Here is a 60,948-nt window from a genome sequence, read left to right as displayed (position 1 = left end):
TGTCATTAAACATAACTAGTTATGTATGTTATAGGTAAAACAGTTCGTCAAGTGGACTTATTAGGTAGTTGGACAATTCGGACTCTTTCCAATTAGATGCTAGGTAAGGGTCGATCGTCCGCATTCGGAAAACGCGCTATAATTGATTGTTAGCTACCAAGCTATCAAGTCTAGCTAGTTATGTATAAAATATATTCCAAATGCTGCACTATGACAATAATGTAGCCGTGAAACCAATCGACATTCTACAGCTATTCAACCCCCCTTGTACCCTGACCCCCAGATGGGCTGTCCGGACATGTCCATTATCAGAACACGCGGTGGACACGTTTTGCGTAGGGGGGAGGGGGAGGGTTACAGTGATGAACTGTTAATCAGTATTTAGCCTGTATGGTTATGTATGTGTGTGTGTGTGTGTGTGTATATATATATATATATATATATATATATATAGGGTTCGACGATATCGATTTACTGTATATGCCGGTATGTTTTTCTGGCAGTTGCGCGTTGTAAAAACTCAAGCGTCAAACTCTGCTGTGTAGTATTCGACGGAGATGTAGAAACGTAGATGACTCATGAAGATGTTATAGCTAGCTATCTACAATTTATCATCAAAATAATGAACAGCCAGCTAGATCCAAAACTAGTGCCGGTGGAGAAGGGCAAGTGTGCATTGGACAGACTACCAAAACAGAAAAATAAAGTATCTGGTTTTTCAAATGGCGTCTTTGGCAGTCAACGTTACTAATTTATAATGAGTTAACGACAGCAAAAGTGATGGGTGTCAGAAATACATTACCTGGAGATTCAATAAGGTAGTTTTTTATGACAGGATATGGGTTAGGGTTATGACACCTGTAGCGGATTTGAGATCCTAATATCTAAAAAGCAATACAGTTTTCTTATTTTATCAGATTAAAGTAGCAAAGACCACACATTTACATTGACCGCCAGTCAAACTTCTACACTTCTACCACCCAAAAGGGTGTGTGATCGTTCTGATGACAGGGAGGTGATGTATAACTGCTCTATCAATGTATTCCTCTGCCTAATTGCCTAAGATGATAAGTAGAATTCATCCCTAAAGATTTGTTGCTTTGACACCTTCATTCTTTTACTACAGCTAATCCCTTCACAAGCCAATCATGGACGAATGGGACGAGGTAATTTACCACCTGAGCATTAGCTTTATCAAGTTACACAGACTATTTGATATGAGTAAAATGAAAAATGTCCTCACAATCACACTATCTATTTGCAGGGTGCTACCAGTACCAGTAATGGTAAGTTATCTTTAAGATGTGTGTTAATAATCAATAGTCTGGTGGTTCCTTATCACACAGGCAGAGGTAACAAGTTCACAGGTGTCATAGACATACACAGAATAGTGAAGGAATTACTTCCTCGTTTTAAAGACTAAGCATGTAGTGTTCTCTCCCAGTCAATGGAACAAGCTCATGAAACAGAACAGTTATTATATTGGATACTATACTAGAAGCTGGAATGGTAAGATGGTGCCTGTTTCATATGGTATATGCTAACTGTGATGCTTGGGACTGCCCGATTGATGGTACCCCATTTAAGTTGAAATTTAACTATTAGGTGAATTCCACTTGTCATCTACCATGTTTGTCATCTTATAAGGTACAATTTAAGATGTATAAGATCAGCTGATTGGATTTCATTGGTGTGTTTAGATAACGGTGTGTCCAGGAACAGTGGAGGAGGCTTTGGTGGTAGTGGTAAGTTCTATAGGCATGGTTGTTAAGCTCTGCCAGTGGCTGGTTGGGTAGAGTTTGCACTGAGCCAATTAAAAGGTACCGGTAATGTAAATTCCATCCAGGTGGTAAATCAAACGTTTACCAATTGAATAGGCATCTGAATTTCTGGGATGAATGATCGCTAGATGGGCTGTTATGCTGATCTGAACCTCCTGTCTACTCTTCCACAGGCAGAGGAGCTAGGGGAGGAGGCGGAGGCTTCAACCGCTTTGCTTCAGGTGGTTACATTTAGTACCTAATATAAAGAGTGTTTTTTTATAAAGCCATTTTGTTCTTTGTGTTTTTTATATTAAGAAAAACAGACTAGTTACAGAAAGACATTCAAGCCAATCTTGAGTTGCAATTGTAGTTAGTAAGATTCAACAAAATTCCATTTTATGTAGTATGATAATTGAGAGATGTTGCTTTACTCCGGCTGAATGCGTGTTTTCTTCTGAACAGGGAGCACCGATGAGAATGGGAACAAAGGTAAGTGTTGACTGATATCAGAGGTCATACTGTTTCCCAAAAGATTGAAGTCCATAACATGACCCCCCGGGTTGAGACCCTTTCTCAGTAAATAAAACCACCAAAGTAAACCATTGCTTGACAATTGAATGCTTCTAAACCCTGAAGTAATGTAATGTATTGTCTTAACAGGGGGCGGAAGAGGTGGATTCAGAAGTGGTATATTCAGTTTATCATTCTTTCCTATGTGTCTCTTAATGTGTTGATTTCCCATTGTCTGACATGTTTCTTTGTGATAAGACTTGCTGCAAAACACTTTTCTGTTTTACAGGGGATGGTGATGACATCAATGAAAAAGGTATGATGGTTTTCGTATACTGTAGGATAAAGTGCTCTGTTGCCAAGTTCACACCATGGCGCAGCGCCACTCTTACATTGTTTGGGGAGAACCCTGGGGGTGTAATGGAGGTAAGCCATTGAATTCTCCTCACTTCTGCTATTTCCCCTCAGGTTTTGGAGGTGGCAGAGGAGGTCGTGGGGGCAGAGGAGGCTTCCGTTCTAGAGGTACATCTGATTCTGCACGGCTGGTGACAGTGAAATGAGGAACACCCCATTCCTCCTTCCATCCTCCTTCCATCTCCTGATTTCTGCCCTCACTGATCTCCCCTTCTAGAATGTTCTGTTAGCTCCATGACTGATGAAGAACAAACATGTCACACACCTGATACAGGCACACGCAGATGCTTGGTTAATCTGTGAAGATGAACACCAACTATGCTCATAAGAATGTACTAGTTGAGTTGCTGATGGGTGTGATCTCAAACGTGATTTCCTGGTTTCAGATGGTGAAGATGGAGGTGGAAGAGGAGGCTTCGGTGGAGGAGGTAATTCAGTGGGCGTTTTGTGTGTTTTTTAAAACCTTTTATTTTAACAGGAATTTGATGTCTGAGGACATGGGGTTAGAGTGTTGGATGAAACTGCCTTGCCGCACAAGTCCATCTCCTTAGAGTGTGTCTTGTCTTTGTTCTCCTCAGGCTACCGTGGAAGAGACGAAGAAGTGTTCTCCAAAGGTTCTGTCTTTGAGATATTACCTTATCAATGAATGGTCATGATTGATTTGTCGAAAGCATAACATGATTTGTTGACAAGGTGGCCCAGCCACTCTTGCATTGTTTGGGGAGAACCCTGAAATGAGCTGTCCTCTGATTTCTGCTTCCCTGGTTGACAGGAGAGATGGGCTCCTGCCCTACTTGTGTGCAAGGCTTACTTACTTAAACATGGTTTTTTTTGCCGTCTTATTGAGACCTGTTTCCCACATCAGGCTCCCGGGATGGTGAGGGAGGAGACGGTGATGCTGATGGTCAGTATGTTCATACCTGATGGCCATGGGCTCTAAATATTGCAAACTTTCTCTTCTACTGTAAACCGTCTCTCCTGGGTGGTCTAGCTAAGCAGGAGTTTCGGAGTATCTTAGGACCTTCTAGGGTGACCTTTGCCTCCCCTCCCTCCTTAGCACCTCCAACCTATGTGACCTATGTGCCCCCCACCCCCTCTGAAGAGGAATCTGATGTCTTCGCTCATTTTGACACGGGCATCAACTTTGACAAGTATGACAACATCCTGGTGGATGTCAGTGGCAGCAACCCCCCCAAAGCCATCCTGGTGAGTTCCTTCCTGGTGTCTTCATGTTGCCTCAGTTGATGACTTTCACTACCTGATGAGCAAATTTTTTTTTAACCAATTTTCACAAATTGTCTTGAATGGTTTACATTTGCTTGTTTGTCTGTGAATTGTTGTATGATCTGAAGGTACATTGAGAGACCGTAACACTGTCCCCCCATCTCTGTCCCCCCAGACGTTTGAAGAGGCTGCCCTGTGTGATTCTCTGAACAGGAACGTCACCAAGTCTGGCTATGTGAAGCCCACCCTGGTGCAGAAGCATGGCATCCCCATCATCTTAGCCGGCAGAGACCTCATGGCCTGTGCCCAGACCGGCTCTGGAAAAACAGTGAGTCGCCTTCTACAATCTACACAAAAATGTTCTATATTGTGTGTTCCAATATTTTGGATGTCATTAATCATTAATGTCATCTATCATTAACTCTTGGCTCTAGCATGTTTTATCAACATGTTTTGAATTCAAGTGCACCCTGCACAATTGCCTTAATTTTCTCTATGCGCAGACAAATCAATGAATACAATTGACAACAACAATCTGTAAGGGACTAATGATTGTTTTGCTGTAAACCGCTCCCCAGGCTGCGTTCCTGCTGCCCATCCTGCAGAAGCTGATGGCGGATGGTGTGGCAGCCAGCAGGTTCAGTGAGGTGCAGGAACCAGAGGCCATCATCGTGGCTCCCACGAGGGAGCTCATCGTCCAGATCTGGCTTGAGGCCAGGAAGTTCGCTTTCGGGTAAGGAGGGCAGCCCTTCTAGAATGTGTTATAAAACGCCCCGCGGTGGTGTAGCGGTCTACGCACTGGCCGCTAGTGCATGCTGCCCACCGGGGCCGGGGTTCGTATCCCGGCTCGCCAGATCCAGATATGGCCGAGGCACACGGGAAGCGGCATATTGGCCGGCCGCTTCCGAGGGGGGGTATAGGAGTATTTCTGGACTAGGATCCGTCGCGCAACACCGCCCCCTGGGTGCCGGAATAACGGTACTGGGCTCGAGGAGCCAGTCAGCCTAGTCTGCCTGGCGCCCTCCTCTGGGACTGCCGGCCACGGGGTCGTGCGGCGGATCCCATGCAATAGGCAGGGGATAATTGGATGCTAAGTTGGGTTAAATTGGCTACCAAATTGGGTGAAAAAGGGATAAAATCTGAAAAAACAAATTTAAAAAAAAAAAAAACGTTACAGAGTTTTACAAAGTGTCCTGAACATTCCCCAGTTCTAGGATGAATGCCACATTTTCATTAAAGCGTGAATGTTGTTTTGCCCAAAGGAACTAAAAATGATGTGACAACATTGTCCCTCTCCTCTGCAGGACGTGTGTGCGCCCTGTAGTGGTCTATGGGGGCATCAGCACCCGACACACCATAACAGAGGTGCAGAAGGGCTGCAACGTGCTCTGTGGAACCCCGGGGAGACTGCTGGACATCATTGGAAAAGGGAAGGTAACCTCATCTACTGTACCTCATCTGACCTGCAGTACACGCTATTGTACACGTATTGTTTAACGTATGAGAGCAGTTGGTGGCAGGTGATCCATATGCCTTTAGTTCTATCTATCCTACCATATCATGTGCTTTTTTTCATATAACTCCTATTTTAGAGACTACACTGGCTTCCTGTTAAGTTCAGAATAGATTTCAAAATCATTCTGCTTGTTTATAAAGCTCTCACTGCTGGCACAGCACCAGAATATCTGAAAGACCTTTTGCTAGCATATCAGCCCAATAGAGCTCTCAGGTCTTCTGATGCTTGTTTTCTCTGTGTACCACATCTACAAAAGAAGAGATTTGGTGAGGTTGCATTCTCATTTTATGCACCCAAATTGTGGAATGCACTGCCAGTTACTCAGCAAATATGTTCAAGTCAAGACTGAAAACCCATCTTTTTAATATTGCCTAAATAATTAAATTATGATTATATAATGATTGGAGCACTTTGAGCTGCAACGTTTGCAGGAAAAGTGCTATACAAATAAAAGTTATTATTATTATTTAACCAACTGCTATAACTGACTGTCCTTTATGTATAGTTGTACAACTAGAGCACTTCATTGGAGTTGGTTACTCCTTCTGGAATAATACAACCCTCTCTCTCTCTCCCCCAGGTGGGTCTGAGTAAGCTGCGTTACCTGGTCCTGGACGAGGCTGACAGGATGTTGGACATGGGCTTTGAGCCTGATATGCGTAAGCTGGTTGGGTCTCCAGGCATGCCCCCCAAGGAGGACCGCAATACACTGATGTTTAGTGCAACCTATCCAACTGACATCCAGATGTAGGTCTTTCTCTCTCTCTCTCTCATGTTTGTGGAAATAACTGAAGTTTACTGCAGATAAACTTATTATGAACAGCAGAGATGATGGTTGTGTGGAAGTATTTATATTGAATGTAGTGATCTGTCTGAGAATGCATATATTGTTGCATTGAGGATGAAGAAAAGGATTTGTGGTTCTATAGGATGGCTGCTGACTTCCTGAAGACTGATTACCTGTTCCTGACTGTGGGGACGGTGGGCGGAGCCTGCAGTGACGTGGAGCAGGTGATCGTAGAGGTGTCTCAGTATGACAAGAGGGACAAGCTCCTGGAGATACTCAAGACTACAGGTGACTGTCCACACCTCACCATACAGCCTGTTCTATTCCATGCATTACCATGAGCCTGTCCTTCAATTTCTGCCTCCCCTGTATTTCAATCATAATTCTCATGAATAGTTGATCCTTTAAGACAGGTTTCCCAGACACAGATTAAGTAATAAAAAACTAAAAAGATTCTTCAATGGATATTTTCTATAGAAAGTGTGATGGGACTAGTCCAGGACTAGTGTCAATTCATCTGTGTTTGGGGAACTTGAACGTGATGTCTGAAATGGGTTTTGTTTCTGTAAGGAACGGAGCGCACCTTGGTATTTGTGGATAAGAAGAGGAAGGCTGACTTCATCGCCACGTACCTTTGTCAGGAGAAGGTGCCTACTACTAGTATTCATGGGTAGGTGTTCTCTGTCAGGAGAAGGTTTCTACTACTAGTATTCATGGGTAGTTCATCCTGGAGCCAGGCTTCACTTCAAGGAACTGTGATGATGACCATATTTGAATGATTTTTATTCGATGCAATGGATCTAGATTCTAGTAGCCTCATTCATGTGAGAAGTATCAGACTTGATATAAGAGCAATGTCACAATATGAGAGTATCTTAACTGCGATTAGGCTTAGGTAAAGGATTTCATACATTTACACAAAGGTGGAAATAATATGGTAGAGTTTAAAATCTCAACTTCAATGAGGTCTCAGTCTGGTCGTAGTGCTTGGCATTTACCGTCTTCTCACCATCAACAGAGACCGTGAGCAGCGGGAGCGAGAGCAGGCGCTGTCAGACTTCCGCGCGGGCAGGTGTCCCGTCCTGGTGGCCACCTCTGTGGCAGCACGGGGCCTCGACATCGAACACGTTCAGCATGTGGTGAACTATGACCTCCCACAAGAGATAAATGAGTATGTGCACCGCATAGGGAGGACGGGTCGCTGCGGCAACACTGGGAGAGCTGTGACCTTCTACGACCCGAACACAGACAGCCAGCTGGCTCCGGGTCTGATCAAAATCCTCTCTGGGGTAGGTCACTAAGCTAGCACTGCAGCAACCCAAAAGTCTGTCCTCTCTTCTTCTCTCCCCATACATTCCAAGACAATATCAAGGGGGAGGATGCATTTTGAGAAAGAAACGATGAGAGCAGATTCAATTAACAGGAAAAACTATAGGGACATAGGGAAGCACTCAGAATCCAGCAACCACAATCCCAATTCTCTACGTTTCTCCTTAGTGTGCACTTGTTCACTTCCCAGTATGGTGTAAAAGCAATAGATTATGGACCGATCGTCTAAAGTGGCTGAGGAGGTGTATACTTGAGGGAGAAGGATGGAGAATTGGGACTGGGAGAGTGGATTAGCAAGTAATTCAGACAACGGACAGATTTTGAGATTAGGATGCATTTTCTAACATGACTAACTCGATTCGCAGGCTCAACAGGAAGTGCCCAAATGGTTGGAGGATGCGGCCTCCGGTGCCCATGGGACCTCTGGGTTCAACCTTGCCTCCACAGACTCAAGGATGGTGAGCATCTATCAGGCTCTGCACTGGGGGAGATCCCAAATGGATCCCTGGGACCACTCTAAACCTTCACTTGGTGACGTCTGTCAGGCCGTTCCAAGCATCCCATTTAGCATTAACTCAGCACTGGCTTTCCACTGAAGAGTGAGTCACCTGTGCGGTGTTTGTGTTACCAGGAAAAGTTGCACTAGCATAACTTTATCCCTTAGAGGTGCTAAGTACCTGTCAGGTTTGTACATGTTCACAGGGTCCTCTTTTGAAACTGCCAGAATACAGTCTTGCTGTCATCAGTGGAGGCAGAAATCAACATGACAAGCTGATTTTATTGGAATTACCATGATCCTGTCCTGATTTCTGCCTCCCCTGGCTGTCACTTACCAGGCTAACTGACTACATGTTCATGACTCTCAAATCTCTTCCTTGTCTCCAGGGTGGAGCTTCAGCCAATAATCAGTCCAGCCAGCAGCCAGCTGCCAGCGCTGCAGATGACGACGCATGGGAGTGAAACTCAAATGCATCCAGCACCTCTGGAACCATTATGTAGTCTTTCTTTTAGTGTTTGAAGGGGAAAGCACTTTGCTGTCCTGTGGTTGTAATGCTTACGTTTGTGACAGATGTATTTTTGGTGCCGGCTACATAAATATCTTTTATTTACTTGTTTTAAATACTGGATAACGTGTTCGTGTTTATTCAGAAAGAAAAAAACGTTTAATAAATCCCTGTTCAGTGCATTAGTTTGTAGTTCTGAGTTGTTTGTGTTTGTCATGTTGTCTGCCTTAGACACAACCATCCATCTAACTATTCTCACTACTCCGATCAACATACATTTAACAATATCCTGGTTCAGAGATGTGTAAATACATCACCACTACTGACTCAGAACACTACCGTACTCTAAAATACACCACCATTATTGATTCAGAAGACTACTACTGACTCAAAAATGCACCACTACTACTGACTGGTTTATTACAGGGTGTCCCGCTGTCAGCCGTACCCTGCCATTCGTCAGTTAACCAACCAAGTTTCTTCACTTCCCCTCTGACCGTTACCGTTGTTGAGCAATATATTGTGTATCCTAGCTCTCTGTCGTTGTCGTGTTTAGTCCTGTTCACCGGGATCTTACCGTATTGTTGGTACTGTAAGTTTAACCAAGTGAAGGAGAGAGGTACACATGTATACGTCGACATTTCACGGGACACGGTAAGTACAGTTGCCTTACGAGCGGGATGTGAGGGAGAATACTGCACTAGTTTATTTTGTTGTTTCTCGACCTTCTGAGTGTTTTTTCGGTATTTTAAATAATATATACTCATAGGTTAAACGTTAGTTTTGTGGTATTTGATGTTGAACTACCGCAGTGGTTATACTAGTGTGTCTTCCGGCAGTGCGTAATTCTTGCGCACATAAAATACATCCGGGGTGGTGCTGTGCGCGAAGAAATTCTATAGATTCACGTCTACCATGAACTTGACACGCTAACATTTTTTTGTCGATTTTCTGGTCGATGTTTAAAATATATTTTGAAATAAAAATTCTTAACTGCTATAATGCATTTGTGTTTCTGTGTGTTTGCCTATAGAGTCAGAGAAAGATGTATTCCACTCCAGTCCTGTTGATGCTGCTAGTGTTATTAGCACTCTCTAAAGGTAAGGCTGTCTTGCTCTAAGGATCAAAGCAAACCTTGTAACAGATAGACCTGAAGTCTTCACTTGTAGTAGGTTCATTCTGTGATTATAGGCAGGGGTGCACATAACTTTTTGGGGCCAGTGCTCAGAGGAGCACCTAGGGATGCTGCTTGGTGCTCCCCGAGCTCGCGAGTCACGACCCGTCCCACAGGATGGATAAAAAAGGGATACATGGATAACTTATATTAGCAAAACGACATTTATTCATAAATAAAGATGAACGAACAAATGATTGTGTGCAAAACAAAAGAAACAAATGCAAAATCAAATGACTGCTCTTTAAGCATGAAAGTCTGTCAGACTCCTTTAAACACAATGAAATCAACTGACATCTCTTTAAGCACTAACTGAATGTCTGTTCTTTAAACACAATGAAATCAACTGACATCTCTTTAAGCACTGCTCTGTTCTGTAAACACTGAAATCAACTTTTCAACAAAAAGTTACAGCCTAAGCATTTATTTATGCTACAAGCTTTATCATCATCATCACTGCTCTCTTGACTGCTGTAAGTTATCACTGTCCTCAATTTCAACCATGGTAGAGGATGTTGTAGGCTATCACTTTAAATAGCTCATTATTTTGATTGTGCAACAAAGTCTTTTTTTTCTTTTTCTAATATAATTCCCAACCATATTCCCTGGGTCAGGGGTCTAGGTGCGATAATGAAGCTGTAAAACAAACGTCTGAACGTTTGAAAGCTTCAGAGAAAAGAAACGTGAAGTTCCTTGGTGTTGTTTTTCCTTTTAGCGACGAGTCTTTCAGGACTGAATTGTCACGTGTCGGCGTGATAACCGTGCGATATGCGATACGCGGAATGAAAGTACAAGTTACGATACTTTCCGAATGTTTTCGTGAGGGGAGTCGCCGTGGTCGTTGTGATGGCGTTACGGGGCTTGCAGTGATGCAGCAGTCAGCAGTCAGCAGGTGGATTTTGAGGAAGTAAATTCCTCTCCCAGCGCTCCCAGCTGTTGGTGCGCAAGAGCGCGTTCATGCCGCTGATCTTCTGCGCAGCATGCATTTTGGCGACGCATGCGCACTGGCGCACCAGTTATGTGCACCCCTGATTATAGGAACCGAAGCGCTTGTTATGGCCCATTAACACTAGAACAGCCGTGCCTTTTTACCTACTATAAGAGCCGCCCCTCTTTTTCAATGTAAAGCTGCTATTTACACACAACGACCACTAGTTGGCCGCTTGTAAATTAGCCTGCTTCCTACACAGAAGAACTGCAAAATAGCTTTATACTAGCTTATCCTGGAGTGATTTAGAAAATGTAAGGATACTGGGTGGAAATTTGATAGAAATATGACCCCTCATGGCTGTTCTAGTGTTAAAGATCTTTGATACCCCATATTGGTAATGATGATAGATGTACATGTATTATGAAATCATTTGGGATTTCATATTTCAAATTAGAGTTGTCCATAACCCTTATAGTTAGGTGCTTTAAGATGTTTGTCATATTTCAGAGTTCAGAGTTTCCGTTATGTTTAATTGTTCCAACAACAGGACAGTGTGAAGGATGTACATTTGAAGTTATCCCCAAAGACCCCTACATCGAGCTGGGCTCCGACATCCAGATTGGGTTCAGGAACACGTGCAGTGGTGAAGAGCACCCTCACAACCACGGCAAGATCTACTGGACCCTGAACAACCAGAGGGTGGATGAGAGCCTTTATGAGGTCATCAACTCCACCTTCTCTGCTGTGGCCCTGGGGAACTTCTCCCTGCACAGGGCAACGGTCCAATGCCACAGCCTGGTTTTTGAGCAGGTTCTGGGTGGGACCATCATCAAAACATACCGTTAGTACAATATGGAGGATCGCTTATAATCTTTAAGCTTCTCTCTCTCTCTCTCTCTCTCTCTCTCTCTCTCTCTCTCTCTCTCTCTCTCTCTCTCACTCAGTCACTGACTCTTTCTTTTGTTGTTTTTTTTGCACGTCATCCAAGGACTCATCATCATTCATTGTTAAATCCATCCATTTGAATTAATCTTTTCCATTTGAGACTTATCATATTTTTCTTTTTCTTTTCTTTTTCATCAGAGAGACCCAGTAACATATCATGTGTCATGTCTACATCACCATCAAGTAATTTTACATGTCACTGGGAGGACAACATGAATGATTCCTCATTGAAAGTAAAATACACAGTCTATAGGAAATGGTGAGTTTTGACCATGTGTATATACAACAGGGGAGGCTGGTGGAGGTAGAAATCGGAGGACAGGCTCATTGTAATGAATGGAATGAGGAAGTCTTAGATACCATTCCTCATTTAATTCCATGAGCCCATCCTCTGATATCTACCTCCACCAGCCTCCCCTGATATACAGCACGTGCTTTTCCAAGCTTCCTGTTACTATATCCACTTTGGCCTCAACATTCCTCTCTGTCACATTCTGAATGACCAACAGCTGCATGTCCCTGTGACCTTCTGTACACCACACAACTGTGCTAGCCCTCTGAGCTCAAGCCTAAGTGCTCAGTGCTAACACAGGTCTTCAGGGTCACACCACAGGTGTTGCAGGGATTGTTACCTGTCTGTCTCTGTGTAGGGGTTGTTACCTGTCTGTGTCTGTGTAGGGGTTGTTACCTGTCTGTCTCTGTGTAGGGGTTGTTACCTGTCTGTCTCTGTGTAGGGGTTGTTACCTGTCTGTCTCTGTGTAGGGGTTGTTACCTGTCTGTCTCTGTGTAGTGGTTGTTACCTGTCTGTGTCTGTGTAGGGGTTGTTACCTGTCTGTCTCTTTGTAGGGGTTGTTACCTGTCGGTCTCTGTGTAGGGGTTGTTACCTGTCTGTCTCTTTGTAGGGGTTGTTACCTGTCTGTCTCTGTGTAGGGGTTGTTACCTGTCTGTCTCTGTGTAGGGGTTGTCACCTGTCTGTCTCTGTGTAGGGGTTGTTACCTGTCTGTGTCTGTGTAGGGGTTGTTACCTGTCTGTGTCTGTGTAGGGGTTGTTACCTGTCTGTCTCTGTGTAGGGGTTGTTACCTGTCTGTCTCTGTGTAGGGGTTGTCACCTGTCTGTCTCTGTGTAGGGGTTGTTACCTGTCTGTGTCTGTGTAGGGGTTGTTACCTGTCTGTGTCTGTGTAGGGGTTGTTACCTGTCTGTCTCTGTGTAGGGGTTGTTACCTGTCTGTCTCTGTGTAGTGGTTGTTACCTGTCTGTCTCTGTGTAGGGGTTGTTACCTGTCTGTCTCTGTGTAGGGGTTGTTACCTGTCTGTCTCTGTGTAGGGGTTGTTACCTGTCTGTCTCTGTGTAGGGGTTGTTACCTGTCGGTCTCTGTGTAGGGGTTGTTACCTGTCTGTCTCTGTGTAGGGGTTGTTACCTGTCTGTGTCTGTGTAGGGGTTGTTACCTGTCTGTCTCTGTGTAGGGGTTGTTACCTGTCTGTCTCTGTGTAGGGGTTGTTACCTGTCTGTCTCTGTGTAGGGGTTGTTACCTGTCTGTCTCTGTGTAGTGGTTGTTACCTGTCTGTGTCTGTGTAGGGGTTGTTACCTGTCTGTCTCTTTGTAGGGGTTGTTACCTGTCGGTCTCTGTGTAGGGGTTGTTACCTGTCTGTCTCTGTGTAGGGGTTGTTACCTGTCTGTGTCTGTGTAGGGGTTGTTACCTGTCTGTCTCTTTGTAGGGGTTGTTACCTGTCTGTCTCTGTGTAGGGGTTGTTACCTGTCTGTCTCTGTGTAGGGGTTGTCACCTGTCTGTCTCTGTGTAGGGGTTGTTACCTGTCTGTGTCTGTGTAGGGGTTGTTACCTGTCTGTGTCTGTGTAGGGGTTGTTACCTGTCTGTCTCTGTGTAGGGGTTGTTACCTGTCTGTCTCTGTGTAGGGGTTGTCACCTGTCTGTCTCTGTGTAGGGGTTGTTACCTGTCTGTGTCTGTGTAGGGGTTGTTACCTGTCTGTGTCTGTGTAGGGGTTGTTACCTGTCTGTCTCTGTGTAGGGGTTGTTACCTGTCTGTCTCTGTGTAGTGGTTGTTACCTGTCTGTCTCTGTGTAGGGGTTGTTACCTGTCTGTCTCTGTGTAGGGGTTGTTACCTGTCTGTCTCTGTGTAGGGGTTGTTACCTGTCTGTCTCTGTGTAGGGGTTGTTACCTGTCGGTCTCTGTGTAGGGGTTGTTACCTGTCTGTCTCTGTGTAGGGGTTGTTACCTGTCTGTGTCTGTGTAGGGGTTGTTACCTGTCTGTCTCTGTGTAGGGGTTGTTACCTGTCTGTCTCTGTGTAGGGGTTGTTACCTGTCTGTCTCTGTGTAGGGGTTGTTACCTGTCTGTCTCTATGTAGGGAGAAAGTTAATGGCGGTGGAAATTGGGAGGGCAATACATGCACTTCTAGGAGAAGGTCGTGTACATTCACGGACATGCCCATCTTGTCCCGTATTCAACACATCACTGTGAGAGCTACGACCACTGCCTGGGAGGTCGACTCAGTCACACAACCACTGGATCCATGGCAAACAAGTACGTAATCAAAATGCATAGAGAGCGTGTGTGTGTTTGCGCGTGCGCGTGTATCTTCCTGTATGAGTTGGACCAGCTTCTCTAGGATTTCATCCAGCACCCTGTGGACACATACACATACACACAGATAGAGAGGAAAGGGGGAGGTAAAGTTGAGAGAGAGAGAGAGAGAGTGAGAGACAGTGAGAGAGGGGGGGGAGAAAGGAAGAGAGAGAGAGGGAGGGAGGAAGAAAGAGAGAGTGGAAGAAAGAGAGAGAGGGGGAGAGAAAGGAAGAGAGAGAGAGAGGGAGGAGGAAAGAGAGAGCGAGGAATAGAAACAGACAGAGTGTGCCGGCTGCTGTTCCTACGAGACACTGCGGAGCAGAAACACGTTAAAACTGCCTGTGTTCCAATGTCCTCACCAGCATACCACTATCCCAATACTTTTATACCACTATACCAATACTTTTCTTTATTCTATGTGGTACACTAATGTGGATATTGGAATATAGCCTATGTGACGGTATGAGTAGGAAATATAGAGGAACATTGAATGCAGGACAAAATGGAGAGACGCAACACATAAATAAACATACTTTTCAGAAGGTCGACATTTCTGTATTATAAATCCTTTTTTTGATTGGTCATATGTAATATTCTAATATTTTTTGTGATACTAGATTTTTGATTTTCATCAGCTGTAAGCCGTAATCATCAACATTAAATCAAAAAAGGCTTGAAATATTTCACTTTGTGTAATGAATCTAGAATATATGAAAGTTTCACTTTTTGAATTAAATTCTAGAATATAATACAAATTTTGAGATGCACCTGTATGTCTTGTGAATGTACTTGTATGTTACTTCTAAGAAATGGCCATCTTATCCGTAACATTGGGGATGATGCTTTCACAGTGAAGGTCGACCATCCTGAGAGGGTGAAGGTGGTTCCACTGTTCAACCGTCTGAGGGTTGAATGGAGCAGACCTGAAGGAGAGCGTTATATAGGCTGGTCAATAAACTGTCAAGTCAAATATGCCCAGGTACAGTATGCAGCTTTATAATTGACCATTTATCTAAATGGTAAGATCTCTGTCTGTTGCTCTGCGCAGTGTCATAGTTCTGTTTCCTAGAGCAGAACAAATGTCCAGTTGTCATGACATTGGACAGTAAAGCTTTAATAGTGCAGAGTCCAGAGTCCAGTGTAAGACTTTGTTTATTTTCCTTCTGTGTCAGCATAGCTCTGTTTTCTCAGAAAAACAATACAAAACGAAGCCATCTTAGTTCCCTGAAAAAGCATGTATCTAAAAAGAAGTTTGAGCTGAGCTATTTATAGTGACAAGTGTGTGTGTCACTGATGTCTCTGTTTTCTCTTCTGTTTATTCACTTCCTGTAGCATGTGATCAACACGTCCATGAATGTGAACGCCATCCTGGGCTCTCTGACCACAGGGGAGGTGGAGCCCTGCACCAACCACACAGTGTCGGTGCGCTGTGCGTTAGGCCACGCCCCCTGGAGCGAATGGACCAGTGGAGAGACAGCCCTCTCCTCACTTAATGGTAAGACACTGTTCAATCAAAAATATGGATGAGTTGATGGATGGATGGATGGATGGGTAGATGGATTTATGGATGGATGGCTGGATGGATTGACTTTCTGGCTCTGGAGAGGTTGGAAACCTTCCTGACCCTGAATAATATTTTAGAAATGTGTTTTTCTCTACAAGCCTCTTCACCTCAACTGATTGGATATGAGGTGTGAGAAACAAGGTTGGAATCCTGTTTACACACTATCCCTTAAATCACATGAGTATTGATACTTGTCGTACGGGTAGGAGACGGTCTGTGACTTTAGTTGACACACAACTGGTGAAATCTAGTCTGTCTAGAGCAACGTTGTGAACCAATCACCACCTTTACACATTTCCTGATCATACATTCTTTAAAGAAAAGGTTCTGAAAGTTTCTGAAGGTTTCTTCATTTCTATATATATTATTTCATATATTGTACATGGTCTTGCTTGAGACAGCTAACTGTACAATAGCCTGTTTTCAGTTTCAGTATTACTGTTGAATGGTACTACGTGTTCTCCTGTATTGACTTGATATATCATGTGATGACTTCCTGAAAACAATTACGGCTGCCTGTTGATAGAGCTGTGGGAGGAAAAGGAAACAGAGGAACCAGCATAAAGTGATTATGAATAGTTAATGATGGAAGCTAGTCTCTTGCTAGGGGCTGAGTCTGGTTGAGGCTGGTGTGAGTCTGGTAGAGGTCTGAGTGGTAGAGGTCTGAGTGGTAGAGGTGTGAGTCTAGTAGAGGTGTGAGTCTGGTAGACGTGTGTGACGTGGTGTGAGTCTGGTAGAGGTCTGAGTGGTAGAGGTGTAAGTGTGGTAGAGGTGTGAGTCTGGTAGAGGTGTGAGTGTGGTAGAGGTCTGAGTGTGGTAGAGGTGTGAGTGGTAGAGGTGTGAGTGGTAGAGGTGTGAGTGGTAGAGGTGTGAGTCTGGTAGAAGTGTGAGTGGTAGAGGTGTGAGTGTGGTAGAGGTGTGAGTGGTAGAGGTGTGAGTGGTAGAGGTGTGAGTCTGGTAGAGGTGTGAGTGTGGTAGAGGTGTGAGTGGTAGAGGTGTGAGTCTGGTAGAGGTGTGAGTGGTAGAGGTGTGAGTGGTAGAGGTGTGAGTGTGGTAGAGGTGTGAGTGGTAGAGGTGTGAGTGGTAGAGGTGTGAGTGTGGTAGAGGTGTGAGTGGTAGAGGTGTGAGTCTGGTAGAGGTGTGAGTGTTACGGATAACACTGGCTCCCCGCTGGTGGAATGAGCTCCCCACGGCTGTCAGAACGGCAGAGTCACTACCCATCTTCCGTCGTAGACTGAATACCCATCTCTGAAGACCCATCTCTTCAGGTTACATCTTAACTCCTCCTGAGACATCTTCTGACCCTCACCACTACGTCTCCTAAAGACACCCGCTTTCCCCTCTACTGTGTCCCTAAGAACTTCTATTGCCCCCCTTGTACTGTTTCTCAGTTTCTCCAGTAAAAAATAATAATAAAGGTTTTAGTAGAAGGCGATAGGGAGAAGGTTTTTCCTTCTATCAGTGGCCCCGGGCCCGAGCTAGATTACTCTTCCTGCAACGAATGGTGGATTGCTGATTCACATGCTTAGTATTCAAATGTATTGATTGTAAGTCGCTTTGGAATAAGTGCCAAATAAGTGCCAAATGCCAAAAATGTAAATGTAAATGTAAGTGTGGTAGAGGTGTGAGTGTGGTAGAGGTCTGAGTGGTAGAGGTGTGAGTCTGGTAGAGGTGTGAGTGGTAGAGGTGTGAGTCTGGTAGAGGTGTGAGTGTGGTAGAGGTGTGAGTGTGGTAGAGGTGTGAGTGGTAGAGGTGTGAGTGGTAGAGGTGTGAGTCTGGTAGAGGTGTGCGTGTGAGTCTGGTAGAGGTGTGAGTCTGGTAGAGGTGCGAGTCTGGTAGAGGTGCGAGTCTGGTAGAGCTGTGAGTCTGGTAGAGGTCTGAGTCTGGTAGCATGAAGTATAGTAGACTAAATGGGAAACATTTACATTTTTTATAATCTCTGTATGATAGAAACAGGCTAAAACACTATCGTCTTTTGGATCATAGACTACAATGAACTAGTGCTAAGATGGTTTTGAACTAGTGCTAAGATGGTTTTTTACCCCTGGTTTCTCTGAACAGTAAGCTCTATACCGTTGAACCTGTGGAGGAAGATAGAAGTTTCTGACATCACCGGGAGGAGGGTACACCTGATGTGGGAGGTAAGGTGACACACACAGGAGGGCAAGACGAGTTTTGAGAACTCTTGAGAACAATTGAAAAGGGGCCTATATGTAACGGCTGGGGGTTTGAACCTGGGACCTCGCTCATGGATGCCACAGACTGAAGTGTTATACCAAGAGGACATCCTCCTAGTTCAATGGCTATATCTGGGCCTAGAAGTAACAGGCAGGCAGGGCTACCCTCATCACAACACAAGGGTCAATGTCAACCACATGTAATTTCCTCCTATCCTGTATAGGTTACAATCAAAGCAGTACAACATTACAAGACATTTCCATTCCCAAAACGATGACCAAATATAACTCCAAACAGACCCACTGATTTCTGAAAGGAGTTTGGGATAATACTGAATGGTTGTGATGTACTGTTCTGCTCTGTCCTCGACCTCTCTCTGTGCAGGGCATCTCACCGGCATGCAAGGCTGTGGATGGTTACAGAGTCAGAGTGATGACTGACAACAACCCCATACCTGTCAAACATTTCAACACAACTAGAGATAACATTAGGGTTACCTTGGACAAGGAGGCACACAGAATCACCCTGGCTGCCTACAGCCATGACATCACGTTTCCAGAAGATTCTACCTACGTACCAGCCGTCGGAGCGAGTAGGTCCTCCTATGAGTGTTCAGTTGCCTGTACCTCATTGTTAACATGTAGCAAAATACGTTAGTACACACCATGACAACATGTACAATCTGATATTTTTGTGTCCTGTGCTTTAGTCCTCAAGCGTAATGCTGAGGTGGCTTTGGGCATCTCTTTGTTTACAAATTACAATACAGTATTATTTTTACATTATACAGTTATTATTGTTAGTCGATTATAATGTTAATTGTTCTTCTGCTTTTCATTATGATGTACTGTAACATTGATGTAGATACGACCATGCTGTAACAGTTGTCGTGTGCGTGTGTGTGTGTGTTCTGTAGCTCTCCCTCAGGTCAGACAGGTCCACACCTCGGCCCATGATGGTGTCATCCAGGTCAGCTGGGCTGCTCCTGCCCCTGGCCTTCCCCCTGTCCCTGCCCCTGGCTCTACCCTCCCTGAACAGCTGGTCCATAGCTACATGGTAGACTGGACCACAGATGGAACCACTTACACCTGGACACAGACACCAGACACTCACATCTCACTGACTGGTGAGTGGGTTGAGATGAAAAGGAAGGAAAGATGGATGGATGGATTAATGCATGGATGGGTCAGTGGATGGATGGAGGGATGGATAGGTGGATGGATGGAAGGATGGTGGGCGGGTGGCTGGGTGGAAAGCTAGATAGAGGATTATTCTGTGTTATATTGATGTGTTGGCTTAACTGTCTGACATGCTGTAAACTGAGAACAATATGTTTTTTCATATGCCATAGTCAATCAGTGCCAGCTGTTTGAGATTAAACTGCCCACTGCTGCATTCTTTTAGTTTGTCATTGTGGTTGGGAGACTTTTAACAACTAATGGTGCTAGACTGGGTTTCTCTACAGCCACTCACCACTCAGCCTGTTATTCTTATCCACAGTTTGCACTTAGAGACCTACAGAACATTGGGATGTTTCCAAACAGCTATTATCTCTCTCCTTCTCTCTCTCTCTCTCTTCCTCTCACTGTCTCTCTCTCTCTCTCTCTCTCTCTCTCTCTCTCTCTCTCTCTCTCTCTCTCTCTCTCTCTCTCTCTCTCTCTCTCTCTCTCTCTCTCTTCCTCTCACTGTCTCTCTCTCTCTCTCTCTCTCTCTCTCTCTCTCTGGCCTGCAGCCTTTTAAGCAGTACACTATAACAGTAACTCCTTTGAACAATGACAAGACTGGACAGGAACATGTTACATGCATCTGTTCCAAAGAAAGAGGTACAGAACACATTTTCCTCTAACTTTTATTCATGTGTCTAGAGCCAGTTTCCCAGACACAGATTAAGTGCCTAGCCCTGGACTAGATCTTTATTGAAATAGCTTTTCAGTTCAGGCCAAGGAGTAGGCATAATCTGTGCCTGGGAAGCCGGCACCTTCCATGTTCAGATCCTGTTGTGTAACGGTTCCTCTTCCTGTGTGCCAGCTCCAGGGAACATCTCCTCTGTCCAAGTGGAAGCTGAGGACCGGAGCGCCTGGGTCAACTGGACTGCGGTGCCACAGACTTACTGTAGCGGAGCGGTGGTCAACTACACGGTGTTCTACCAGATAGAGACAGAGCCTGAGATGAGTATGTCTCCTTATAAACTGTTGATTGTTTGTTTGTCTGTTTATGTGAGAATGGCCAGATAGAAACTGAGATAGCCAGATACTATACCTTGTTCCTACAGGGCTCAGTAAGGGTGTCCGGTCTCAGTAAGATATCCCCTGTAGAGCCCCGCGGTGGTGTAGCGGTCTAAGCACTAACCACTAGTGCAAGCTGCCCACCGGGGACTGGGATCGAATCCCAGCTCGCCAGATCCGGATATGGCCGAGGCACACACAGGGAGCGGCATATTGAGCGGCCGCTCCCGAGGGCGGTATAGGAATAGTTCCGGACAAGGATCCGTCGCGCAACACCGCCCCCGGGGTGCCGGAATAACGGTGCTGGGCTCGAGGAGCCAGTCAGCTAGTCTGCCTGGCGATCTCCTCTGAGGCTGCCGGCCACGGGGTCGTGCGGCGGATCCTACGCAATAGGCAGGGGATAATTGGATGCTAGGTTGGGTTCAATTGGCTACCAAATTGGGTGAAAAAGGGATAAAATCTGGAGAGAAAAAAATAAAAAATAAAATAAAATATCCCCTGTAGAAATAAAACATCAATTAAAACATGATTGCCTTTCTCTCCTCTCAGATGTAACTGTTAACAGCAGGAAGCTGGTCATCTTAGAACATCTCCAACCAGGCAGGAAATACAGAGTTCATGTCATGGCCACCGCTGTTACTGGGTCAACCAATAGCAGCATCACTGTCTTCACAACAAACAGATACAGTAAGTATTTAGGTTGTTTACATAACCCCGGCTCTCTGAGGAGGTTGAGTGAGTGTCTCACTATGGGAACGCCTGCTGTGTGACCTCATCAGAAGCTCAATATCATTGAGCCAGCCCTCATTGGCTGGCCCAGATGACACTTATGTCAGGAGGGGAGGGACCCTCCTCCTTTATAAGGCGTAGACAGAGCATCAGTCGTCATTCAAGTACACCTCTTCCTCGCTTCTGTAGCAAGAAGGGTGAACTGGTGAGATACTCACTCATACTGCTATGAGTAATGATTATACTAAATAGCCTAAAGTTCTCTTTCATAGTATTCGTTTCGTGTCTCACTGTGGGAAAATACTCACTCCTGTATTGCCAGACATGCCTGCAAAACAACAACTGTCCCCAATGGACCCTCACACACTAGGAGCCACGTCCTAAGAGGAACCCAAACTGAGGACTGAATGTGCTGAATGTGCTAGAGTTGGTGTCGTGACATCCAACCTATAAAATCTAGCAAATGTGTGTGCCGTCGCACACACCTCCTGAATAGAAACCCCTTTAAAGAGAGCCCACAAGGTCTCTAGACCTCTAATAGAGTGCGCATGTAAGCCCGCGGGAGGATGGAGGCCCCTACTAGAGTAAGCCAAGGCAATAGACCCCACTATCCAATGGGAAAGATTTGGCTTTGGCACGTTGGCTTTCCCACGTGCAGACTATTAATCCTTCAGGTCGATTAATGTGAACCTATAAAACGCAACGGGAGGAGTATGTCAACAACCCGAACCTGTATTTTTGGTGCTGATTCAGAGCGTGGATGTCTAGAATAGCTCTAATGCCCCCCCCTTTCTTTGGGACCAGAAAATACCTTGAGTAGAACCCGCTGTGGTTCTCCTTGAGAGGCACAATTCTTCTAGCTCCTTTCTCCCTGAGAATGGAAATCTGTGTTGGAAGTCATATCCTCCTCCAGCTCAGCCTGGTAGGCTGACAGAAGGGCAGAGGCATTGAGAGCCCTCTCTGACAGAGCCACTGCTTTGTAGCACTTATCGGTAAGGCTTGACTGGAAGCAGTCTGATTTGGCGGACATGGACGGGATGAAGACATGGAAGCCTTCGGGTGCAGATGGCTTGCTACCATGGCCTCGATCGACGGAATGTGGCGAAGGCCGAAGGAGTCCATCCCCTCACAGTCCAGCTGAGAACCCCCAACTACGGGGTGTTTCTCGTTGAATGGCCGTTCTTTCCACGTTGACGGTATCTCGTCGAGTAGCTCCGGGAAGAACGGCATCATTTGTTTACCCGTCTTGGCCGCCATCTGCAGTCTCTTCCCGTCAAAGCAGTTTCAGTTTGGGCGACGGGCCATGGGATATTCAGCCTGTTAGCCGCTTGCTTGCACATGTCTTGCATGTCAAGGTCCAGAGGAGACGGGCGGAGGGTTGGTTACCTCCGTCCGGCGTAGGGAGCTTTGCAGCCCCGCGCCTACCGATGGGGAAGTGGGATTCCTCCTCATCATCGATTGACAAGATGAGGTCCGAGTTGGGCGACTCTCCCTCATCGTTGTACGCATCTCTCTCTGGGATGTACCGAGCAGCGGTAGGGCTTTCATCTCCCTGGTCATCCAGCACCAGGAAACCGGTGTCAGGGCTTGAAGGAACTAGGTCCGCCCAGCTCGGTCCAGGTATGGCTGAAGACGCCACCGCGTTAGTTCTGTGACAGCAGCGTTTCAGCTGGCCCACACAGGAGTTGGTCTTCCCCAGACAGGCTAACTTGGCGGTTCAGCCGTCTGCGGAGAAGTTTAGTGGGCGACTGACGCTCTGTCTATGCCTTATAAAGGAGGAGGGTCCCTCCCCTCCTGGCTGATGCAATGATATTGAGCTTCTGGTGAGGTCATGCAGGAGGCGTTCCCACAGTGAGTAGAGACACAGAGGCTCTAACTGTGCGATGCAGGACAGCTGAGAGGAGACGGTGTGCACTGCGTCTATATCACAAAATGTACATTTGATACGTAAAAGTAAGCTAGCTAAATAAGTAATCTAACTAACTATGATTGGAAAAGAAGTACTATCCAGTTAGAATTATAGAAGATCTAGTTGTGTTTTTTTACTGGTCTCGCTGCCTGGGTTTGAACAGACTTTGGGATCAACTAAAACGTCTCCATAGGCTATGAACGTATAGAACTTTGCATCCTTTGAAAAAAATGGTGGGATGTAAGGAACTTGTAACTTCGCAAACAGTAGCAGCATTGAAATAGTTTAGTTTATGTTCAACTGGAAAAGGTAGTGAGCACAGATTTTCGTGTTTTAACTTTGCTGAAAATGCCTTTCCACCAAAGAACCGTGGAGCCGATGAGACTGCCATATATCCTACCTCCACTATGATTGGAAATGAAGTAGTGTCCAGTTGTGGAATTATATTTAGCAGTAGCGACATTCAGAGTCTGGGGCAGTTCTTATGCGCTCTGCCCTGCTGGTTGCACGATGCAGGACAGCTGTGAAAGGAGACAGACCAGGCAATGTTCAGGCTTCCATTCAGGCATACAGTGAGTGACCCGGTAAATTGCATGGAATTATACATGGTCTCCACCCGGGTAATTGCCTGGGCGGATTTCCCTGGTCAGTGTTAGGGATTTGTATTACAATAACTAGAAGTGATAAATCAAGTACTGTGTGTTCATTTAAATAATATGTGACTGAGGTCAGTTGAAGTCTCACAGAACCATAAAAGAGAGGTTCTGCTTTTGAGCGACATGGGGGGAAGGGGCTCCTGACTGGGAGAAAGTGTTGTGGTTCAAACCGGCTGTAGATTGCTTATTTTTACCTATGTACTAACAACCATTTTGTACCTGCTGTTATGATATTCTATTTTCCTATACTCATTTTATACTATCATAACTAATGATTAATGATAAGTCTATTCTTCTATACTGTATTTTAACTTGTTAATCGAATCCCAAGTCATGGGAGTCTGTGGGCCTGGCAACAGTGATGTTTACACAAGTGATCCTGATAAGGACATAGGACCTACAGACCTGGTCAGGAGGGAATGTGTTTGAAGATTAAATAACTGGCCAATTAGTGCTTTAGAACGTACGTAGAATACACCCAAAATAACTATCAAAATATCTGTGCATCCTAAAAACGTAACTGTGTGCATATGTTTACTGGTTCCTTAAAAAACATTAGAATGTGTGTGTCTAACGTCGCGCAAGACTAGGCTGCTCAGGATACCGTTGCCGACAGAGTGTCCGAACACTCTCACCATGACAAACGACCGAGTGGTCAGAAGAAGAAGATAACACACTCGCACGGACACCGAAAGGAGTCGAAAGCCACATACCGATATAAAACAGACGCTTACCATAAAACCTACCAGAGGGACAGCCCATCCCTAAATGTTAAGGAACATGTATAAAGACTATGCACCAAGGCGAAACGGGGCTCTTGTCCGGTGAAGCTTCTGCAGTTAACCAGCTGATACTGGCCTGAGGAGGTGAAGCTAGATAAGACCCCTTTCCATGGAATGAAATGCTATTGTTTGCTGATGCTATTGCTTGCTGATGCTATTGTTTGCTGATGTGCTCGAATAAATATTCTCTTAAAGAACAGTTCAGTAGTGGTGCCGAATATATGATTGGATCATTTTATCTTAGAAGTTATATCAAAGACGTCTCGTTGAGATTAAACAAACTCGCTTGTAAGTGACGACTCAATTAAATCAATTCTGGAGAAGTTGATCGCTTTACATCAGTCACGTTCAGACATACGCCGACCCTGGAAATTGCATGGAATCTACTGGGAAGGCGTGTATGTGTGAAAGGGGCTATAGTTTTACTCTCCATGTATAGTACGTTGATACAGTATGTTACTATCCTATAGTACGTTGATCCAGTATGCTACTATCCTATTGTAAGTTGATCTAGTATATTACTATCCTATAGCATGTTGATCCAATATATTACTATCCTATACATTGATTCAGTGTATTACTATGCTATAGTATGGTATATTCATTCAGTGCATCTGTTCTGACCTGCATTTCAAACTCGTGTTCCAACAACATCTGCTGATTGAACACATTAATAGTTATATTCTGCTCAAGATAAATAAAAGCCTTTGTTTACATATTATAGATTGCACAAAATTATTTGTTTATTATGTATATATATTTCTTTCACCCCCTAGATCGCCCCTTCATCCTCCTGCTTGGGGGTCTTTGGAGGCCTCAGCATCTTCATCATCCTCTTCACGGGACTCTTCTGTGTTATTCAGTAGGTCCTCAAAATGGTGGATTCACCTTTAAACCCTAATTCACCCCGCAGGTCTGAACTGAGCTGAGCCGTACTGAGCTGTACTGGGCTGTTCAGGGCTGCACTGAGCCAAGCTGAGCCGTAACGGGGCTGTACTGAGCCGTACTGGGCCATACTGGGCTGTGATGGGCTGTACTGAGCTGTTCTGGTTACATGTATATATACCATATATATATATATATATATATATATATATACCATAGCTGAAACAGTGCTGGAAACGAGAAATAGCCAGCACAGTATGCTTCAGGTTAGCCCTGTGGTTTGACCAACTGTTGACAGTCTGGTTTCAGACCTATTGTGTGTGTGTGTGTGTCATGTGTTCAGGCTGTTCTGTTCTAAGCCATGGAAGCCAAACGCAAATGTAAATACCAAAAATTAAGAGTAAAGCTTTTTGCGCTTATTTGTAGTTATTATTATTAATGATTATTCATTATAATGTGATTGGTAGGTGGAGAATGTTTATGGAGAAGATGGTGCCTGACCCTGGTCAAAGTTCCCTGGCTCACTGGTCTTCTCAGACTGGTCACATGGTAAACAACAATAACATCATACCACAAAACCTCACATCCCTTCACCTTAACATACTATACACCTGTTCTATTCACTGTTCTATTCACTGTTCTATGTACACTTCTATTTACTGCACCATTCACTGTTCTATTTACTTTTCTATTCACTCTTCTATTCCCTCTGGTCCTCTCAGAGTATATACAAGGTATACCCTACAAGGTATAATCACACAATCTCACCTTAAAATGCTTAACATCTGTCCTATTCAATGTAGATATGGACTACAAACCCTTACACCACCAATTCACCATAGTTTGAAGAAGAGTAATGTATTCCTGTAATTCTCTAAAATGTCTACAGTTTATTTACAGTTCAGTTTATTTACAACTTTATTCCTAGTACCCAGAACCTAGTGAATAATGAACCTTCCTTCAGGGTGGCCCAACAGGCTGCAGTTTCCATCATTCCTACTGTCTTTACCATTCCCTTTTGGAAACGTGTGTGATCATGTCACCCCCCAGATCCAGCCCTTCAACCACCCCCCGCAACGAGAGAGCTTCTGTGACAGGGTCTACCCCTGGGAGGTGGACGCCATGATGGGTGACATCACTCCAACGACCACAGAGGACCAGGAAACACAGGACCAGGAGCCAATCAACAACCAGAGAGAGGAGCGAATCCCCAGCTTCTGTAGCTGGACCTCCTGTGAGCATGATCCCAGAGAGGGGAGCATGGACTCAGGCGTAGGCCCAGGGAACCCCCCTGGACTGGGGCACCCTGACGAGCATCTAGCCCCCCCTGCGGAGATGACCACTGTCTCCTCAGTCATCCAGACCTTCGAGAGCTGTCCCATCAACCCCTACAAGAACCAGAGCCCGGTGGAACTTCCTGTGGGCTTGGGTTTTGGGTTGGGGAGTCAGGTTATGCAGGGCGTCACGGAGGAGAGCGAGCTTCTGTTGGAGACGAAGCAGCTCAGCAAGACGACCCCGACCCCGCTCACAGCCTATGTGACGGTCGACATGTTGGAACAGAGACAGGGCAGGTGAAGGACGGTGATTGGACATGGACATACGCCAGTAGCCAATGAGCTTCTCAGCTTCGTTGTCTTACTCATTCTGATTCTGGTCTTCAAGGACTTATGGGTGGACTTATGTCACCTGACCAGGAAAAAAAGGCCCATTGTTTGTCATGGTCAGGTTCTACTGTATTTATGTTTAGTCAAGTCATGTGGTCAGGGAAAACTCCGCCGGGAATAACATTGATCACTCAGAGAGAAGGTTGAATCGTAATCATTGTATTATGCAGATCTGGGTTACATTCTCTGTACAGATGTTTCCAAGGCAGCATGCTCTGTGGTGTAGTGAGCGACCGAGCAATGTACTGATGGAAGTTACAGCTTATATACTTGTTCACAGAGAGAGAATAGCTTTACATCTGTCCATCGTAACTTACAATTGACATTGGTTCCCATACATGGCTCTATCCTATGTCCATGTTGTTCTGCTCTGCTGACCACTGCTGTCTATACATCGTTTTTGAGATGTTTCTCAACTTCTCCCCAAGAGACTAAGTTCCCGGTTGCTATGGCACCAAGTTACCCGACCCCTGGTTAGTCTAACTGGACTGGTGCCCCACTAACCGTGGTCTCTAAATCTGGCCCAGGTGCAGTTACAGAGAAAAGCATATTGACTGAGTGGTCAGTTTTAAGTACCGGTATGTTTAAGATTAAACAATGAATATTGCAATATTTGATGGGCACACAAAAACGGTGATACTGTCATTAACTTGAACTGAAATATTATTTGTATATTTGTGGATTATTGTAAAGTGGACATTAACTGGTACTGTCAAATGCATGACTCCTTATGCAATCTATTGTATATATCATTGAGTAAATTATGAAAATGGTATCTTCTTGTCTGTGGATTGGTGTTATAGCAATTCCTCTGTGCGTGCGTGCGTGGTGTTGGTTCACCACATCCTGAGAACAGCGCAAGTGTGCCAAGAATGTGTCCTAGAGCCTGGAGGAGGAACCTCCCCAGTGTGCATTGACAGTACACTGACTCTGAGTCATTCACTTTATATCACTCTGACCCAGTCTCAACCTTCCCTAACAATCCATCAAAACATGATCCACAGAATTCCTGTTTATGTGGAATATTCCTGGGAACGCCTAGCGATATAAACATGGCTGCGGTGTTCACCACACAATGAGTCAGGTTGAGTCAATTCTTGACATGCGGACCTTTTCACTAGACTGTGGAGAGCCATTTCAGTTGTGTAGGTTTTTTTTTGTTAATACCAATGTTTGGTCTAAATTTCATGTGAATAATTATAGGAAATATGTAGATTTATAATGTTTTAAAACAATGTATGTTTGAATACTTATTTCCCCCTCTGTGTCTAGCAGAGTGCTTATGGTGACCTCATAACTTTTAGATCCTCTTTTTTTTAAGGATTAGTTCTGCTGAAGCTCTGCTGCTAGTCTTATATTCACCAACTGATCTAATTTAACACAGACAGACACTGCTAGGATTCGGGACAGACCACACAAGCAACATGAAGAAACTTAAGCAGAGAGCAGCAAAAAACAGAAACAGAAACACAGCACTATCGAAGCAGAGAAAAGGGGGATTGGCTAGGGGAATTTATGCTTCTTGGGGTCAGAGATGAGGAGGGGCTGGGTTAAAAATGTCCCAAAAAAAATCTGAATAAAAGTCTGAAGAAAACATTTCCAAATAAAAGTCAGAATAAAAGTCAGAATAAAAGTCAGAAAAAGTAAATTTCTGAATAAAAGTCCAGTATCTGCTGGATGGTGGAGTATTGGTTCAGCGCATCCCATGGACATGTGGATCCACATACAAGGACATCTGCAAGCTGTACAGTGAGTATGTCACAAGGAAGTATGGAGAGGCAGTTGTACCTCCAGACAGCTCCAGATGGGCTCAAGGCTCTGCTGGGGAGTTGTGGGAACAGATACCACATCAGGGCTGCTGGAGAAGGTGGAGGGCATGGTGCAGAAGAACGGAGGAGAGTGCTACACCAACAAATTGTTGAGAGGGGCAAAAGCGGTCATACAAAGGAAGATGGAGGCAGAGGCTGTCCCAAGGCAGATGGATCAGCCACAGATGGACCATTCCTCAGAGTCTCTCGTCTCTAACTTCCGTCAATGGATGAAAGCTGCCCTCTCTCCCGAGGTCCTAGAAGAAGTGAAGATGTGGGTGAAGGCAATATTGGCTGGGGCAGCTATGGGGGCAGCGTTTGGGGTGGGCGGTGTGGCTGTAGCAGGTTTAGTCATGTGTGAGGTGGGGGGCCTGGGGACTGCAGCAGCAGCCATGGGAGGGATAGCAGGAGCTATGATAGGGCCCGAGGGGTTGCATGATGCCGGTCCAACAGGTAAACACAAGTGGCAGTAATTAGACCAATAGCAGATTGAGGGACTCTTAACAGTAGAAGGGGCTTCAACTGTAGATCAGGGAGTTGTGGCTGTAGCTTCAGAATCGTTTTTTTCTTCCGTTGTAGCAATGACAAATTCTCCATTCAAATGAAGAGAGGCTCTGGGTGGAATTCCTATATTTCGTTTGTCTATAAATGTTTTATTTTATTTTATTTTATTTTGATACGGTTCATGTGTGTCAGCCCTTCTGGGATTCTTATCTCACTTTTATGTTTCTTGTCGTTGCACCTGTATTGTATATGTGTGTGTGCAAATAAAGACGAATAACAAATCTGACTGGATTCTATTTTCTTGCATCTTGATCATTAATAGTAATGGCTCAAGGCTCTGTCCTGCTGCCAGGCCTTCCCCAGAGTCTACAGACTCTGACTTAAGTAGGTGGATCAAGTGTGCCCTCTCCCCTGAGGTCCTGAGTGGAGTGATCCCATGGGCGGCAGGGTTACTACTGGGTGTAGTGGTAGGGGCAGCTGCTGGGGCATGTGTGGCTGGATTAACAAGGATGTCAATGACAACTTGTATGGCTGTGGGGGGGATAGGATTAGGACTTTTGGGAGGGAGCATTGGTTTGGTGATAGGGTTTGAGAAACTTGAGAAGAAGAGGTGATTAGACCAACAGCAGGATGAGGGAGTTAGTACAGTAGCAGAGGGGTCTCTGTGGGGACAGGGAGTTACAGCTGGAGCTTCAGGAATGGTTTGTTGATATTATGTATGTATGTTTGATATTTAATGATAATACTACACACTTGCTTGATTGACATTTACTATTGTTTATTTCATATTGTATAATGTTGTACATTCACAAACCAAGCTCCAAAAGGGCACATGTACTGTATTCAGGTGACATGCAGTGAAAGAGGAGTATTGTAGTACGTGTCTGTGTGTCCTGCTATAACAGGAAGTAGTGTTAATCATTATGGGCATCGTGATAGCTTCTCAGGACTAAAGCAATATTTACATTTCTATCAATGTAACATTCTTTGTCTTTGCTTCTCTGGGAGCACATCTGAAAGGTCCTGTTGAACTCTGGCCAAACACATATCAACAAAAAGTAACAAACCTAACAGAAATCTCTCTCTCTCGCTCTCTCCATATCAGTAACAATTATACATCCAGAGAGGTAATCTACAACACTTGCATGTAACAGTAATCTCTGAAAGTCTGACCTTCAATTGTAGCAACATTGAAGCCACAAGGAAATGTGTTTGTTACCTGATCAAATAAAAATTACAATGACAAAAGATGTAGAATTCATAGTATTTGAAATGAGCATTAAAAAATCAGGACATTCATCTATGGTGACCCTACAGCAAAGTTCTTGACAACAATCAGGCATTATAGCAGTCTGATGTACATGGAGTCAAATGGTTATTCTCTCTCTCTCAATCTTATCCCTTGTGATAATTATAATCATTTAAAATATGCAGTGTGTGTGTGTGCGCATGTGTTTGTGTTTGTGTGTGTGTGTGTGTGGGGTGTCCATACACGGCAGGCCCTGTTGTACAGTTTGTCATCATCACTCCTCTTTCTTCAAGTCCAGTGTCTTGTTATGATGCTTCACCAAACAGTGTAACTTCAAAGTGACCCTTGACCCTCAGGCTATAGAAGTGACCCCTGGTCAGGCTGTAGAGATTAGCCCACTTCTGGACTGTGCATGATACAAAGTCAAGTTTGCTCACTCAAAGCAGAGCAGCACCGATGATGCTTAGTCAGTGAAATTAAATGGTAGTGGTCAGGCCTGTCAGAGTAATGTGGAAAATAGGACACAAGAGGGTGCTATACCATGAAATGTACCATCCTGGCAACATCAGGGGAAACACTTGGTTGCTGTGCAACATGACTATATCTGTTAATTACATTCATATATGTATAATATACTTATTGTACAATTGTAATAGTATGAAAAATTGTCAGCTTGAAGCTATGTGATAAACTACATTACAAGTCATGACTTCTGTGATTCTATTAGCTTTTTAGGACATTACAACAATAAAAGCCTCAAGACAAAGGCTAAGTCTACAAACCTAAACAGTCAAATTGTGAAGCATGTTACGATGGACACACAGTGTATGAGTTCATGATTGGCAATAAAAAAAGTGCAAAACCTAATAGACTCACAGACATCATTCTAAAAACACTTGGACTTGCTGACTTTTAAAGCTTTGAAATGAACAAAAGGCATGGAGGAATTACACTATTGCAAACAAAAGTCAACGTCCTCTGACTCTCCCTCATTGTGGCCTGTAGCCACTCAGCTGAGGCATATAGCTAGGGGCGGGTCCTGCTGACGACGGCTGCCAATCAGGGGTTTCCTCTTCATCTGTGGCGTGGTCTGCTGAGACCCCTCCTCCAATGGGCTGAACCTGAGCGACGAGGCCCCGCCCTGCTCCTCCATCTCTAGCTGGTTGAACTCCGCAGGCGGACGGCTGTCCTCGTTACCCGCCGGCGAGCGTCTGAAGTATGGGTTCCTGGACTCCTGCCCCTCCTGGAGGTGGTGCTGGTGGTGGAGGTCAGGGTGTTCCTCTTAGTCCAGCAGGGGCTGTGTGGACTCAGAGCGGGCGAAGACGTGCTGGGCCTGGGCCTGGGTCTGGGTCTGGGGGGGGAGGGACCCCGGGGTCTGGGTCTTGTAGCCAGTGGAGGCGGCCACCACAGAGGAGTATTGGACGGTGCTGGCCGTGGTCTGGCCCGAGTCTCCGCCCTCGTCGCTGTCAGAGACGCTCTGGCGTGGCGAGGACATACAGGAGGAGCCTCCGATGCCGCTGCTGTGCTCTTCCGACAGGTACTTGTCCTTCTTCAGGGGCAGGCACGTCTTGTCCTCCTCGTACAGGGACTTCCTGTCAAACACATCCACTTCCACCACGCTCACATCTGCCAGGATGCTCTCCTTGGGGCTGTCCGCCTGGCAGCGGAGAGGGGGGAGAGAGAGAGAGAGAGAGAGAGAGAGAGAGAGAGAGAGAGAGAGAGAGAGAGAGAGAGAGAGAGAGAGAGAGAGAGAGAGAGAGAGAGAGAGAGAGAGAAGAGGGTTGATGGGATTAAATAATATACAGTATAATAATATTAATAATAATAATAATAATATAGAGATATAGATAGGTGAAGTGGATGCACATCTGAATCTAGGACAGGTGTTTTGTCTGTGGGACATAAATCATCTAAGTTCCTAAGTTTATAAGTTCCTAAGTTTATTTCTTCCCACGGCAGCACAGAGGCACTGGGACCTACTTTGGAGGGGAGGTCAGGTGACCAGGTGGCGATGGTGCTGTTGGAGGGGTCTGGGACAACCGGCCAGAAGATCTTCTTGATCCTAAACAAAACAAGGCATGGTTAGAGAACGTCTTTTAGCAGGTGAAAAATAGACTATAGGTTTTAGTCTGTTGCTTTGTGTTTGGTTTGGCATGCAGGATGAGAACGTTTGGAACTATTCTGTTGATTCCACTGAAGCCTTCATGCTAGATTCAGTGAAATGGAGTGATAGTTCTTTGAAAAGGAATTATTTCAAACACAAACACAGCTATTTTTGTAAGTGCTTTGTTCAGACAGCTAATCTACTGTATGATATCAAGCAAAGTCAAATTCCTCAGCAATGACATACAGTATGTCATTAACATAAGCCATACTTTCTCTGTGGCTGTGTGTTATTTACCCCCAGCCAACTCCACTAGACAGGTAGATGCAGCAGACTTTTATGAAAATATCCTCACAAATGTCTATAGTTTTCAGAAACTTGGCCCTTTTCTTATAATGGGAGACTTCAACAGCCGTTGTGCAGATTCTCAGGACTATATTGAGGGTGTGGACTTGGTGGAAGAACGGAATGTAGTGGACTTCTCATCTAACTCCTATGGTGAATTACTTACACAATTTCTGATCAGTGCAAATTGCTGTATTCTAAACGGGAGAAACTATTGTAAGAATGACTTCACCTGTGTGTCAAGTCAACTAAGGGGCTGTCAGTTGTTGATTATTTAATCGTCCCTCATGAAAATCTGCATTGGTTTAGTGACTTCACTGTAACTAGGAGCAGGGACCTTTTCACTCAAGCGGGGTGTGTCTCAATTATGGACACGACTAGAGTAATCCCAGACCACTCCTGCCTTACCTGCACCATGGCCCTACCAGCAGTACCTTCCCTACCTCAATCTTCCAAACAGAGGAACGAGGACAGGGTCTCTTTCACTGCCTTTGATTTGTCCACTATCCCCGACCACTTCCTGTCTGGTGACAGCTGCCAAGATGCACTGAGGGGCTGTATAGCCCAGTTAGAGGCCTCAGCAGCCAACCAGTTTACTGTGGACTCGGTGTATGCTCAGTTTTGTGACATTGTAAAACATGAGATGCGAGAACAGATACCCCACAAGGACATTATTATCCAACCGGGTCGCACAAACAAAAAGAGGAAAACAAAAAAAGCCTGGTGGACAGATGAGCAATCCTCATTATGGAACTCCTTGAGCGTGGCAGAGAAGGAGTGGACATCCTGCCCCCCCGGACCAACAAGAGCCAGGGCTAGAGCTGTGATGAAGGACAGACAGAGACAGTTTGACCGCTCAGTCCAAGCTGCAAAGAGACGCCACTGGAGACTGCAACAGGAGAATATCCAGGAGCTAGAAAGCAACGACCCGAAGACCTTCTGGAGCCAAGTTAACCAGCTTGGTGTAGGCAGCGAGCGGCACCCCAACATCCCCTGGGAGGTCTTGGGGCCGGATGGCTCCCCACAGACTGATAAAGAATCTGTCCTAGAGTCGTGGAGGAGCGAGTTTGCCAGCTTGTTCCAGGCGAACCAGCATAGTGGCCCCACCCTCGCCAGAGTCACAGAGCACCCCCACTTTAACCTGGATACATCCCTGAACCAGCCAATCAGTGAGCATGAGATTGTCAAAGTCCTGCAAGCAGCCAAGAAATGCAAAGCATATGGTTTTGATGGGCTACCTACTGATGTTCTGAAAAATGGTAATGCACTTAACTTATTGCATAGGCTTTTTAATCATTGTTTTCTTAATGGCACAATCCCAGAACTATGGAAATATGGCATCATCAACCCTATCTATAAAGGCGGGGGAAAAGATAAAAGAATACCTGCAAACTATCCAGCTATTACTTTGACCTCTGCTGTATATAAACTGTTCTGCTGTGTGTTACATAACAGGGTCTCTGAGTGGGTGGAGTCCAACGGCATCATAACAGATGAACAAAATGGGTTTAGAAAGAAAAGGAGTCGTATAGACCATATTGCCACTTTAACTGCTATTATAGACTCAAGGAAAAAGCTTAGAAAATCTACATTCTGCTCTTTTATCGATTTTTCCAAAGCCTTTGATCATATTAACCGTAGCATGCTATGGGAGAAGTTGTCAGCTGTAGGCCTACATGGCAACATCCTTAACTGTCTTACTGCTCTGTACGAACATGTGAAATGCTGTGTCCGTGTAAATGGTAGCCTTACAGATTGGTTCCCAGTCGACATTGGCGTAAAACAGGGCTGCATTTTGTCACCTGTTCTGTTCTCCATATATATAAATGACTTAAGTATAGCAATTAAGGCCTTGGGAAAAGGTGTCCCTATAGGAAATGAAAAGATCTCTATACTTTTATATGCAGATGATATTACCCTGATATCTGAGACAGAAGAGGAACTACAGGAGATGCTGACACTGGTCCATAGTTGGTGCCAGGAGTGGAAACTAAATATAAATGTTGATAAAACCAAAGTAGTGCATTTCAGAAATCCAGCAAAGCCCCTGTCCAGTTTTAGCTTCTCATGTGGGCTTTCCCCACTAGAGGTAGTCAGAGAATACAAATATCTGGGTCTATACTTAACAGAGTTCCTAGACTATAGTGTAACTGCTAAACATCTAGCCTTGCATGCAAATAGAGCACTAGGTGCAATTATAGCCAAAAGCAAAATATTGGGTGGTTTCCCCTTCAAATATTTCACCAAATTGTTTGAATCTTTGGCTCTGCCCATCCTGACCTATGCAGCTGCTGTCTGGGGTTACAAAAGTCACTCTTGTATTAATGCTGTTTTTAATAGGGAATGTCGTTTTTATTTGGGTGTGGGTAAATACACACCGAATGCTGCCATACAAGGTGATTTGGGGTGGAAAACCATGTGGCAACACCAGTGGTCATGCATTTTCAAGAACTGGAAGAGACTGTGTGGTATGCCTGATAACAGGCTATGTAAGCGTGTGTTCCTGTGGGCTAACCAGATGAGAAATGTGAAAAACTATGCTCATACGGTGCGAACATTTTTTAGCTCTCTACATCTATCCCACCTCGCCAGCACTGATCTAATCCTATCAAGAAATGATCTACGGCCCGCGGTGGTGTAGCGGTCTAAGCACTGGCCACTAGTGCAAGCTGCCCACCGGGGACTGGGATCGGATCCCAGCTCGCCAGATCCGGATATGGCTGGGGCACACACGGGGAGCGGCATATTGGGCGGCCGCTCCCGAGGGCGGTATAGGAGTATTTCCGGACAAGGATCCGTCGCGCAACAGCGCCCCCGGGGTGCCGGAATAACAGGTGCTGGGCTCGAGGAGCCAGTCAGCTAGTCTGCCTGGCGGCCTCTTCTGGGACTGCCGGCCACGGGGTCGTGCGGCGGATCCTTCGCAATAGGCAGGGGATAATTGGATGCTAGGTTGGGTTCAATTGGCTACCAATTTGGGCGTGAAAAAGGGATAAAATCTGAAAAAATAAAATAAGTAAATAATAATAATAATAATATCTACGGCCCCGCGGTGGCGTAGCGGTCTAAGCACTAGCCACTAGTGCAAGCTGCCCACCCAACTCCACCGGGGACTGGGATCGAATCCCGGTCTCGCCAGACCCGGATATGGCCGGGGCACACACAGGGAGCGGCATATTGAGCGGCCGCTCCCGAGGGCGGTATAGGACTATTTCCGGACAAGGATCCGTCGCGCAACACCGCCCCCGGGGTGCCGGAATAACGGTGCTGGGCTCGAAGAGCCAGACAGCTAGTCTGCCTGGCGATCTCCTCTGGGGCTGCCGGCCACGGGGTCGTGCGGCGGATCCTACGCAATAGGCAGGGAATAATTGGATGCTAGGTTGGGTTCAATTGGATACCAAATTGGGTGAAAAAGGGATAAAATCTGAAAAAAAATAAAAATAATATATGATCTACGGAGTCTTGATGTAGCAGTTGCAGAGGCAGACAAGGAGAAATGGCTCCGGCAGATTAACAGGCCAGAGGGAAACAAACTGCGTACTTACTGTTCTTTTAAAAATGTTTTTGAATCAGAACCCTATGTTCAATCAGTGGCGGCTCCTGCCAAATCTCTCAGGGGGGGCAATTGTTGCGTTGATGGTTAAGGTGACACGTTCAAGGGTAAATTCACCTAAATCAGCGGGCTTAAATAAATTGACTCTCACAGCCATTGGTATTCAGTTATCACATATTTTATTTTAGGTGCAGCAAATCCAGGATAAAGAGCAGTGGCACAGGGGCTGATAATGTGCAATGGATGGATAAAACTATTTACATACTACAAAATACAAAATATGGACGGCATACATACTGCTCACTTGTATTGAAATTTAGCTCGTCTCTCTTTCAAAGCAGCAAAACAATCAATGACCCTCTCATTAAAATCAGGCATCTTCCTGACTAGTTCCCTCTCCATTGAAAGCATGGCCAGTGCATTCAGGCGCTCCTGGCCCATTGTGTTTCGCAGGAAGTTCTTGATTCTCTTAAGGGTCGAGAAACACCTCTCAGCTTCAGCTGTTGTCATGGGAGTGGCAATTAGGATGTTCAACAGAGCTACAGTCTCAGAGAAAGTCTCCTGGAGGTTGTACCTGTGTAGAACCTGGTACAGTGCCAGTGCACCAGAGCAGCCCTTGAACTCAGCACTCTCATAGACAAGGGACAGCTCAGTCTTGAGCTTCACCTGGTTCAGCATGGGGTATGCCTTGACAGTGGTGTTCAGAGCCTCAACAGGGAATGCATGGCAGTGCTGTTGGAACATCTCTCCTTGGAGCAGCGTGGCACTCACAAGGTGGTTGGTGAAAGAAAACCTTTCTTTGGAGTGGGCCAGGATTGTGTCGCAGATCTGTCAAAAGTATGGGGTGTGAAAGAAAATGTGGAAATAAGCACTTTGGAAGTACAACACTGAATAAAGACTGCTACCATCTCATCCCTGAATGTAACTCTGATTGGTGGTGATTTTCCAACACTGTGTTTCAAAACTTGGACCTACCTCTTTAGACAGCCTCTGCTTCTCTTCTTCTCCCAAGACCCTCCTTGATGTTCTGGTTCCTGTGGCTTCTTGCTGCTGCTCTTGAGATGAGCTTTGGTCCCTGAAGGCAGACAGACCAACAGTGTTAAGATTTCAAATAAGAAAATGTAGCTGAACAATCTGCTGTCTTGTAGTTGTAATTGTATCTACAGTAATTTCTGAAATGTAGTCTAACGATGATTTAAGGTCTCCAGGAGAGAGGGATCTGTTTTAAGTATAACAGTTGACTTTAGCTTTAACAGGCTGTGCACATGAGTCACTCCTGACCACTTAGATATCTTGGAGCTATTTAGGTAGATATGCTTATTCTTGAATAGAAATATGTAGGTCTATCTATTCACAAATTAAACCTCAGACATTTTTAGACATGTTCTATATATTAGCCTAATACATATATTAAAAAAAAAATGCTTAGTTGTAATTCGCTGACAAAATGTATTGTATAGTTTGATAAATGTAATATACTACATTACATTAAGTAACTACATATTAATATAATGTAACATAATAAATTAAATGCAAAGTTTTGTTGCAAAAAAGAAGCTTCGCATAGCAACCTACCAAATGAATATCCTACTCCAATTACTCGGGCAAGCCCTAATTTTAATTCAACTCATTGTTATATAAGCCTACTAGTTTTACCGGCGCCTTTCCCATTCATCATAGCATGCATACATTTGATTATTACAAAGTTCTATATTACGGAGAAGGTACAAACTATAGTTTTTATAGCATGCTGCTTGTGAAGCTTTGGACGGCATGTTTTATGAAGACTGCGTCAATGTCCTTCTTCTGCAGCCGTATGACATGACGTAAGCACGTACGATTCTTTGTGCATGTCCCAAAAACCCATAGAGAATGCCCGAATGGCCTGAAGTTACCAAAATAGATTTTACATGTAAGTCTACGAGAACAGCCTAGTGCAATTTCGAGTAGAGGGAAAGTTGCACTGAAAGGGGCGGGACTTGAAGCTGATTGGAATATACTCCACAGAACACTAGCTGATTGGACTGTGATATACTCCACAGAACACTAGCTGATTGGACTATGATATTCAGAAGCAACACTGTCTAGAAGTCATAGAAAAAAAAATCTCTCTCTTCTCCCTTTGGTGGGGCATTGTCCAATTGCCCTAATGAACCAGCCTCCCCTGTGTTCAATGCATTATGCCCAGGCAGCATAGAAGTGCCCTTGCCAAGTTTAGGTGTGGAGTCGCTCCCTTAGCCCTGGAAACCGGCAGATACACTAACACCCCAGTGGAGAGTCGTTTCTGCACACTGTGCAACAGTGGTTCGATTGAATCCGAAGCCCACGTCCTATTACACTGTGAACTTTATAACGACATCCGCGCTGATCTTTTTATCTTTTTATCAAAACACTACGAGACTTTTAATGATTTTAATGACCATAATAAACTGTGTAAAATTTTAGCTGGTGAACACTGCACTAATGAATGTGCCAAGGCCTGCCACCTCATCCTACAAAGAAGAGTAGCCTTCATGAGCATCGCACAATAAACTGCCCCCCCCCCCTTTTCTTTACATATTTCATTGCCTTTACTGTATACTGTATTTTATTGTAATGCCAATGCCAATTTGCTGTGTAATAGTTCAAGTGAAATAGTACTCGAATGTACGTTTTTAATTTGTATTGCTATGATTTGTATTGTGTCTCACAACTTTTTAATGCACCTTTTGTTGCTGTTCTTTATACCATACCTGTTTGTTGAGGAGTGACACATAAATAAAGATATATCTATCTATCTATCTATGTGCTGTCTTCACAGAGAGAAGCCAAAACTGCTGCAGTAACTTTCCAGGAGTCATAAATATAATATATAATATAATAATCCATAGTGATGAATGTTGTTCCAGGCTGTCACAGTGTAGGAGAGACAGGATAGAGGAGTAACTCACGACTCCTTCTTGCACATGCAGAACAGCATGGTCATCAACACCACGAACAGGAAGGCGAAACACGCTCCCACCACGATGCCCTCTATCTGGCCCGGAGCTGATGGACAACGCGCACACGCACACGCACACGCACACACACACAACAAATAGAGAACATTTAAATGAGATCTAGAACATCAAGATGAGATACAACATTAAGATGACATCTACAACATTATTGTTGATTCACTTGACTAACGAATAGAACCACAGAGGGAGAACGGATGGCAGCCCAGGGGAAGTTATAGAGGGACAGAAGTTTAACAGAGTGCAAAATGTTGCTTTTGTAGTATGAAATATTCTTGTGCTCAGGCAGATTTTGTGAAAATATTGCTGATGGAGTCCATTCACATGGTGCAATTTTGGAAATACATGACAGACAGAATACAAAAGAAAACCATGTGGGTGTACCTCAGTCCATGTAACATGTTTGTGTTGGTTGTGTGTGTGCGCTTGGTTTTAGAACAGTACTGTGCTCCTGGTAACGCTCACCGTAGGTGTGGGTAACGAAGGAGAAGTTGGTGCTGTTGGTGTGTCCCACCACAGTAGAGGCCATGACCCGCACCACGTAGTTACTGCTGCTGGACAGGTGCCTGAGCGTGTAGGAGTCGGTGTCAGGAGGCACACTGACGGCTGCAAAACAACACAGTCACAGAGGTGAACACACACACTCGTACACGCCGCCCCGACACTCCCATTACAGCAGGACTGCATATGGAGAAAGAGATGACAGTAAATTGGGTCAAGACACAGAATCATTTTAATAACATAACATTTTTATTTAATTAATGTTAATTCATGTTAATTAATATGTGTGTGTGTGTGTGTGTGTGCGTGCGTGCGTGCGTGCGTGTCCGTCGCGTCTGTTTGAGTGTGTGTGTACAGTACGTACAGAGTTCGTGGCCCCCTGTGGTGTAGTAGATGGTGTAGTTGGTGATGAAGCCTCGTTGTCTGTCCAGAGGGATCTCCATCCACTCCAGCTCTGCATCGTTCTTCCCTGGCCTCAGCTTCACTGACGGACCCTCCAAAGGAACTACAGCAGCGGAGCAGAGGACAGAGAAACTGCGATGAGTTCAACTACGTTACTAAGTGCTGCTCACTCCTGGTCCTGGGGAGCTGCAGTACTGCAGGCTTTTGTCCCAGCACAGCAGGGAGACACCTGATTTACCTAATCAAGGTTTTGAAGATCAGTTGACAGTTAACATAGACAACATAATGATGGATCCATCTTGTGTGTGCATGTGTGTGTGCGTGTCTTACCCCCTTGTTCCAGAAAGGCTGCTGTGGTGACAGGCTTCCCAACCATTCCAGAGTACAGCGGATACACAGAGATGTCGTAACGTTTATACTTCTCTATGTTTCCTGCATGGGGAAAACGTGGAATTATATTTATTAGACAGCAGAACCATATGTATGCATGGTCCACGTCTCAAAAAGGTGTTAAAAGTGTTCCCACGCACAAATTAAGCCTAACATGTTTTGTAATTACAATTTATTCCAAGACTTGGCTTAATCTGTGGCCAGGAAACCACCACTAAAAACGTACATACTGAAAGGAGCTGGTATAAAGTGCTGCCTAGCACTACATTTAGCTAAGGTTATCTAAGTCAACCATACCTTAGCTAAATTATCGAAGTCAACCATAACTTAGCTTAATTAGCTAAGTTGACCTTAACTTAGCTAAGGTTATCTAAGTCAACCATGACCATAAAGAGCTGCCTCATCCTGACCTCTGATGGCTGCTGTCCTGGTGCGTTTGCCTTCTCTCTGCCAGTCCATCTGGCCGTCGCTGACAGAGACCCACTCCACCAGGTACTCCGTCACCGCCCTGGGGTGCCCAGCCACATTGGCGGTCATGTTGGGGGGCTGCCACTCCACCCACAGCTGGCCCTCCTGGGTGTACCAGCCCAACGACTCCACCGGAGGGGGCTCTAGAGCACACATAACATTAACATAAATACACACTTCACAAAGTATTATAGAAACATTGTAATACATGGTATCCAGCTAGCAAGGTAGCACGCACACACGCACGCACACACACACACACACACCTTGTGTTACTTTAGGGATAACTAGCAGGGCACTAGGCGACTGGCCGGCAGAGTTGCTGGCAATCACTTCAGCATAGACCCTCTTCTTCTCAGACAGGCTAATCTGGCGGAGGACGGTGATTTTCCTCTCTTGCGACCAGGCCTCCAGGTCAGCCTCAGAGCCGTTCACCACCACGCTCTCCCAATCCCAGTCCTGGATCTTTACCCTGTAGCTCCGGATCCTTCCATTACACTCCACAGGAGCCTGGCAGAGAACAGATATTTTACATCTTTTTCACATCATTTAGGCTACGATGAAGGGTCATATGGTGATTCTCAAGAAAACAATTTTAAGTAATAATAATAATAATGTTACATTTGTATAGTGCTTTGGACTCAAAGCACTTAACATGTCAAAAAATATTAACATAAAAATATAGAGGACAGTCATAGAACATACATACAATGACTTCAAATATGATCTACAGAAATGTGTCTTGTTTGTTAAAATCTATTCAACATTGAAACAAGACCCAGTGATCAACTGCCAACCAGACAATAAAGACTTTACCCAGACTTGAAAACAGTTGTGAAGCAATTGGGGGATCATGTGTAGATGAGGATTCTTCTCATTCTTCACTATTAACCAAACATGGATTAAAATCTACTATCATACCTGTGTTGTATGTAATGTGTCAGTGTTTCTTTCCCTACCTTAGACATCAGTTGTATTCTCCGTTCAGCTTGCCCCTGGACAGGCATGACCACCCTCCACAGATCAGGCTTACTGGAGGGCTCTAGAGGAGAGAGGACAGAGGAGACGTCACATATCTCACCAATGACAGATATCACGGTACAGTTCTACCACACACACTGATACAATGAACTAGACACTAATCTGATCAAGATATCAAGATATCTTTGAATGCCCTTTGAATCAGTCCTGATGTTCAAAATTGCCCATTTGTGTAAATTCCTACAACTCCCAAGACTCCCCTTCCTCTCAGGCGACATCCTTCCATTGCTCTCTGGGAATCACTGGCACTGAAATCACGTATTCCCTCACTGATGCTACGTAGCACTAAGCTAACGTTTTCTGCCGAGCCTTCGTCTGAGCCTTGAGCGTCATCCATCTCCGTAGAATTCTTTATTTGTTGCTCATCACTTTTCTTTTGTCCTCTAGTTTTCTTTCCCCCACTCATTCCAATATATTTTATAACGATTTGTATTAAAGTTTATGAATTAAGGGGGTTAGTTTTATCTGGCTATTGGGAGCTCAAAATTAAGCAGCCATCTTGCACGTTTCGCCACCGGAAGTCTGCAAACTTCCCTTTTAATGGTTGTGGTGACTGGCTCTTACACTCACCGGCCTCAGGGGTCCTGGCGGTGGTGTTACTGCTCCAGTCGCTCCAGTAGCCGTAGTCCTTGTCGTGAATGCAGCGCACCTGAACCACATACACGGTGTCAGGCCTCAGGCTCTGCAGCCGGAACGTCTCCATGTACTTCTCAGTATCTGCCCGGGGCACCTGGGGGAGGGGGGGTCGCAGCACATTAGACACCAGGACACACAGCACAACAGAACATCCAAGACCACCATTACAATGATCTATAGAGACAATCAAAGTGACTTTGAAAACGGCAGAACAGATTGCTTCCCAATTGACCAAATAGCCGGTGAGAATAGTACATACAGTACATGTATTATATAAACCTGTAAAATTCATATTTACCTCGGTCCACTCTCCAGCGGTGGCCTTGCAGTAGCGGATGTTGTACTTCAGTATGCCGTATGTTTTGTGGATAGGGTGGGTCCAGTTCACGATGAGAGATCTGGCAAATTGCTTCTCCGAGATGATTCTGACTTTGGAGGGGGGGTTTGTTTTCACTGCAAAACAGGAAAGACATATAGATCATTACACTATAGACAGTGCTCTGTGGAAGTAATGGGACAGTGAAGCATTTTATCTTCTTTTGGCTCTACACTCGAAAAGACATAGTTCCCCTATCAATCTTTTTTTTTGTGTGTAACCAAAACCTTTGGAATCTTTCTATATACAGTATATTGTACTATGATCCCTCTTCTCTATATCTCTCTCTGTCATTCCGTCAAGACTGTAATAAGGATTAGACTTCCCTCTCTCCTTTAAACATTTTTAACAAATCATCATGATGAGACTGAGGTCCATTGGTGTCCACCTACCCAGCTCCTCTGCCGATATGTTCAGGACATCAGACTGGACCTGCCCCAGTCTGTTCTCTACCTTCACCCACACGTCCAGTTCCATGAACATAGGGAACGTTTTCCGATTTCAGTTGCACACTATCTGTAGTTAACAACAAATTGCTGATGTCCTCATAATCAATACAATGTTATAAAAACAGAATTATCTTATGCCTACATTTATCCGTAAAACAGAGCAAGACAACTGTCTGGTCCTAGTAATATTATTCATTATCATACATGGAGGTCAAAATCAGAGGACGGGCTCGTTGTAATGCATGGAATGGAATGAGATATCCATCGCAATGAGCACCTCCTCCGGTTTCTACCTCCACCAGCCTCCCCTGACCCAAACACCACAATGTGTATCCACAGAGCCAGTGACTTACACTATGGTGGCCAACAGAGTGTAGGTAGTGGGCACCTCCTCTACTCCCCCAGGCAGCTCCTGCCTCCTCCCGGCATCCCAGAAGCAGGATACGTTAGAGGAGATCTGGGAGCCGGACTGGACGGCCATGCAGGACAGTCGCTCCGGCTTCACAGGAGCATCTGACCAGGACCAGAGGATGGAACACAATCAACTCTGGTCTATGGTTCGGTGTTCATATTGTTTGTATTTATTGTTTATATTGTTTAGTATTGTTCTTGTGCCTTGGAGACAATAGTTTTGTAAAAATCCCTATCCAAATCAATTTGATTGATTGACTGTCATTATATAAAAAGAAGTGTTGTGTTGCTATGGATCTTCAGGGTGACAAAATAAACAATGTTTCCTTGAAAGTAAATATTTTCATATGTTATTATATCATAACATTTCTATAAGTAAAATAGTGATATTTATGAAAATTAAAGTGTGAAGGAAACACAATTTCCTGGACATGGAGCCTATTGTAGCATTGCTAGCATTGTAGGCCTACTTACACCCGTTCTTCATAATGATCCCGTGGATTTGCAGTTTGTTGTTTCCCGTACTCCGATGGTTATTACATTATTTAGTCATTCAAAGGCAATATTAAAAAGATGGGCTTTCAGTCTTGACTTGAACATATTTGCAGCCTCACCAAATCTGTGGTACACATTGGGCTGATATGCTAGCAAAAGGTCTTTCAGATATTCTGGTGCTGTGCCAGTGAGAGCTTTATAAACAAGCAGAAGGATTTTGAAATCTATTCTGAATTTAACAGGAAGCCAGTGTAGTCTCTAAAATAGGAGTTATATGAAAAAAAGCACATGATATGGTAGGATAGATAGAACTAAAAGCATATGGATCACCTGCCACCAACTGCTCTCATACGTTAAACAATACGTGTACAATAGCGTGGGGTTTCCGTTAGAAAAAATTGCCGCCGGACATCTGTCCGGGAAGATTTCGATTTACCGGACAAACGTGAATTATTCCGGTCATCATATTAAAATATAATATAGCTGTTTGTCGCGGTGATTACTGTTGTGTAGCGGCCTATATATGCCATGTAATGTCTATTTCTCATCCGATACGATTAGATGCGAGCTATATAATATATAATAATATAACATGATTCGCATGCGCGCTATGCCATTATGTCCAGCGCTGAACGGGCGCCTCACTGGGAACTGAACAGACAGCATCGATCAATGAACGGACTCCACATTACGTTAACAGAAGTTTGTTAAATTGTTTGGGATTAATGTGAGTTTTCTATTTTCTCTTTCCAGTTTTACCCTTTTTTTATCAATAAAACAACGTCATTTCTATAACCAGGTCTCGCTGGTTGGGAAGGCATTTCGTTTAGCTGCCTGTCAAATCATACTTAATCGGACTCGGGAGTATGACAATGAGGAGAACATAACTGTTTATTGAGAAACAATTGATAGGCAGGCTGGGGATACGTATATAAAGAAATACCACAATGTCTAGATGTATAACATTTTATTGAACAGTGCAAGCATGTAGGCTTCTGGCGTGACACGGCTAGCCTAATTTCCGTTCATATGCCTTTTATCAGATAAAATAAAATAGAATAAAACTCTTTGAAAATAAATAGGCTTTAAATAAACTTGCAATGCGTATAGGCTAATTTCTGAGCACCAAACACACACACACTCATACACACACAACACTGCCCGAGAGAGAAGGACCCGCCCCCTTTAGTTAGCCTATAGGTGTGTGTGTGTTTGGTGCTCAGCTGAAAATGGTGGCCCGAAGCCAATTTGAATACAATTCGCTAAAGCGAATTGTATTCAAATTGTGCTTAGAGGGAATTATTTTCACCGGACATTATGTCCGACGAGTTTTCAATTTGTCGGACTTCAACAAATTTTACCGGACAAAGACCGGTAATTACCGGTTAACGGAAACCCTGGGTGTACTGCAGGTCAGATGAGGTACAGTAGATGAGGTTACCTTCCCTCTTCCAATGACGTCCAGCAGTCTCCCCGGGGTTCCACAGAGCACGTTGCAGCCCTTCAGCACCTCTCTTATGGCGTAGCCGGTGCTGATGCCCACACGTCCTGCAGAGGAGAGGGACAATGTTGTCACATCATGTTTAGTTCCTTTGGGCAAAACAACATTCACACTTTGCTGAAAATGTGGCATTCATCCTAGAACTGGGGAATGTTCGGGACACTTTCTAAAACTCCTTAATGTTTTATAACACATTCTAGAAGGGCTGCCTTCCTCACCCGAAGGCGAACTTCCTGGCCTCCAGGTAGATCTGGTTGATGAGCTCCCTCGTGGGAGCCACGATGATGGCCTCTGGTTCCTGCACCTCGCTGAACCTGCTGGCTGCCACACCGTCCGCCATCAGCTTCTGCAGGATGGGCAGCAGGAACGCAGCCTGGGGAGCGGTTTACAGCAAAACAATCATTAGTCCCTTACAGATTGTTGTTGTCAATTGTATTAATTGATTTGTCTGCACAAAGAGAGAAAATAAAGGCAATTGTGCAGGGTGCACTTGAATTCAAAACATGTTGATAAAACATGCTAGAGCCAAGTGTTGATAGAAAACAGATTAAAACTGTGTATTGATCAGTATTATGCATCCAAAAATATTGGTGGATATATAGAAGAATGTTGTGTAGATTGTAGAAGGTGACTCACTGTTTTTCCAGAGTCGGTCTGGGCACAGGCCACGAGGTCTCTGCCGGCTAAGATGATGGGGATGCCATGCTGGGACAGAGATGGGGGGACAGTGTTACGGTCTCTCAATTTACCTTCAGATCATACAACAATTCACAGACAAACAAGCAAATGTAAACCATTCAAGACAATTTGTGAAAATTGGTTAAAAAAAATTGCTCATCAGGTAGTGAAAGTCATCAACTGAGGCAACATGAAGACACCAGGAAGGAACTCACCAGGATGGCTTTGGGGGGGTTGCTGCCACTGACATCCACCAGGATGTTGTCATACTTGTCAAAGTTGATGCCTGTTTCAAACTGAGCGAAGACATCAGAGTCCTCTTCAGAGGGGGTGGGGGGCACATAGGTTACCCTTGGAGGTGCTAAGGAGGGAGGGGAGGCACAGGTCACCCTAGAAGGTCTTAGGGAGGCCTTAGATACTCTGAAACTCCTGCTTAGCTAGACCACCCAGGAGAGACGGTTTACAGTAGAAGAGAAAGTTTGCAATATTTAGAGCCCATGGCCATCAGGTATGAACATACTGACCATCAGCATCACCGTCTCCTCCCTCACCATCCCGGGAGCCTGATGTGGGAAACAGGTATAAGACGGCAAAAAAACCATGTTTAAGTAAGTAAGCCTTGCACACAAGTAGGGCAGGAGCCCATCTCTCCTGTCAACCAGGGAAGCAGAAATCAGAGGACAGCTCATTTCAGGGTTCTCCCCAAACAATGCAAGAGTGGCTGGGCCACCTCGTCAACAAATCAAGTTATGCTTTCCACAAATCAATCATGACCATTCATTGATAAGGTAATATCTCAAAGATGGAACCTTTGGAGAACACTTCTTCGTCTCTTCCACGGTAGCCTGAGGAGAACAAAGACAAGACACACTGTAAGGAGATGGACTTGTGCGGCAAGGCAGTTTCATCCAACACTCTAACCCCATGTCCTCAGACATCAATGGAAATTCCTGGTAAAATAAAAGGTTTTAAAAAACACACAAAACGCCTACTGAATTACCTCCTCCACCGAAGCCTCCTCTTCCACCTCCATCTTCACCATCTGAAACCAGGAAATCACGTTTGAGATCACACCCATCAGCAACTCAACTAGTACATTCTTATGAGCATAGTTGATGTTCATCTTCACAGATTAACCAAGCATCTGCGTGTGCCTGTATCAGGTGTGTGACATGTTTGTTCTTCATCAGTCATGGAGCTAACAGAACATTCTAGAAGGGGAGATCAGTGGAGGCAGAAATCAGGAGACAGGCTCATTCGGATGGAAGGAGGAATGGGGTGTTCCTCATTTCACCGTCACCAGCCTCCAGTGGTGCAGAATCAGATGTACCTCTAGAGTGGAAGCCTCCTCTGCCCCCACGACCTCCTCTGCCACCTCCAAAACCTGAGGGGAAATAGCAGAAGTGAGGAGAATTCAATGGTTTACCGCCATTACACCCCCAAGGTTCTCCCCAAACAATGTAAGAGTGGCGCTGCGCCATGGTGTGAACTTGGCAACAGAGCATGTTATCCTGCATTCAGTATATGAAAACCATCATACCTTTTTCATTGATGTTATCACCATCCCCTGTAAAACAGAAAAATGTTTTGCAGCAAGTCACAAAGAAGCTTGTCAGACAATGAAAGATCAACACATTAAGAGGCACAAAGAAGGAAAAAATGATAAACTGAATATACCACTTCTGAATCCACCACTTCCGCCCCCTGTTAAGACAACAGGACATTACATTACTTCAGGGTTTAAAAGCATTCAATTGTCAAGCATTGGTTAAAATACTCAGCTCAATGAATCCACACCATACAAACTAATGCCTTTCAGGAGGCCTGTTCAGAACATTCAGATAAGAATTGTATGGTTGAGAAAATTTCTCTAGTAATATTGGAGAAGTTTCGTCAGACCGAATAGACCCCAGTCAGGTCCAACCAGCAGCAGACATTCTCACCTCTTCCTCTCTCCCAACCACTATTCCAAGAGCTGCCTCCGTCACCCCCTGAAAGAAAAAAAGCCTATTTACTGAGAAAGGGTCTCAAACCGGGGGGTCATGTTATGGACTTCAATCTTTTGGGAAACAGTATGACCTCTGATATCAGTCAACCATGGGCGTCACCACCATATATTTGGGGGGGGACGTGTCCCCCCCACCTTTGAAACAAGGTCGTTTGGACCCCCCCACATTTGCCATCAAAAATATGTTGCATGACTGGTCAGCGTTATTTTCATTGCTTCACAATCAAATCCGTTCCACTTTATGAGTAGGGGATTGCCCATATCCAGAGGTCCACTCCGCGTTTTACTTCTGTTTTTAACACGGCAGCAGCAGCATCCGACACGCACGCAGATTCAAAACATTCAGACTGAGGCAAGACGATATTTAGATCATCCACCAAGATGGATATAAGGAAAACATTTTCTAAGAAGATAAAAGTAAGTCAAAGTCATCCAAGTTTTCCCGTGAGTGGCCAAACAGCAACATTGCGTTCTCCCAAGGTCAAACACAGCCAGCTTTTCTGATAAGAATGTTAGCACCTTATGAGACATTCTCTGTATTAGCAATATAATTAGCATAGCCTACTAGCAACCAAATACGAGCTAGATCAGCTATATGGCACTAGCAGTTTTGTTAGGCATTACTAGTGCGGTTAGACATGTTTAAATGCAGAACAGACACAGGCGAAATGTCATCAAAAGCACAGAATGGCGACAAACACCTCACAGTGCTTACCTGTCCTGTCATTATTGCATCTCCTGCCCGTGTTCATTGCCCTGAGCATTTGCACTATTTAATTTGGCCATTGCACCCACCCAAAGAATCAATTTTGCATCTGATTGCTTGAGCTAGGGTTAAAAAATAAGAAGAAAACACCTGTTCCATTTATTTTTCTATTTCTAAAATTCTTGTGATTGTATTTTTTGTATTGATGATTGTATTTCTATGTCAAATGTTCTATTAGAGAAAAACAATATGAACAAGTGCTCAATGCATCCCCATTTCTCCTGATATAGGTGGTTGAGAGTGAGAGTGAGTCAGAGGCAGGGGCAGCAGGCAGGGGCAGTGGAGACAGCTCTAATTCACTCTTTGATTTTGTTTGTTTGTTATAGTTGTATGTTCTGCAATGCACTGAAGAGGGCTAAGTTTGATTGTAATAGGCTCTGAGTATTACCTCATTCTTTTCTAATTCACTCTTTGATTCTTTTTTAATCTTCATATTTAATAAAGTACCTAAAAAGTGCCACGTGTCAGTGTCAGGCCTCTGTGAGTTAAACCAAAACATAATAGTAGTCAGTAATTGCAGACCATGCCAGCTCCAAGGAAAAACAAAGAAAGAGGGAGATTATTTTGGGTGTAAAACGCACCAGAATGCAGGAAATTGAATCTACTATTTAAAAAATTTCGGGGGGGGGGGACCCCCAGACCCCCCGAAAAATAAGTGTCCCCCCCACATTCAAAAAGCTGCTGACGCCCATGCAGTCAACACTTACCTTTGTTCCCATTCTCATCAGTGCTCCCTGTTCAGAAGAAAACACGCATTCAGCCGGAGTAAAGCAACTTCTCTCAATTATCATAGTACATAAAATGGAATTTTGTTGAGTTTTACTAACTACAATTGCAACTCAAGATTGGCTTGAATGTCTTTCTGTAACTAGTCTGTTTTTCTTAATTCAAAAAACACAAAGAACAAAATGGCTTGAAACACTCTTTATATTAGGTACTAAATGTAACCACCTGAAGCAAAGCGTTTGAAGCCTCCGCCTCCTCCCCTAGCTCCTCTGCCTGTGGAAGAGTAGACAGGAGGTTCAGATCAGCATAACAGCCCATCTAGCGATCATTCATCCCAGATATTCAGATGCCTATTCAATTGGTAAACGTTTAATTTACCACCTTGGTGGAATTTACATTACCTTTTAATTGGCTCAGTGCAAACTCTACCCAACCAGCCACTGGCAGAACTTAACAACCATGCCTATAGAACTTACCACTACCACCAAAGCCTCCTCCACTGTTCCTGGACACACCGTTATCTAAACACACCAATGACATCGAATCAGCTGATCTTATACATCTAATATTCTACCTTATAAGAAGACAAACATGGAGGACGCCAAGTGGGATTCACCTAATCATTACATTTCTACTGAAATGGGGTGCCATCAGTCACGCATTCCCAAGCATCAGTTAGCATATACCATATGAAAAAGGCACCATCCTACCATCATTCGCTCCTAGTATAGTATCCAATATACACTGCTCAAAGAAATTAATGGGGACACTTCGAGGATATGCCTCCCCATACCATCACTGACAAACCGGTCATGCTGGATGATGTTGCAGGCAGCATGACATTCGCAACGGCGTCTCCACACTCTTTCATGTCTGTCACATGCTCAGTGTGAACCTGTTCTCATCTGTGAAGAGAACGGGGCACCAATGGCGAACCTGAAAATACTGTGATTAAGTGTTTCCTTAAAAAAATTTGAGCAGTGTACTAACTGTGGCCTTCACTGTTTCATGAGGTCATGCCACTGGGAGAGGAGATGCTTAGTCTTTAAGGTCATGTTCTCACATGAAAGTCCGAATCGAGACCCAGAGCAAGTGGATGACTTCGCAACATTGTGCATAAATTATTTCTCTGATTTGCGTTTTCACAAGCCTTCATGTAAACGAAGTAACATACGCAATCGAAGTAACAGACGTGGTAGTTGATTGGTCAGAAAAAAATAATATTGCCCGTTGTCCCGCTCTTATACAGATCAACACGCGTGCGCTGTTGTTTTCCTATGGACTGCCTCGAGCAGCGTTCTCACCAAAAGCGAAGCGAAGCAAAGTGATGGATGCGTCGTTTCTAACCGAAGCGAAACCACCCTTTTCAAGCGGAGCATCCGAGGGTTCTTTGCTGCGGGAGCGACTTCGAATGCGAGTTCTCACACCTCCAAACAACACAGAGCAAAGCGAACTTTATCCTAAACTCCGTTTCAAGTGAAGCAAATGTGCTAGTGACAACACCCCCTAAAAAAAGGAAATCATTCCTTCAGTATTCTGTGTACAAAGCCATGTCCAGTTTTACACGGCCATCATAGAGTCCATCCTCACCCACTCCATCATCACCTGGTTCCCTGCTGCAACGACCAAGGACAAGGCCAAGTTGCAGCGGGTGATACGTTCAGCAGAGAGGGTGATCGGCTGTCCCTTGCCCTCCCTCAACTCCTTGCATGACACCAGGGCTCTGAGGAGGGCAAGAAAGATCATGGCCGACCCCTTCCACCCCGGCCACGGCCTCCTCACCCTGCTTCCCTCTGGAAGAAGGTTGCGGCTGCCTAAGGCATTGAAGGCCCGCCACAGGCTCAGTTTCTTCCCCTCAGCCGCCAGGCTGCTAAATGACTCTGGCTTCCCCCTCCCCCCCGCCTCCAAGTCTGCCCAGAACTGAACATGCACTAGACCTTGAATAACTCTGCACTGCACTTTATATACAGCACTATCCATGCACTGTCTGTCCTGTGTTGTCCTGTTTTTGCATTTGTATTGTACTTGTTTTGTTCATATATATGTGAAAAAAGCATAAATGCACCTTCTGTAATGCCAAAGCAAATTCCTATATGTGTCAAGCATAATGTCAATAAACGTTATCTGAATCTGAATCTGAATGTCACCTGTGAACTTGTTAGCTCTGCCAGTGTGATAAGGAACCATCAGGCTATTGATTATTTGTAAATGTCAAATTCTTTCTTCTTCTAGCACGACTGCCAATGGCCCCTGGCCTGAGCTGGATAACTCTTCCTGCTACAACTAGTGAATTGATGATTCACTTGCTTAGTCAAATGTATCGATTGTAAGTAATTTGGAATAAGGCATCTGCTAAATGCCAAAAATGTAAATGTAACTTTTCATAACTTAAAATGGGTCTTTAACTTACCATTGCTGGTACTGATAGTAGCATCCTGCAAACAGAGAGTGTGATTGTGAGGGGGAAAAACTGCCTCTTCATTTTAGTATGATTCATATCAAAATGTGTTTGATGAAGTTAATGGTCAGGTGGCAAATTACCTCGTCCCATTCTTCCATGATTGGTTTTGGGATTGGCTGTAGTAAAAGAATTACAGTGTCATGGCAACACATCTTTATGCTTAAATGCTACTGATTGATCATCATCAGCAATTAGGGAGACAAATGCATTTGCAGCCCCCCCCCCCACTCCAGTTTGATAGGTTGGTAGCTAACAATCAATTATAGCGCGTTTTCCGAATGCGGACGATCCTGCTAATTGGAAAGAGTCAGAATTGTCCAAACGCTTGAGCAAAATCCCCGAATTAGTCCACTTACCAAAAATGTTCCTATAATCTTAAAGGAGTGCAAAACACTGCCCACCTTCAAAACCACTCTCAAAAAACATTTACAGGAGGCTGCAATCCGTAACTGGACCCTCTAAATCAAAAATCAGATTAAAAGACCCGAACTACCCACTGTACATACTTTGTGTTTTGTCCCCCGCCCCCAACTGTGGTGTATGTCCCCACCTGTCCTACCCGCTGTACATACCTTATGTTTTGTTGTATTGTTCTTCCCATGATGGATGTATGTTTATCTTGTAGATAGTAATAGTTATTTGACTGTATTATCTTGTAGATAGTACTAGTTTTTTTGTCTGTCTTACATGTAACGATGAATTGAGAATCAAGGACCCCAATTGAAATAAGCCAGTGGCTTTCTTGGGTTTTTATCCTGTTAGTTGACCTTGTATGTAATATGTACTTTCATGTACCTACTTCTGCAAATCTTCTAATAAAGTTTTCAATCAATCAAAAACCAAACTGTTTTAGCTATACAATACATAACTAATTATGTTTAATTACCTGGCCGTATACCAACCGTTAATTACTAAAGCTTTAATTAATAGCAACTAGGTTAACGAAATGTTAACAGTAACCCAGCTAGTTCAATGATAGTGCACAGTGCACACCATAAAGCAAGATTAATTCAATAACATAATTGCAGCACGTGTAAGACATTAACACATTTATATGTAATTTGATAAAATGTCTTCCATACATTACGCAACACTTTCCGCAGTGTCTTGACGGTCTTGGATGTGGCAGCGAGCAGGCTGAGAAAGTCAGAAAGACAGAATCGTCCACGACCAGGAATAACAGGGAAGGAATCACGTGTTCACTCCGTTAAGACGTGAGATAGTTCAACAGTTTACAACCAAATTAAAGTTTGCCCATATACATGCACCTTAATTTATGGATAGGCTACCTATATTCTATCTTGTATTTTGTTAACTGTTGCTGTGCAACACATTGTCTCTTAATTTAGTTATCTGAAAATAGCATCTATAGAGTCCATAATTAGCCTACTGTGTCTTTGATGAGCGATGATCTGGTGGCGTCTTAATAAACTGGTTCAAGATCAGTTCGGTTGGTTGTTTGATTTGGGGTGGTTAGATTCATGCCTGAGGCAAGCCACCACTTACTCATCTCTCACACCTGCCACTGACTACGCAATTGACTCATTAAGTAGCACAGTCAAGTAGTTCCGAAACAGTTTACTGAATAAAAATAAAAATAAAAGTATGAAGTTGAGCTAAAAGATACAGTAAATGATAGGCTCCTTATGGACTCCATAGCTGCTATTTTCAGATACATATTCAGAGACAATGTGTTGCACAGCAATTAATAAAAATACAAGATATACCGGTAATATAGGTATCCATGAATTAAAGGTGCATGTATATGGGCAAAACTTAAATGTTGTTGTAAACTGTTGAACTATCTCACATTTTCAATGATAACGGAGTTAATTGCGTGTTTTTTTCAGAAGTGCAAATTACACGGGTCCTGTTTCCTCTCACGTGACTCCTTCCCGCTCCGGTCCTAGACACTCCAGGTCACAACTCCACAGACGTCGAGTCTTTCTTTTCTCTCCGACCATCAACCTGTTCGCTGCTCACCGCCCAGACCGACGAGAGTCTTAAATTGAACTGCCAGGCCCAAGACACCGCGGAAAGCCTTCCACAATGTATGGAAGACATTTTAATATCTTATCAATTTAACATATGAATGTGTTAATATCTCACGTGCTGCAATTATGTTATTGAATTAATCTTGCTTTAAACGGTGTGTGCACTGTCATTGAGCTAGCTGTGTTAGCGTTAGCATTTCGTTAGCTTAGTTGCTATTCATTAGAGCTTTCGTCATTAGCGGCTGGTATACGGTCATTAAATATAGGTCATATATTACATATAGGTCATTAAACATAACTAGTGATGTATTTGATAGGTAAAACAGTTCGTCAAGTGGACTTATTCGGTAGTTGGACAATTCGGACTCTTTCCAATTAGATGCTAGGTAAGGGTCGATCGTCCGCATTCGGAAAACGCGCTATAATTGTTTGTAAGCTACCAAGCTATCACATCTAGCTAGTTATGTATAAAATATATTCCAAATGCTGCACTATGACAATAATGTAGCCGTGAAACCAATCGACATTCTACAGCTATTCAACCCCCCTTGTGGGCTGTCCGGACATGTCCATTATCAGAACACGCGGTGGACACGTTTTGCGTAGGGGGGAGGGGGAGGGTTACAGTGATGAACTGTTAATCAGTATTTAGCCTGTATGGTTATGTATGTGTGTGTGTGTGTATATATATATAGGGTTCGACAATATCGATTTACTGTATATGCCGGTATGTTTTTCTGGCAGTTGCGCGTTGTAAAAACTCAAGCGTCGAACTCTGCTGTGTAGTATTCGACGGAGATGTAGAAACGTAGATGACTCATGAAGATGTTATAGCTAGCTATCTACAATTTATCATCAAAATAATGAACAGCCAGCTAGATCCAAAACTAGTGCCGGTGGAGAAGGGCAAGTGTGACATTGGACAGACTACCAAAACAGAAAAATAAAGTATCTGGTTTTTCAAATGGCGTCTTTGGCAGTCAACGTTACTAATTTATAATGGCAGTCAATGAGTTAACGACAGCAAAAGTGATGGGTGTCAGAAATACATTACCTGGAGATTCAATAAGGTAGTTTTTTATGACAGGATATGGGTTAGGGTTATGACACCTGTAGCGGATTTGAGATCCTAATATCTAAAAAGCAATACAGTTTTCTTATTTTATCAGATTAAAGTAGCAAAGACCACACATTTACATTGACCGCCAGTCAAACTTCTACACTTCTACCACCCAAAAGGGGGTGTGATCGTTCTGATGACAGGGAGGTGATGTATAACTGCTCTATCAATGTATTCCTCTGCCTAATTGCCTAAGATGATAAGTAGAATTCATCCCTAAAGATTTGTTGCTTTGACACCTTCATTCTTTTACTACAGCTAATCCCTTCACAAGCCAATCATGGACGAATGGAACGAGGTAATTTACCACCTGAGCATTAGCTTTATCAGGTTACACAGACTATTTGATATGAGTAAAATGAAAAATGTCCTCACAATCACACTATCTATTTGCAGGGTGCTACTATCAGTACCAGTAATGGTAAGTTATCTTTAAGATGTGTGTTAATAATCAATAGTCTGGTGGTTCCTTATCACACAGGCAGAGGTAACAAGTTCACAGGTGTCATAGACATACACAGAATAGTGAAGGAATTACTTCCTCGTTTTAAAGACTAAGCATGTAGTGTTCTCTCCCAGTCAATGGAACAAGCTCATGAAACAGAACAGTTATTATATTGGATACTATACTAGAAGCTGGAATGGTAAGATGGTGCCTGTTTCATATGGTATATGCTAACTGTGATGCTTGGGACTGCCCGATTGATGGTACCCCATTTAAGTTGAAATGTAACTATTAGGTGAATTCCACTTGTCATCTACCATGTTTGTCATCTTATAAGGTACAATTTAAGATGTATAAGATCAGCTGATTGGATTTCATTGGTGTGTTTAGATAACGGTGTGTCCAGGAACAGTAGAGGAGGCTTTGGTGGTAGTGGTAAGTTCTATAGGCATGGTTGTTAAGCTCTGCCAGTGGCTGGTTGGGTAGAGTTTGCACTGAGCCAATTAAAAGGTACCGGTAATGTAAATTCCATCCAGGTGGTAAATCAAACGTTTACCAATTGAATAGGCATCTGAATTTCTGGGATGAATGATCGCTAGATGGGCTGTTATGCTGATCTGAACCTCCTGTCTACTCTTCCACAGGCAGAGGAGCTAGGGGAGGAGGCGGAAGCTTCAAATGCTTTGCTTCAGGTGGTTACATTTAGTACCTAATATAAAGAGTGTTTTTTTATAAAGCCATTTTGTACTTTGTGTTTTTTATATTAAGAAAAACAGACTAGTTACAGAAAGACATTCAAGCCAATCTTGAGTTGCAATTGTAGCTAGTAAGACTCAACAAAATTCCATTATATGTAGTATGATAATTGAGAGATGTTGCTTTACTCTGGCTGAATGCGTGTTTTCTTCTGAACAGGGAGCACCGATGAGAATGGGAACAAAGGTAAGTGTTGACTGATAGGGGTAGTGGTGGTCTAGTGGATAGTGAGTTGGACTTGTGATCCGAAGGTTGTGAGTTCAAATCCCGCCTGAAGCCACACCACTACTAGTGTGCCCTTGGGTAAGGCACTTAGCCCTCAGTTACTCCAGGGGGAATGTCCCTGTAATTCGTAATTGTAAGTCGCTTTGGATAAAAGCGTCTGCTAAATGGCAAAATTAAATTAATATCAGAGGTCATACTGTTTCCCAAAAGATTGAAGTCCATAAACATGACCCCCCGGGTTGAGACCCTTTCTCAGTAAATAAAACCACCAAAGTAAACCATTGCTTGACAATTGAATGCTTCTAAACCCTGAAATAATGTAATGTAATGTCCTGTTGTCTTAACAGGGGGCGGAAGAGGTGGATTCAGAAGTGGTATATTCAGTTTATCATTCTTTCCTATGTGTCTCTTAATGTGTTGATTTCCCATTGTCTGACATGCTTCTTTGTGATAAGACTTGCTGCAAAACACTTTTCTGTTTTACAGGGGATGGTGATGACATCAATGAAAAAGGTATGATGGTTTTCGTATACTGTAGGATAAAGTGCTCTGTTGCCAAGTTCACACCATGGCGCAGCGCCACTCTTACATTGTTTGGGGAGAACCCTGGGGGTGTAATGGCGGTAAGCCATTGAATTCTCCTCACTTCTGCTATTTCCCCTCAGGTTTTGGAGGTGGCAGAGGAGGTCGTGGGGGCAGAGGAGGCTTCCGTTCTAGAGGTACATTGATTCTGCACGGCTGGTGACAGTGAAATGAGGAACACCCCATTCCTCCTTCCATCTCCTGATTTCTGCCCTCACTGATCTCCCCTTCTAGAATGTTCTGTTAGCTCCATGACTGATGAAGAACAAACATGTCACACACCTGATACAGGCACACGCAGATGCTTGGTTAATCTGTGAAGATGAACACCAACTATGCTCATAAGAATGTACTAGTTGAGTTGCTGATGGGTGTGATCTCAAACGTGATTTCCTGGTTTCAGATGGTGAAGATGGAGGTGGAAGAGGAGGCTTCGGTGGAGGAGGTAATTCAGTAGGCGTTTTGTGTGTTTTTTAAAACCTTTTATTTTACCAGGAATTTCCATTGATGTCTGAGGACATGGGGTTAGAGTGTTGGATGAAACTGCCTTGCCGCACAAGTCCATCTCCTTAGAGTGTGTCTTGTCTTTGTTCTCCTCAGGCTACCGTGGAAGAGACGAAGAAGTGTTCTCCAAAGGTTCTGTCTTTGAGATATTACCTTATCAATGAATGGTCATGATTGATTTGTCGAAAGCATAACATGATTTGTTGACAAGGTGGCCCAGCCACTCTTGCATTGTTTGGGGAGAACCCTGAAATGAGCTGTCCTCTAATTTCTGCTTCCCTGGTTGACAGGAGAGATGGGCTCCTGCCCTACTTGTGTGCAAGGCTTACTTACTTAAACATGTTTTTTGTTGCCGTCTTATTGAGACCTGTTTCCCACATCAGGCTCCTGGGATGGTGAGGGAGGAGACGGTGATGCTGATGGTCAGTATGTTCATACCTGATGGCCATGGGCTCTAAATATTGCAAACTTTCTCTTCTACTGTAAACCGTCTCTCCTGGGTGGTCTAGCTAAGCAGGAGTTTCGGAGTATCTAAGGCCTCCCTTAGGACCTTCTAGGGTGACCTGTGCCTCCCCTCCCTCCTTAGCACCTCCAAGGGTGACCTATGTGCCCCCCACCCCTTCTGAAGAGGAATCTGATGTCTTCGCTCAGTTTGAAACGGGCATCAACTTTGACAAGTATGACAACATCCTGGTGGATGTCAGTGGCAGCAACCCCCCCAAAGCCATCCTGGTGAGTTCCTTCCTGGTGTCTTCATGTTGCCTCAGTTGATGACTTTCACTACCTGATGAGCAAATTTTTTTTTAACCAATTTTCACAAATTGTCTTGAATGGTTTACATTTGCTTGTTTGTCTGTGAATTGTTGTATGATCTGAAGGTAAATTGAGAGACCGTAACACTGTCCCCCCATCTCTGTCCCCCCAGACGTTTGAAGAGGCTGCCCTGTGTGATTCTCTGAACAGGAACGTCACCAAGTCTGGCTATGTGAAGCCCACCCCGGTGCAGAAGCATGGCATCCCCATGATCTTAGCCGGCAGAGACCTCATGGCCTGTGCCCAGACCGGCTCTGGAAAAACAGTGAGTCGCCTTCTACAATCTACACAAAAATGTTCTATATATTGTGTGTTCCAATATTTTGGATGTCATTAATGTCATCTATCATTAACTCTTGGCTCTAGCATGTTTTATCAACATGTTTTGAATTCAAGTGCACCCTGCACAATTGCCTTAATTTTCTCTCTTTGCGCAGACAAATCAATGAATACAATTGACAACAACAATCTGTAAGGGACTAATGATTGTTTTGCTGTAAACCGCTCCCCAGGCTGCGTTCCTGCTGCCCATCCTGCAGAAGCTGATGGCGGACGGTGTGGCAGCCAGCAGGTTCAGTGAGGTGCAGGAACCAGAGGCCATCATCGTGGCTCCCACGAGGGAGCTCATCGTCCAGATCTGGCTTGAGGCCAGGAAGTTCGCTTTCGGGTAAGGAGGGCAGCCCTTCTAGAATGTGTTATAAAACGTTACAGAGTTTTACAAAGTGTCCTGAACATTCCCCAGTTCTAGGATGAATGCCACATTTTCAGCAAAGCGTGAATGTTGTTTTGCCCAAAGGAACTAAAAATGATGTGACAACATTGTCCCTCTCCTCTGCAGGACGTGTGTGCGCCCTGTAGTGGTCTATGGGGGCATCAGCACCCGACACACCATAACAGAGGTGCAGAAGGGCTGCAACGTGCTCTGTGGAACCCCGGGGAGACTGCTGGACATCATTGGAAAAGGGAAGGTAACCTCATCTACTGTACCTCATCTGACCTGCAGTACACGCTATTGTACACGTATTGTTTAACGTATGAGAGCAGTTGGTGGCAGGTGATCAATATGCCTTTAGTTCTATCTATCCTACCATATCATGTGCTTTTTTTCATATAACTCCTATTTTAGAGACTACACTGGCTTCCTGTTAAGTTCAGAATAGATTTCAAAATCATTCTGCTTGTTTATAAAGCTCTCACTGCTGGCACAGCACCAGAATATCTGAAAAACCTTTTGCTAGCATATCAGCCCAATAGAGCTCTCAGGTCTGCTGATGCTTGTTTTCTCTGTGTACCACATCTACAAAAGAAGAGATTTGGTGAGGTTGCATTCTCATTTTATGCACCCAAATTGTGGAATGCACTGCCAGTTACTCAGCAAATACAAGTCAAGACTGAAAACCCATCTTTTTAATATTGCCTAAATAATTAAATTATGATTATATAATGATTGGAGCACTTTGAGCTGCAACGTTTGCAGGAAAAGTGCTATACAAATAAAAGTTATTATTATTATTTAACCAACTGCTATAACTGACTGTCCTTTATGTATAGTTGTACAACTAGAGCACTTCATTGGAGTTGGTTACTCCTTCTGGAATAATACAACCCTCTCTCTCTCCCCCAGGTGGGTCTGAGTAAGCTGCGTTACCTGGTCCTGGACGAGGCAGACAGGATGTTGGACATGGGCTTTGAGCTTGATATGCGTAAGCTGGTTGGGTCTCCAGGCATGCCCCCCAAGGAGGACCGCAATACACTGATGTTTAGTGCAACCTATCCAACTGACATCCAGATGTAGGTCTTTCTCTCTCTCTCTCATGTTTGTGGAAATAACTGAAGTTTACTGCAGATAAACTTATTATGAACAGCAGAGATGATGGTT

At 44.3% G+C, this 60,948-nt stretch overlaps 4 protein-coding genes and 1 pseudogene across 5 annotated transcripts in view; 4 read left to right on the top strand and 1 right to left on the bottom strand.

Moving 5' to 3' along the window:
* Positions 1-2,240: 2,240 nt before the first annotated feature.
* Positions 2,241-8,503, top strand: LOC308156224 (putative ATP-dependent RNA helicase DDX4; the record flags this gene model as incomplete). The annotated part of the gene is made up of 15 exons (XM_080529576.1): positions 2,241-2,252; positions 2,742-2,795; positions 3,074-3,115; positions 3,266-3,301; positions 3,553-3,595; positions 3,745-3,893; positions 4,087-4,239; positions 4,490-4,644; positions 5,216-5,345; positions 6,008-6,174; positions 6,357-6,502; positions 6,785-6,884; positions 7,233-7,503; positions 7,909-8,001; positions 8,429-8,503. 15 exons carry the CDS (start codon positions 2,241-2,243, stop codon positions 8,501-8,503), a joined length of 1,626 nt encoding a protein of 541 aa, XP_080385702.1.
* A 2,638-nt stretch (positions 8,504-11,141) lies between these two features.
* Positions 11,142-19,824, top strand: LOC308156223 (cytokine receptor-like factor 1; the record flags this gene model as incomplete). The annotated part of the gene is made up of 9 exons (XM_080529575.1): positions 11,142-11,493; positions 11,736-11,856; positions 13,956-14,131; positions 15,025-15,152; positions 15,506-15,668; positions 17,799-17,878; positions 18,300-18,507; positions 18,832-19,041; positions 19,781-19,824. 9 exons carry the CDS (start codon positions 11,142-11,144, stop codon positions 19,822-19,824), a joined length of 1,482 nt encoding a protein of 493 aa, XP_080385701.1.
* A 5,205-nt stretch (positions 19,825-25,029) lies between these two features.
* Positions 25,030-27,475, top strand: LOC308155163 (uncharacterized protein). Its single transcript, XM_080528414.1, has 3 exons — positions 25,030-25,078; positions 25,569-25,650; positions 26,152-27,475. Exons 2-3 carry the CDS (start codon positions 25,576-25,578, stop codon positions 26,674-26,676), a joined length of 600 nt encoding a protein of 199 aa, XP_080384540.1. The 5' UTR covers positions 25,030-25,078; positions 25,569-25,575; the 3' UTR covers positions 26,677-27,475.
* Positions 27,476-31,315: 3,840 nt separating this feature from the next.
* On the bottom strand, positions 31,316-43,612 carry LOC308156222 (interleukin-6 receptor subunit beta-like; annotated as a pseudogene). The gene is made up of 12 exons: positions 43,528-43,612; positions 43,058-43,212; positions 42,694-42,853; positions 42,042-42,124; positions 41,349-41,592; positions 41,025-41,225; positions 40,555-40,656; positions 40,187-40,327; positions 39,787-39,927; positions 39,256-39,352; positions 32,307-32,388; positions 31,316-31,983 (listed from the first exon to the last, which is right to left on the bottom strand). The product of its transcript is annotated as an interleukin-6 receptor subunit beta-like (transcript).
* A 13,507-nt stretch (positions 43,613-57,119) lies between these two features.
* The window catches only part of LOC308156221 (putative ATP-dependent RNA helicase DDX4), a gene marked incomplete at both ends in the record, with an annotated part of 6,062 nt that continues 2,233 nt past the window's right edge, over positions 57,120-60,948 (top strand). Inside the window, 10 exons of the mRNA XM_080529574.1 lie at positions 57,120-57,131; positions 57,836-57,889; positions 58,156-58,197; positions 58,353-58,388; positions 58,640-58,682; positions 58,843-58,988; positions 59,182-59,334; positions 59,582-59,736; positions 59,908-60,037; positions 60,694-60,860. Of these exons, the coding sequence (XP_080385700.1) occupies positions 57,120-57,131; positions 57,836-57,889; positions 58,156-58,197; positions 58,353-58,388; positions 58,640-58,682; positions 58,843-58,988; positions 59,182-59,334; positions 59,582-59,736; positions 59,908-60,037; positions 60,694-60,860 (938 nt within the window). The remainder of the gene's footprint in view (positions 57,132-57,835; positions 57,890-58,155; positions 58,198-58,352; positions 58,389-58,639; positions 58,683-58,842; positions 58,989-59,181; positions 59,335-59,581; positions 59,737-59,907; positions 60,038-60,693; positions 60,861-60,948) is intronic.

The sequence above is a fragment of the Nansenia antarctica genome (assembly GCF_963989245.1).
Source record: "Nansenia antarctica genome assembly, chromosome: 4".
NCBI lineage: Eukaryota > Metazoa > Chordata > Actinopteri > Argentiniformes > Microstomatidae > Nansenia > Nansenia antarctica.
The sequence above is the reverse complement of the archived record's forward strand: the minus strand, read 5'-3'. Positions and strand labels throughout refer to the sequence as shown.

Bases quoted from the DNA above. Each gene is read 5' to 3' on its own strand.
- LOC308155163 (XM_080528414.1), top strand. From the start codon at position 25,576: ATGTTTATGGAGAAGATGGTGCCTGACCCTGGTCAAAGTTCCCTGGCT. The intron at 25,651-26,151 runs GTAAACAACAAT...GTCACCCCCCAG, and splicing joins CTTCTCAGACTGGTCACATG to ATCCAGCCCTTCAACCACCC.